This window comes from Vicia villosa, linkage group LG2 (genome assembly GCF_029867415.1).
Source record: "Vicia villosa cultivar HV-30 ecotype Madison, WI linkage group LG2, Vvil1.0, whole genome shotgun sequence".
Classification (NCBI taxonomy): Eukaryota; Viridiplantae; Streptophyta; class Magnoliopsida; order Fabales; family Fabaceae; genus Vicia; species Vicia villosa.
In genome coordinates, this window is record NC_081181.1 from 160,558,529 (window position 1) to 160,630,617 (window position 72,089).

General features: G+C 33.7%; 3 protein-coding genes across 5 annotated transcripts; 2 read left to right on the forward strand and 1 right to left on the reverse strand.

The window, feature by feature from the left end:
• The first annotated feature begins 15,012 nt into the window (after positions 1-15,012).
• On the forward strand, positions 15,013-17,925 carry LOC131652752 (homeobox-leucine zipper protein HAT5). Of its 2 annotated transcripts, none has more exons than XM_058922708.1 (4): positions 15,013-15,536; positions 15,899-16,032; positions 16,460-16,699; positions 17,356-17,925. In XM_058922708.1, exons 1-4 carry the CDS (start codon positions 15,440-15,442, stop codon positions 17,740-17,742), a joined length of 858 nt encoding a protein of 285 aa, XP_058778691.1. In that variant the 5' UTR covers positions 15,013-15,439; the 3' UTR covers positions 17,743-17,925. The 2 variants fall into 2 exon arrangements, with proteins under 2 accessions (XP_058778691.1, XP_058778692.1); XM_058922709.1 differs by having other exon boundaries at positions 15,014-15,536; positions 15,902-16,032.
• Positions 17,926-18,633: 708 nt separating this feature from the next.
• On the reverse strand, positions 18,634-32,250 carry LOC131652751 (methyl-CpG-binding domain-containing protein 9). Of its 2 annotated transcripts, none has more exons than XM_058922706.1 (10): positions 31,491-32,250; positions 27,311-27,971; positions 26,030-27,154; positions 25,232-25,906; positions 24,394-24,699; positions 23,451-23,783; positions 23,035-23,133; positions 22,517-22,951; positions 19,897-22,041; positions 18,634-19,583 (listed from the first exon to the last, which is right to left on the reverse strand). In XM_058922706.1, exons 1-10 carry the CDS (start codon positions 32,006-32,008, stop codon positions 19,287-19,289), a joined length of 6,594 nt encoding a protein of 2,197 aa, XP_058778689.1. In that variant the 5' UTR covers positions 32,009-32,250; the 3' UTR covers positions 18,634-19,286. The 2 variants fall into 2 exon arrangements, with proteins under 2 accessions (XP_058778689.1, XP_058778690.1); XM_058922707.1 differs by having other exon boundaries at positions 27,311-27,918; positions 31,491-31,681.
• Positions 32,251-54,766: 22,516 nt separating this feature from the next.
• On the forward strand, positions 54,767-60,046 carry LOC131652753 (uncharacterized). Its single transcript, XM_058922710.1, has 6 exons — positions 54,767-54,957; positions 56,079-56,376; positions 56,573-56,679; positions 56,817-56,949; positions 57,929-58,123; positions 59,211-60,046. Exons 2-6 carry the CDS (start codon positions 56,095-56,097, stop codon positions 59,685-59,687), a joined length of 1,194 nt encoding a protein of 397 aa, XP_058778693.1. The 5' UTR covers positions 54,767-54,957; positions 56,079-56,094; the 3' UTR covers positions 59,688-60,046.
• The last annotated feature ends 12,043 nt before the right edge of the window (positions 60,047-72,089 follow it).

The following is a 72,089-nucleotide window of genomic DNA, read 5'->3' on the forward strand; positions in this document are numbered from 1 at the left end:
TTCCAAACTCTTTTTTGTTATGTTCTTTTTCAAACTTTTTCTCTTTTTTCTTTCTTTTTCTTATCTTTCTTTTTCACATTTTTTATTTTCTTTTCACAACCTCATGATCAATCAACCAAAAAGTAAGTAAACATTCTCTCCCCAACTTGAATTCGACCATGGTATCAAAGTGAATACTCCCTACTTTCTAAGGCAAGGTAAAAATACAACTAAACATCATAGTTAAGGGTTCAAGAAAAACGATAATCAAAATCCATCAAAAATGTGAACTATGTCTCAAGTTCAAAAACAAAATGGACAATGATAAAAAAGGCTCAAAGGGGATACTAATGATCACACACTCACAAGGTGAATTGAATATTTGGCTATGGTAGTTCTGCTCAAAATCAAACAAGTGCCTTGATCACTTTCGTGCATTCACAAAAACAATACAAACGAAAGATTAAACATAATAATATCCAGTTAAAACAAGAGTTGTTGGTCTCTCGCATATATACACAATGGAAAGCCAACTCACTTTTATGGTAAAAAAGGGAAACTAATTGTGATTCAAGTCATGAGCAAGTTATGCAAAAAGAATGAATAGTATGAAAATTGTACAAATGAAAAGTCTCCTAAACATGCTATGCTATAGAAAGCGATAAACGAGTACCTTGCGACGTACAAATTTGAACAATCATTACCGCACAATTGGCATGTTGAATCAATCAAAATTGGAGAATTACCAAATGCTACTTCAAGCGATCGGGCAAAAATTTGAATCTAAACACAAACAAAAGAATTAAAAATAAAACTATAAAATACTATACTATAAAGCCTTGGTGTAAGTGGGAAAAAGGCTAGCCAAGTGAACCATTAAAAAGAATTCATTGGCCAAAATTTACAAGGCGCGCGACGCGCCCTATGTTCTGCCAAGCCAAGCTCTTGAGCTCCCAGGCCGCGCGACGCGCCCTCTTTGGCCGCGACGCGCGCTACACCAGAAAAGCAAAAACCAGCTCAGAAAAACAGAACCAACTCAGAAAAACATAATTTCAGTGCGCCACCACTTAACACCTACACTACTCATTTACAGAAAACTAAAACAGAAAAATATACAACCGTTGGGGTGCCTCCCAACAAGCGCTTGTTTTACGTCGTAAGCTCGACGCCTTTTATTGTTTCGTGAATGGTAAGTAACTTCCTCGCGGTAAGCCAATGCTTTCGCCTCAAACGCAACCTAAAGAAAGCGACCTGCCCAAACACTTAACAAACGAATCAAAAGCAAAAGTATACACAAGTATGTGTAAAAACACAAATACACATAAAATGCAATATTTACAAAATCCTTAATTGGCTAAACAAATTGAAAAGTGAAGATTTAGAATTTACGAACTATCTGAGTTCAATTTGTTTAGCCAACTTCACCTTGCTAAATAGCAAAAGTGAAGAGGAACAAACTCAAACACACAAACATGTATAAGTATGAAAATATAAACATGTATCAATATACAAAAATATACAAGTATGAGAATATGCACAAATATACGATATTCACAAAACTCAAAAACAAAGAAACAATCGCAATGTGAATTCAATAAAAACACCAATCCCCGGCAACGGCGCCATTTTGTTGAAAGCGGTAAAGCGGCAAGCAACAAAAGTTTTTGGAAATATTTATCCGGGAATTTATCGTGTCCACAGAGATCGGTGCTACTGAACTGCCGTTCGACGAATTCTTAGTTATGAGTTTGGTTTTGAATGAATTTAAATAATGAAATGGAAAAGTAAATATCAACACAAAAAGAATACATTCTTCAAATAGAAGAAACTATCAAGTATTGCATATAATCTACTCTTCACAAACTTAAACTTATCGACCAGTTGCACTCAGTTTACTATACTCCTTAAACCATTCACGTGTTGCCCGTTGTCGGCATTCGTGTCCAAACACCGCCACGAGTTCTATCGTATGCTTAGTTGACGATTTCTCCACCAACCAAACATACGGTAGCTTACCGTATTGCTCGATCGACGATCTCTCCACCAATCAAACAACCCGGTAGCATTACGAACCAACACAAAGTGAACATTAACTCTTCATCTATCTCTACAATCAAGAAGCTAATGATTATCTCTCCTAATCAAGATTTGTGAGGTCTATTTCTACAACAACACAAACCCCTAACATCAAGATGCAAAACAACCCACCAAACATAACCCAAACATCAAGATGTAAAAAATCAGGAAAAACAACAAGTTTATATTGTAAAGCAACTTTATACAACACCATGGGCGACAAATATACATGAGATCAAAGTATATATATACAAAACCCACAAATGAAACCACAAAGAGAAGAAAAGAAGAAAAACCCAAAAATCTCACGGTTTGTCGGCTCCGATTGATGAAGGATTCAACCTCGGATCATCCATTTGACAGCTCCAATGTGTTTTCTAGCATCTTTCCACTCAAAAAATGCTATTGGATGGTTTGGAGCTCTAAAATATCCAACCATGCCCTAAAATATCTGATTTCTGCCTATTTATAAAATTCTGGATCTGGTACAGCGCGCGTCGCGCGCAGGAGCGCGCATCGCGCCCAACTCGCTGAGTTGAAAAATCAGCTTTTAGTAAAAATGGCGTAACTTGAGAACCGTAACTCCGATTTGCGCCCGGTTCGAAGTGTTGGAAAGCTTATTCAATTTCCTATCTAACAATGACAACATATCAACCAAATTGGTGATTTATTATTCTTTGATTTTGAGCTTTATTCCCCGAATGAATTGATTCCGCCGCTCAAAATCGCGCGTTTGAAGCCGTGTCTTCGACACGTTATTGCTCATGCTCCAAATACGCAAGAATACCTACAAAAAGAGTAGAAAACTATCAAAAAGTATAAAAGTGTATGAAAATATATCTATTCACAAAGTATACGTATTTATGCACAAAACGGGGTATTATTCAAACGTTATTAACAAAAAGTATCGATAAGTGCCACTATTTACAATCACAAAATAACTACATTTTGGCACTTAACAACAATGTTAGACAAAAAGGGAAGGGTAAGTCTTTTGAATTAGAGAAAGAACTATTAAGTGAATGCAATGGTGATTCAAGTGATGAATCTGTTCGGGATGTCCAATTTAATGACAGTGGGGAAGAAAGGATGAATGGGTTTGAAGATGACTTTGAGGAAGTAGTTGGTGTAGGTGTTAGTAGTGAAATTAGAACTCCAACAGTTTCCCCTAATGAACCAGATAAAAGCATGTTTATCACAGAAGAGATGGGTAAGGCACATGTAATTGAGGAGGACTACATGACAGATGAATTGGATAGTGGTGCTGATGATGAAAGTGGTGATGAAAGGCCATGTGTAATAAGGTTCAGTGCATAGGATGCTTTCAGCAAGGATTTTGTTTTCAAAGTTGAAATGGAGTTTTGTTCACTTAGGTAGTTTAAATATGTTATACTAGAGCATAATGTTCTTAATGGGAGGGATGTGAAGTTTGAAAAAAATGATGCCAATAGATGTAGGGTTGTATGGAAGGATAAGGAGAAGTGTAACTATATTGTGCTTTATAGTAGAGTCCTCAAACCCACCACCTTTAGGATAAAGACTTTGTATTCTAAGCACAAGTGTGGAAGATAATTCTTTAATAAAAGTGCTAAAGTTAAGTGGGTGGCTAAGGTAATTGTGGATGGGTTGAAGAACAACACTAAGATAAAGTTGAATGAGGTGGTAGCAGATGTTAGGACGAGATATTCCACATAAATCCCAGGTTGTAGGGCATTCAAGGCAAGGCAGATTGCTAGACAAATTGTGGAAGGTGATTCAAGCAAGCAATTCAACCTGTTGTGGTCTAATGGTGTTGAATTAAGAAGGGCATCCCCAGGTAATACCTTTAAAATCAACACAACTTGTTCAGGTGAGGGGTTGAATCCAATATTTGAGAGGTGTTATATGTGTTTTGATGGGACCAAGTCTGCATTAAAAAAAACATGCAGACCTTTCATTGGGTTGGATGGATGTCACCTGAAGCACAAGTATGGTGGAATCCTTCTCATTGATGTAGGAAGAGATCCTAATGACCAGTACTTGCCTATTGCATTTGGAGTTGTTGAAAATGAATCAAAAGACACTTGGAGCTGGTTCATGAAGTTGTTGTTGGAAGATATTGGTAATTGCAGATGGTGTTTTATTTCTGACTAGCAAAAGGTACATTCTACTATTGTTTTTTATTTGGCTATTGCTTATACTAAACTTGCCTATTATTTTGATGCATTAGGGTCTGGTAAATGTGTTTGAAGAGGAGTATCCAGTTTTTGAGCACAGATTTTGTTTAAGGCATTTGTATGCTAACTTCAAAAAGAAGTTTGGTGGAGGAACCTTGTTTAGGGATCTAATGATGATTGCTGCGAAGGTAACTTATTATAAGTCACATGAGGCAAAGATGCTCATGATTAAGGAGGCAAGTCTGGATGCTTATGAATGGTTGCAGTCCATTCCCAAAAACAAATGGTGTAAGCATGCTTTCTCTTTTCATTCAAAATGTGATGTGCTAATGAATAATCTAAGTGAGTCCTTTAATGCTCCAATTCTTTTGCAAAGGGACAAACCTATTATTACAATGTTTGAATGGATCGGAAACTATTTGATGGTTAGGTTTGCAACACTTAAGAAAAAGGTTAATAGTTATAAGGGGGATATAATGACCAAACTATTAAGGAGACTAGATAGAGAAATAGAGAAAAGTGCTAGCTGGACAACAAGATATGCTGGTAGGTTAAAGTTTCAAGTAACACGTGTTCTTTTTACTGGTAGCTTTGTAGTGGACCTAGAAAAACATAGTTGTTCATGCAACTATTGGGAATTGGTTGGGATACCATGCAGACATGTTGTAACAGCCATTCATAGGAAAGTAGATGGTCCAGTTAAGTATGTGCACAAATGTTACCGTAGGACCACCTATGAATATTGTTACAGTGAGGTCATCACATCACTGAATGGGAAAAACAAGTGGCTTAAGACAACTAATCCTATTATTACACCACCATTATTCACACATGGCCCAGGCAGGCCCAAAAAATTGCACAGGAGAGAACCTGATAAGGCAATTCAAACAAAATGGCAAAGAACAATTACGGGCCACAGATGCAAGATCTGTTTAGTACTAGGACACAATAAGAGAACATGCAAGAAAAATAAACAACTTGTACCTGTACCATCTGCAACAAATTCACAACAAATGCCAATACAAGAGGCGCATACACCAGATATTTCTACACAGGCCAGTCAATCAAGCAAAAAGAGGGTATTGTAACTGTATTTATGCACTTTTATTGTAATTGTATTTATGCAATTTTACACTAATTTATTTGTAACATTTTGTAACCATTAGGGGAGGCCTATAGGGTCTATCAACAAGAAAAAAAGGATAAGGTTGAACCCAAGAAAAAGAAGGATAAATTTGTTCCTGCACCAGCTGAGATGGAAATAGATGCACATCTTGATGCTGAAGCTGAAGCACAGGTTGAGAAAGAAACAGAACCATCTATTCCAACTGGAAATGATGTGCTAAGTTCACAAGATTAGATTGAAACCTATGTTGATATTCCAAATAGAAATGAAACAGAACCAGTTATTCCAACTGGAAATGATTCATAATCTTCTCTTTTAAAGTATTGTGGTATAGATGTTGATACATTGGCTGAGCTACTAAGGGATGATGAAGTTCTGGATATTCAACCTTTGAGTGTTGACACATCACCTGTGAAAAGAACTGTAAGGACTTTTGTTGGTAAAGCTCCAAAGGTTTGCATGAAGAGACCTACTAAAGACCACATTTCAGCTTCAATCATGCCAACATGTTCAGAACCTGTGAGCCTTAAATTGTCCTTAACTCTTATTATTTTTTCATTTATCCCTTTATCTTAACTCTTATTGTTTTTTGCATATGTCAAAATTTCTAAAGAGAAGCCTAAGCACAAGAAGAGTGTTGCTATGTTAGTTCCAAAACGGAAAAGTGACAGACATAGGACCCTTAAGGAAAAGGAATGTGTTGGCCCTGGTAAGAAGCCTGATGACCCTTTGTTCATTGATGAAGATGATAACCCCTCAGACCAAACTAGTGGTGGAAAGCAGTCAGAAAATTGGGAGGCCATTTGCAAAAGGATGACTCAGTGATGAAGACATATTGACCATGCTGTTTATTTTGAACTATTTTGTGTGTTTTATGATGTAATTGCCATCTAATTTTTGTGTTATCTAAACATATGTAAGCAACCTAATGTTTTGATGAATGAATGATATTTTGGAGTTTATTCATCTTGTGTGAAACAGGTGTTAAAATTATGTCCACTTATGAACAATTTTATAAATCAGTATTATGAAAAAATTATAGCTCACTTTTATGAGCAATTTCTATCTCACTTTTATGACCAATTTATAGGTCACTTTTATGAACATCATTCAAAGTTACATAATCATAAATAAAAACTCATATTATGTCAAGTCTATTATGCCCAACAACAATTCAGCCAAATCATAAATAACACTGCATTTCATAAATCACACTTACATAAATATCAAACATTACAACCAACTACATTACATCCAAAGCATATATTTCATACACTAATTCAACAGTTACATTCCCATAAAAAATACAGATTGAACATTACAGAAACAACAATACACCAGGACTTCAACTTTCGATACATAGCATCTGACTGTATCTTCAACTTCAATTTCTTGTTCTTCTTCTGTGAAATTTCATACAACTCCCTCATAGTTTCAACAGCTAGGACCTCCCTGACCTTGCTCTCGTTTTTAATCCTTTCCTCATCTGACCTTTCGTAAACATCGGTTCCATGTGCAATATCATCATCCCATATAAATAAGTTACAAGTTTCCTCACCTTGCCAAAACGGACATCTCCCAAAGAGGCTCCCTTTGTTAGGTCCATTCTTATAGTTATAGGAAATCATTCGAGCATCACACGCACACCTTCTCCCTGGACGATAACTCACACTTGTGGATTGATACGTTGTTGACTTCGTTCTCTTTGATGAAGATGACATGGTAACTTGCAGAAAGCTTGAACCTTTAATCAGGTACGATGCTTATGGAAGAAGATACAGTTACAATGGAAGAAGAAGAAGAAGAGAACTTCGTTCAGGTATGATGGAAGAAGAAGAATATGACTGAAGAATAAAGGGGCTGAAGAAGAATGAAATTAGGGTTGGAAACATACCCCTTCCTTTTTTATTAATCACAATTTCTACGTGTAAAATAAATTAACACATGTGGCATGATACGTCACCCACCGTTAGTGAATTCTAGCGGGAGGGATCAACCATAAGGACGGAAAATACTATAAGAACCAAAGTTTGAAGAAAAATTTTGCAGGGACTAAAACTGAAGGTAGGGGTGGGAATAGGCTGGGCCGAGCTAGGCTTTGCCAAGCCTGAGCCTGGCCTGCTATAATATTCAAAGCCTAAGCCTGGCCTGTAGCCTATCATAGGCTTATTTTTTTGGCCTGGGCCTGGCCTTTTTGAAGGCCTGATTGGCCTATTAGCCTACTTAAAAGCCTATTTCATTTGAACATTTGTAAATAAGTCATTCAACTCGTCTTTATATAGACTAACAAATTAAAAGATCAATGAGATTAAAGTTTGCATTAGTTTATTTGAGTTTACCTAGTAGCATAAATTTTGTGATATTATTTGTTTGAGAAATTTATCGAAACAACTTATGACATTGTTCATAAGATTCTTTTCATCTTATTTTCATAATTTCTTCAAGATAACTAAAATTTATTTTTATATTTTTAATTCAAAGTAAAAAATATAATATAATAATAATAAAATTATTCATATGTATTTAAATAGGCCGGCCTCTTAGGCTTAAAAGGCTTTTTATGTGGCCTGTGGCCTAGCCTTTTTAGCCAAATAGGCTTATAAAAAAGCCTAGGCCTTTTCTATTTATCTAAAAAGCCTGGCCTGACCTATGCCTATGTAGGCTGGGCTGTAGGCCCCTGTTAGTCGGCCTGGCCTATTCCCACCCCTAACTGAAGGTTGTCATATTTATAGGGACCCCAAACATATTTAACCGTAATACAAATAATAATATCCAAACACTTATTTTAGAATACAGATCTTATCCTGCCCCATATGTGTTGTCATCCCTGATGTTATTAATCCAATGGATGAAAAAGAGAGATTAAGGGCTGAGATTGCAGCTGAAACAAAACATGAGACAATCCAGAGGAGAGATCCAAATCTCTTATTTTACTCTTTCAGCCCTGACACATTTTAATCACATTTAAAAATGTGATGAATTAATTTGAATAGCTAGTTAGCTCAATTAAAATAATTATATTATGTTTATCTTTTGCTATTTTTGTTTTTAAATATAAAATATTTTTGTACTAATATACTTTTAATTACTTTTTATTTTACTCTACGATCTATAATAAAAACAATTCCTATAATAATTACTTTTTATTTTACTCTACGATCTATAATATATATTAATTATTTTTCTTAAAATTTAAATTTATAAAAACTATTCCTAAAATATGTAGTTAATATATAAATATCAATTCCTATAGTTTATTTCAAATAGTCTTATATGTAAATATATAGTTAGTACATAATAGGATGTATAACGCAATCTTATCCAAATGTACATGTACATTTTGAATATTATCTTATCATGTATAAAATAATAGTTAGAGCACTTTTTCTTTATTTCAAAAATTAAATAAATTAATAATTTTTTATTTTATTTTCAAGTTTTTTGCATTGCTATTTAATTTTAAATATAAAAAAAGTCAGAGGATGATGGGTTCAATGCATGAAGTAACTATTTAGAAATCTAAACAAAACACCAAATGATGGATTCAATGTTTGGTTTAATTAAGTGTCTGCCACTATTGTTCCCCAACAAATTTATGTGACTACATCATCTGAGTATAACAGTGTAGTAACTATAAATGTCAAAACAATAGTAGTATATAGTATAGTTTGGTCTCTCTATTCAAAAATGGACACCTATATATTTTTCACATCTTGAATTGAAGCCCCACCATGTGGATTTAATGCTATCCACTTCTTTTTAGCATTTGGTTTGGATCTTTCTTGTATAGTTTAATAAATATTGTGTTATGCGTTGGAGATGTTGGCTATGTTGAAAGCATATGGAGAATTTTAGAGATTTAACAACAAACACAACCATGTGGACACCTTAGATATTTTGATTCAACTTACTAAGCCAATATTCCATCTATTGTGAAATTTATTGATGTATAGAAGTTGTATATGAGTGTACTTTTGTCAATGTGGCCAAAAGTTAAGAAAATAAATGTCCTATATTGTATTGAAAACTCTAATAATAATAGTAAATTTGTTGATAAATTTAAATATATCAAGTTTTTGTTGAAATTTAATATTAATATTAAATTCTTCAAAAATAAAAGTGTATGAGACAAAGAATAATGACAATCAAAATAAATGGTTTCAAGTCATTAAAATAACCTATAATTATTGTGTAAGCAACCTTTCACAGTATATAATAAGAAGATAAAAAAGACAAGAACACAAAAATTTGTTTATTCAAATCGATCAAACCAATGTACTCAGGGAAAGAGAAAAAGTATCAAGTATCAAATTTGCTATACTTTTAAGAATTGTTACAAGAAATTACAAAAGAGTTTAATAAAAATAGTCAACTAAGTTCTCCGGGATAAACTTTATTTTATACCCAAATGTTTCCTAATACCCTAAACTCTTTATATATGAATCACACAAGCATATAGTGTTTGAAAATATTTCTCAATCCCCTTATATAGCTCAAAAGGTTTCCCAAATTCCAAAAATACAATCATAAGAACTTCTACCCTTGCATGTCTAAGTTTTTCTTGAGATTCTCAACTCTTCCTTCAACCTAGAGTTCAGAAGGTTGTAAAGACAAGGATGATAAAGATACATATTTATAATTGTTAAACCTCAATAGATCTATAACGTGCCCAAAACAAGGCCCACTAACAAACAGATCTGTGAACACAAATGACCATTCAATGCCCATGAATCTCCCGGACTAGACTCGTTACCCGAGGACCGCCTCTGGTTAGTCAGACTTTTTTCAGCCGCCGACATCGCGGCTCGTCCTTCAATCATCGTGTCTTCCTCTGGATTCCATGTGCCCTCACCACCGCCTTCACAATTCTAGAGCCATCGTGTACCACCGTTGTCTCTACGGCTTCAACACCCTATGACGAATGTTCTGCTACTTTTTTGAATTCTTATAACTTTGATTTCTGAAAATCTCGAAATACATTTTTCTTCTCTTCATCACTTAATGTTTTAAGGTATATTTCTATAATTATCTGCCTTGACTTTTAAACTATGGCGACACCATTTTATCCATCAACCGCCTTAATACTCTCTTATTTGAATCATCATTCAACAAACCTTATCAAGTTCAAGCACGGCTTGAAACTTGATCTTGCCACTTGCATCTATTTTCTTTCAACCATCTTTTTCAGATTATGTAATTTAACAAACCCGCAAGTATGGTTCTTAAGCGAGGTTTGACTCCCTTTGCTTTAGAATGCCTCTTTGAAGATTTATGTTTCTAAATTTTGTAACCTTTCAGCCACATTCAAAGCATAACTATCAAGGTCATCATAATTGTATCCTTGACATGATATAATCCCCCATTACCTTATCACAAATCAAGTGATAATTAGAGGCATTTTTAATTGTTCTTTCACCTATCCATAGCAGGAACTTTCCCCTCAAACTGGATCTTCTCTATCATAGTTATGTATATCTTCATTTCTAAGTATTTACTCTTACTCCCTTTGTGGGACTCACTAAAAGTAATAAATATGCAAGTGGTAAACATTGATCTTCCAAATCCTACTTCCCACAGTTCATAGCTATTCTCACCTCTAAGATAGTCATTGAAGGCATAATTTACAACTGTGGGAACATGTTGAACAATATGTTCTAACAACTTTAACTGAAGCGACATGTCAAGAAAGATGTCCTATGCTGGAGCATATGACGTCGTGTCTTCTAAATTATAGCTGGATGTGTTGAATTCTATTTTATTTACAAGAAACTAATTATTGAAGCCCTATCTTCATGAAGAAGATTTTGGAGTATTTTCTGGAATGCCCTGTTGCGGTTTGAAGCCCAAATCCAGTCTAGAAGATTGTTTTAAATAGTAAGCAACAAACCTAGTAATTGTTTGGAACTAACAATGTAGTTTGTGATAGGGTTTGTGCAGTCTTGTGTTTATTATGAGTCTCTCTAATATCATCTTAATAGAAGAGTTGGACGTTTTCATTGAGTTGTAAGTTCTATCATTCACTCATAAGCTTTTAAGCATTAAGTGTTTGTGTGTCTTGGAAGTGTGTATTCTAAAGTCTTGTAATTGATTATCACGGTTGTGATTGAGGGGAATTGAGAAGGGTCTCATACCTAGGTGAGTCTTAGGTAGAAGTATAGCACGGGTAGTGATTAGGTGAGAAGGCAGTAAACTAGAGGTTGCTTACGTGTGAACCGGAGGTTATTTGCATAATACTTCAAACTAATACTACCATAATGAACTTATCCCTGGCTTGGTAGCCCCCGGAGTAGGTATTGTTTATACCGCACTGGGTGAACAATTACTTGTGTTCTTTAAAGCTTCTGCACTACTTTATTATATACCTTGTCAATGTGTGTTATTTAGAGATTATTGTCTCGACATCTCTTAGGACATCTAAGATCTAAACACCAAAATTTCAACAACCTTACCATCAAGCTTGATTTGATCAAAGGAAAAGTTTTAACAACCTTCAAAATAGAGTAGTCTTTAAGTTTCCTTTTACAAAGCTCTATAGGTATCTGGAAGTCCATTCAGGTGAATGGAAATTTGTCGATCAAGTATGTATTTTTGACACCATCCTTACCCAAAAAAAATCATGTCAACTCAACGATTAAATATGTTTTTATCCCTTGTCTTTTGTAAAACTCATTAAAGTGCTTGAAAACAACATCCAAGAATCTACCATGCCTTGGCCTCAAATATCATAGCTTGTCCTTATCATGAAAGTGTTCAATAACTAATGATGAATCACTAATAACATTAAAGCCTTCTAAAATATATAACCCGCATATTATAGACATTTTATCCATGATCACTCCACCATGAGAAATTTTCAACAGCTCGTGTTCAACTCTAGTGTAATAGCCCGGGTCATCAAAAGTGTCAGTGGATAACAATTTTTTCCTGAGCTATGGAACATACCTTGCATTTTATATAAGGAACTCACGATCACCAAACATTTTAAATTGATTGTACCAACACCATGAACCTTTCACCCTTATTGTCACCAAGGAAAACTATTTTATCTTTCTCCAAGTTCAAAGTCTCAATGTATTATTTCCTTGGACACATGTGATAAGAGAACCTGATTCCATGATCCAACCCTATTGAGTCTCCAAACTTGACACTACTAATGCCTTTTCACTATCATAATTATTCTTATTTGAGGAAACAGAAATCTAAATAGAATCTTCATTATCCTCCCTCTTGGGACAATCATTTAGGAAATGGCTAGTTTTATGAAAAATAACAAATTTTAACTTTGAATTGCCAAACCTCTTGGATTTGAATATCCCTCTATGTTCACTTCCTTCTTTTGAGACACTTAAGCTTTCACTATTATCGTCAATCTTTAAATCTTTCATCTTTGAAAATTTCTTGGAACTCGGTCCTGAACTTCATCAAGAATAATAGTACATTCTTTACCATAAATAAGGACATATTTAAAGTGCTCAAAAGATATAAGTAATGGACTCTACAAGAGTAGATTTTTGTCATCGTCATCAACCTTCACCTTAACATTTTGTAGATCATCAATAATCTTGTAAAAATTTGTCAACTACTCCATTATAAATTTGTTATCTACATTTTAAATGAATAGAGTTTTAGTTTCAAACACAACCAATGAGCCAAAGATTTGATTATATGCAATTATGCTTTTCCCCCATTGAAGTTGCAGTCTTCTCCTTGCCAACTTCTCTTAGAACTTTATCTCTGAGGCACGAGATAATGGCTCTCCTAGCCTTATCCACCATCTTAGTCTTTTCTTCTTATGTTAGGCATACAAACCTCAATGTCTTTCCCTTCAATCCTTCAACACACTTTTCTTGATTTAAGATTGCTTGAATCTTCACTTTCCACAATCTAAAATTATTGTCTATGGAAAACGTCTCGATCTTCCATTTAAAACTCATGGTGCTCACTTGTAAACAAAACACTTTTTCCAGAAGGTGGGTGTCACTTGTTGTGACATTAATAATTAATTTTTTGATAGGTTCAAACATACCAAGCTCTTGTTGAAATTTAACCTTAACGTTAAATTTATCAAGGATGAAGATGCAGGAGATAAAGAACAATTACAAATAAAATAAATGGCCTCAGGTAACCAAAATAACCTATAACTAGTGTAAGCAACCCTTCACAGCAACAAGAAGAAGTTAAATAAGACAAGAGAACAAAGAAACTTGTCCACTCATTATAATTAAACCAATCTACTGTAGAGAAAAGAAAGGTTATTCAATTCACTATACTTCCAAAATTTGTTACACAAGAGTTATGAAAAATAGTCACCCAAGTTCCTAAGAACAAACCATATTTTTCCACTTGTTTCTCAATCTCTCTCTCTCTCTCTCTCTCTCTCTCTCTCTCTCTCTCTCTCTCTCTCTCTCTCTCTCTCTCTCTCTCTCTCTCTCTCTCTCTCTCTCTTCCTCTACAAAAGAATCACACAAATCCAAAATGTTTAGGAATGTTTCTCAATCCCCTTAGATACCTCCAAAGATCTATTGAATTTAAAAAATACAATCATTAAAATTTCTACCTTTGTCTCTCTAAGTTTCTCGAAGAATGATAAAGATACATATTTATAAATGTTAAAATTCAACAAATCCATAGCGGGTCTAAAACATAAATCATTAACGAACAAATTCACGAACCAAAACGACCAAATCCAATACTCGTGAATCGCCTAGCCCGGACTTTCTACTTGAGGGTCGTCGCTGCTCGGACACCTCTATGCACCACTTCCGTCTCTGCGGTGCTGGTGCCCTCTATTGAATTTTTTTGCTGCCTTTCAACTTTAAACAAATTTAATTTTTATAGTCTTGAAAATACATTGTCATTCTCTTCATCACTTAAAGTTTTAACCACTTACTATAAAAATATGAGTCATCTCTCTAATATAACTCAAAATCTTAAGACAATCGAAATATGAATCATCTATCTCATATATTCAACATTTCTTCTATCGTTATTTAATATGAAATTTGCCCACTTACGATTAAATTCAACATTCACGTTATAAGGAAAAACCAATAGCTAAATGGTTGTTTAAATTTATGATAAGTTAAATAGAACTATAGTATCGGGTGTGAGGGGTACATAATAGACTAATAAATAATTTTTAATTATACTCACAAATTAATAAGTTATATAAAAAAAAATCTTTAATGTAAGTGATTATTGCATTTTATATATTTTTTTTATAAACTATTTTATATATAAATAAATAAAAGATAAACAAACAACAACAAGATGTATTGTTATTTTATTATTGACAAAACCAAAATTCTTAAAAACTATATTAATAGATGTTGTGTATCAAGGTAAGTTTTGCAATAGCATTTTTTTTTTATTAAAGTTGTTGAAATTTTGCAATAGCATTAACAAACAAAATAAGTAGAACTCTTGTGTATAAAGGTAATTTTTGCAATAGCTTTAACAAAAAAAACAAAACAAAAATGGAGATAAATACTATATAGGGGATTTAGATTTTAGAGAGAGTATGTGAGTCCCAAAAAAACAGATCTAGAAATTGATAGATAAAGTCTCCGAGGTAAAAAAATTGGTGAATCTATTACTCAAACAAAAAGTCAGCTTTTTAAGGGTAATTAAGTAATTTCATTAACCCAGAAACTACTATAAAACCCACAGTTCTATGCTCTCAAAACTTTAGCCACAGAAAACACCCAGTTGCAGACCGACACACCCCACAAAATCCTGCCGGAAAACCCATCTCCGGTGACCTTCGTTCCTCCAACTCCGGCGAACCCTTAAAGTTCGAAACTGAAGAAAGAGCAGACCACCGGTAGCGGTGGTTTTGATCTTCCTGTGCATGATGGGATCTTGCATATGTCCGTTAGAAACTCCGGCGAGGTTGCTTTGGACAACTAGTTTCTTCCGTCATAAGTTAATGATCTTTTAATCCATACCCAACAAAGATAATTCAATAAAAAAACCATCTTTGAATTTGAATTAGAATTAGAAAGAAGCAAAAAATCGTCTCTAGTTCTGAAAATTTTACTAGTAAAAAGTGAGAATTTAGCATACCCTTTGACGTGAAGTTTGAATCTTTGAAGTTGAAAAAATGGAGTCTGGTCGTCTTTACTTTGATACCTCTACTTGTCGTGGTAACAACAACATGAACATGCTCTTCCTTGGGAATGCTGATCTTGGTTTTCGAGGTGATTTTCTGTTTTTTTTTTCCAATCTGTTTTTCTTAATCTGTTGAGTTTTTATGGTACCCTTTTGTTTGAATTGGATGAATTGTGTTTGTTGTGTGAGAATGATATCTGTTTGTATTGTGGGAAATTTAGGAAGAGGAAAAAGTTGCTTTTTTTGGTAAGAAAAAAGCATGGTTTGAATTGGGTTTTTGGTAAAGGAAGAAACTTGGTTGAGTATTGGAATAGGGTTGTGAGAAATAATGAATTAGAAATTGGGGTTTTGATTTGTGATATTGATGTTTTAATTGAAGTATTTGATGTAGAAAAGAATGTAAGTTTTGATGAGTTTTTTAATGTTTTTGAATTTTGTTTTGAAATGAAAGTAGGAAGGACAATGATGAGCATGGAAGAAGGCTCGAAGAGGAGACCTTTCTTCAGCTCGCCGGATGAGCTGTATGATGAGGAGTATTACGAGGAACAGTCGCCGGAGAAGAAACGCCGCCTCACTTCCGAGCAGGTTGGTTGGTTTGCCTGAATTAATTTATATTGGTATTGGTCTTTTCATTATGTTGAAGTTCTATCAATAACAGAAACCATATTAAATTTTCTGAATCTTTGTTATGATATGAATTTAGCTTTTAATGCAATATGTTGAAAAAGGAAGGGTTGACTTTCATTTGAAATTTGATTTTGTAGTTATCAAATGTTTGATTTTGAAACCATTGATTAGTGTTTATCTTGGTGGAGAGTTCAAATCATTTCTGATGATCAGAAATTTTCAGTAAGAGCGAGTTCGACTTATTGAATATAACAATATATTTTATGTATCTTTCTCGCTTCTACTGGAAAAAATTTGTCACAAAAGAAGAATTGAACTCGTAGGTGGTACCGATCAACAAGACTAATATTCGTTTTTATGGATAAATATGTGGTTTGATGAATAGGTCCATCTGTTGGAGAAGAGCTTTGAAGAAGAGAACAAACTTGAGCCAGAGAGGAAAACTCAATTGGCCAAGAAGCTAGGATTGCAACCTAGACAGGTGGCTGTATGGTTTCAAAACCGTAGGGCTAGATGGAAGACAAAACAACTTGAAAGAGATTATGATGTTCTCAAGTCTTCCTATGATTCCCTTCTTTCAACATATGATTCCATTGTGAAGGAGAATGAGAAACTCAAATCTGAGGTACTTATATACATGCTTATTGTTACAAGAATTGAATCGAGTTTAATTTTTATATATCATATATGTGACTTTAGAAGTAGTTATGATTAAAATCATATATAAGAAAATTTACGCTGACGCTATATTAAAGCGTATTACTATTAATAGTTAGATTTGGCTATGCTAAATATGCAAACTGAGAAATTGGTGAAGTCTACAATGATTAGAGTTTTGCATGAAAAAGGTAAAGAATAGAATATAAATTGTCTGTCAAAAGTTGTTGGTTTGAGTTTCTGTATGGGATAGAAATTAGAATTAGTGGCTTTACAATCAGAACTCCATCATAAGAAGCAAATTTCCACTTACCATAGAAGGTGATTGGGAGCTATCAAAAGAGGTCCTACACATAAGATTCTACACTATAATAATCACATACTATCAAAACTTAGCATCTGTTCTGAACCCCACCTGGTTTGAAATAAAGACCTTTTCAAAGAAACTATGCGAATATACTTCTTTAGATTACTCAAAATATGCTTGAGACTTCATTTTATGATAAAGACTAATGAATTTTTTAAAGGAATGTATGTGAGGTGGACCATAAAATAGTTAGCAAGTGGAAAATGAAGTTTGGATTATCTTACAAAGTAATAACATGTTGACTATTTATTTCTCAGGTGGTTTCCTTAAATGAGAAGTTTCAAGTTCAAGCTAAAGATATGCTTGAAGAGCCTTTGTCAGAAAAGAAAGTTGATCAGCTTCCGGTGGACATAGCTCAGATTTTCGGCATGAAGTTGGATGAACACGTGAGTTCTGGAAGCGTTGGAAGTGCGGTGGTGGACGAAAGTAGTCCTCGTGTTGTTATCGACAGTGTTGATTCGTACTTTCCAGCTGACAACTATGGTGGATGTGTTGCCCCTATTGAAAGAGTTCAATCAGAGGAAGATGATGGAAGTGATGATGGGAGGTGTTGTTTTGATGTGTTTGTTGCATCTGAAACTGAGCAACAAAACAATGAAGGAGAAGGGTTGAATTGGTGGGGTAATATGTTTTATGTTGCATGATGCAACATGGCTTTCTTATTAAGTTACATAAGAAAGAGAAAAAAAGTTGTATAATTAGTGATGCATCATGTAATTTGGACGCATGTGGAATGTCCCTAAGCCAAGCTTAGTAAATAAAAGTCCAGTATTGTACTTCCAAATTTACAATAAACTATTCAAGTTAAAACCTAAAGTTAAGTGTGTTGTTTTTTTTTTTAAAAGCAGTTAAGTGTGTTGTTGGTTGTGTACATTTAAGTTCTCCCTCTGATTTTACTTTTTATTTCCAGTAAATTACTTTTCTATAACAATTATATCATCGTCTTCACTCATTCACTTATCTACAAAACAGATAAACTAACTAAATATATTCAGGACCATTTTGCTATCATGGTAAAAAATAATAATTGGTTAAGAGTATATTTTGCTGTGATTTCATGTTGAATGAAAGGAGGAATAAGAGTTGAAAACTTTAAACATGTTTAGTTATGTATCAATAGAAATTGTGATGTATTACGCAACTATCATTATATCTTTGATTTGAAAATACTGCCCAAGCTTTCAACAGAAAATTAACACCATTAGAACATAACCACATGATAGTTTGTTTACTCATAAGAAATCTTAGCTAATAAATTTCATATCACGTCAGATTTTGCTGCTGCATACCAAATCTAACTCCCAAAGCAATTCTAATTAACTAGTACAGAAAGCTTATAGAAACCATCCAACTTACACCCCAGAAATCAAAATAGTTATGCCCAATCTACATTCAGCCCTTTGATAGATGCCCAAAAAAAGTAAGCATGCTGTTAAAATGGTACAATGCTGTTAAAATAGCACAAAAGACGCATGGAGAAGAATTATACCCCAAGCCAAAGAGAGAAGAATTATAGAAACATGCACATAAAGAAATCAAACAAAACTTCGCATGAGCTATGTTAGTCCAAAAAAGCGGGCAGAAAAATGCATTGACACTAAAATTTCCCCTGCATTCTAACACATCAGCAATGCCCAAGACAAAATCAAGGCCATGCGTGTGCAGGACTTTTTTGGGGTGAAAGAGAGAATGTATAAAGAATGAAATATTGCCTACAACTGCTCAACTTAACATTATCCGACTTCCATCTTTTTTTTTAGCTTCTTTTCTTCTATTCCTTCTTTACATTAATTCCATTTGTATACATTTATGGATCAGAATCTGCTAGAAAAATGAAAAATATAATATAACACTTCTCAGTATGGAGCAACCAATTGGACAGCTGCAGCAAAAACCATTTCAAAATTGGACGCATTGTCATAATTCCTTCATACTGGTGCCCTCTGAAAGCAGATAATCCTACATATTCTACATATAGCCAAAAACGAGCATTCAAGTTAGCAGGTCAGCTTTACCTATATGTACAAGAAGCGTGCAAATGACACCAGCCCTGCGGCTTCCCCCTTTAATAACTTGAGGTTGGCCTCGTGACCTTTTCATCCAAAATCATGCAACTTTGGATGGCCATATCAGACCACAAAAAGTGGACCAGCTTTCTGATTTTCTCAGGCAAGAATACAGTATGAGATTAACCATCCGATTCCTTTCTTTTCCTGTTGGACTTCCGGCTTGACTTGGTTTTATCTGCATCCACGGTGATCACCAGTTTCTGTTCTGCTATGGCAGGAGGATCAGAGCTGTCAGTTAAACTTGAATTGGGCATTTTCTCATACATAATGGCTGAATCAAGAGAGTATATCCGAAGAGCGAGGGAAGGCAAAGTAGAAGATTTGGCAGCAGCTGAGAATGCTGACCAGTACCACCAGTCAATCCTTAAGAACTCCGTCTTAATCATATCCTCCAGTGCAATTGTTGCCTGAATCATCTGAGAAATCAGAAAAAACTTCAATCAACATACGCAAGATTAGTTTAATCTGTAATTAACTTGAATTAGAAAATAGCATAATAAGAGATCAAGTTCAAGTACACATAAAATATCTACTTGTTGATTTGGAGTAAATGTGCAATGGGGAATTAACTAGTCAACAAAGTACTATCTAACAAGATTTAACAAAGTACTCAGCAAGTGGTGCTGAAGTACTGAAACTCTAAAAAATGAAATGTATCACGCATGCTTTGAAATGGGCTGAATGCCCATTAATGGAGATATATATAATTCAGAGTCACAGAAGACAAACCGCATATATAGTCTCTGCAGATTTAACAAATGCACGCCAAGCCTGTCTTCTGTCCAACTGTGCCTTTGATGGTCTTAGAGCAACTTCTGGAAGCGCAGCATCCATATCAAGTAGATTAATCTTTAGTTGCCTCAAGATATGAGAAACTTTACCAACTAGTGGTCTCAAGGACGACGAAGGAACCACACAGCAGCTATAGACTCCCATATCGGAAGCCCGATTACAAAAAGAGAACTTTCCATCTCTTTGTTCTCCTAATTTACTCGATTTTCCTGTTTCATTGCTTTCATTTGCAGCTAAACTCTGAGTGGATTTTCCTGATTTATTGTCATGGCATATGCCAGCACCATCAGTGTTTTCTTGAGAAACCCGGCTTTCTAAAGCTTTAGAGGCACCACCAACAATGTCATCGCCCTTTAGGGATAAGAATAGCGTAAAATCACTAACAAGAGGAGATATGGAAGAAACAAAAGATGGGACACCATCTGAACCAATAAGACCAATTTCTCTGACAAGCTTCTTGTTGGAATCATCTGTCACAAACTTTGAGCATATATCTTCAAAATTAAATGGGCAAGAGGAACCTTCATTTGAAAATTTAATCAAATTCAAACTTAGCTTGGAACATTTATTGATTGAGGTTCCAGCTGTTTCTGCATAAGCTCGGGACTTTTCATGTGAGGCATCACATTTCAAATTCCCTCTTCCTTTAGAAGATCCATTTTTATCTTTATTCTTCTCCAAGGCCAGAAGTCCTGCATTACATTTGCCATCATTGTGTAGCTCAAATTCATCATCAGTCAAAAAGGTTTTGTGGCAATACAAGCAATGTTTCCTAGAAGGCCATATGGGCTCTAGGCATTCACACCTACACAACTTTTCATCAGTAGTTCTGTTCTTTTCCAGCAAGGAAGTGGCCTTTGTAACAAGAGAATTAGATGGTGTATTTCTTGGCACTTGGTCATCAACCTGACATTCAGTGTTTGCATTAATAAACTCTTGAAGCTTATGTTTTTGCGCCAGCATAATGGAATCTTTCAACTCTTTTTCTCTAGGGTCATTATCTGTTAACCAACCCAACAGCTCTTCGATTTCTGAATCAGTTTCATAAGCAATCCACGGTGAACAATTGCCTGAAGCTTTAAGTGGTTGCGAATTCAAAGGAGAGCAGTCCTTGATCAGCCCTAACATCTTATAGTTATCCTTCTCAGATAGTGCCCAATGCTGCAGAGCGGAAAACTTGTCGACAAAATTTTTGCCAACTGACAATCCTTTTCTATGCTGAAGAACAGCACTTGCATCAACAACTATACGTGAACGTTCACTAGGCGTACCCAAAGCCCAGTATAGTCGACCAATGGAATCAATTCCTAAAAATTCCCGACGAACAGGGACCTTTGACAGCTGTGATCCTATGCTAGTTATAGAGTCCTGCAGTAGCAAAATATTATGCTTGACGGCATTGAGCTCGAGGTGGTATGGCTCCAACTCATTCACGGCATTCTGGGAAACTTCAACAGGCACACATTGTCCCTGCTGGCAGGAAGCAGAAGTAAATACATCCCTTACCTCACATTTCTGGTGGCTACCCTGAATATGAGTTGCTCCACTGTAACCATTTATTCCTTGAGCCATATGATTTGGGGATGGAAAATACTTGGGGGATTTATCTGTACATGGAGACTCTACAACCACAGGAACAGTCCTAAGTTGTCCTTCTATGGAATTCATGTTTTGGCTATCAGAATCTGAATGTGTCACGGATATGCTTTTATCAACACTATTGAACCTAGACTTCTCTTTAGGAATCTCTTCTGAAGGTAGACTATCAACAAATACCCCAGGACCATTAGGATTGGTGGTTGCACTATGTGGCTTAAAAAGACATTTACTAGTATTTGAGAACAAAGATGTGAATCCGTCCTTAAGACCAACTTCTCCATTGGTACTTTGTGACAACAAATCAAATTTTGCAGCTTTTGTGGATAAAACATCTTCCTTAATTTTCAGGTTTTTCCACTCCACAGAAAGTGCACGCAATTTCTGATGTAACTCAACAGAAGACTCTGCACATTGCTCAAGATGCTGTCGTATCAGAGAAGAGCTGAGCAACTCGCCACATAAAAACTTGAGGAGGAGCATTCTCTGCAACCATTAGAAAAACATAAGCAAATACCAAAAGAGAAGATGCAGTATAAGCAACATGCTATCATTAATCAAGTTTATGCAACAAACATTTTCAACTTGATAATAGTAGTCAAATCAAGCATTATAACAATGTTTATAATGCTCAACTAAAAACTGAGTTTTTGCTTTGTAAGCAATATTTGGTGATGGAAAATCATTATAGATAAAAAGGATGCTTTGTACCCAAGGAAATCAGGATACGAAAACCAGCCATTGTAAAAGTCAATGGAGAATATGTGATTAAAAAATTCCTATTAAGATTCAGTCTGTTGACAGCAGTTTCCCATTACCAAAAGAAAAAATCATAGTAGCATGTAAGAAAATATAACAAAGATCCATTGCAGAAGACCATACTGCCAGTATAATCAAAAGGTTTATATGAATTAGCCGGGTGAAAGTATAAGGAAACATAAATAGGTGTACATCAACAAACCTCTCCCACACTGTACTCCCAATATTCTTTTTCTTCCATAACAGCCGATAAATGAGTTAGTGCTTCCAAATAAAGACAGATAACTTCTCCCTGGAATTTTTTACTACTACGTTTTCCAGTAATCTTAGCAGGTTCCGTGACATCTTGTGTTGCATGTTTACCACCAATACAAGATGGACAGTACCAATTTCCTTCGGGGATCCTTGCAAGTGGAGGATTCAAGCAATATTTATGATACTCAGCATCACAAGTATCACATAGAAGAACACTGTCATCGTCCCTATCAACGCCACATACTTTACAGACTCCCTCATCCCAAGGGGCCTTCGGAATCTCACTTGTTGATGCAATGAAAACATCAACTTCTTTTTTCATTTCTGCACTTAAGCATCCCACTTTAGCATACTCTGCAAACTTTTGGACATAGGTGACAACCTGTACACAGGTAAGACATGTAAATGTTAAATTAATAATTAAGAGAACGATACTGATTATGTATGCATCATCAAGGTACCAACCTCATCATCGTATAAAAGTTCAAAATTCTGGGATAATTTTTCCGCAAGTTCAACTAAATCCGGTTGATCCCCAAAAGCAACACGAACATTGCTCCACAGCTGTAATATCAAATGTACAATTTAGTGCCCTCCAAGTGTCAAAAAGTAATATATACTGTAAGAATGACTTGCATCTAGCAGAAAATATATTAGAGGCCAGTATTTGAGTTTTGAAAAAAAACAAACAATGCTTCTCCTTGAGCCATGTACTCAAATGGGACACAAGCAAACATAAAAACACTAAAAAATAGCCTTTACAAAGAGAAAAAACATACCATAATAGCAGAGAAATTTGGCACTTTAAAGGGAAGAGTAATCTAAAGAAAATATTTAACAGACTGCTTGTTTAGGCAGTCTAAGTTTGATAAGATGCATACCTCGCGAACATCCTCAAGAAAAGCTTCATGAGATCCACCATAAGCTCCAGAAGCCAATCTTAGATCAATAGTTCGGAAATCAAGAGGACGGGCCACCATAGCTGGAGATCCAAGAAGCCCCTCATCATCGTTATCAGAAGAATTTACTAATTTTCTTCCCAACAAATTGCAAAAAACTTTTGAATCATCTGCAGCAGCTGCACGGCGTAATACAATGCGGCATTGCTTCAAAATAATGTCAGAAATAGATATAATAATCTTCTTTTTCCTTTCCTTGTTGGTATTCGGCTGCACTCCTTGAGTTACATCATTCAACACTGAAAGAACTGCTTTCTGTTTATAAACAACAAGGATATGCAACTTAGGGTCGTGCTTCATTAAAAAAAAACAATGCAAATTAAGAACATATAATGTCAACCACATGATCTATCACATTGTAATATAGAGAATAACATAAAGCTTTTAGCTTTGTTAGTAAACATTTGATGAACTGAACAGTTTGAAGTATGAAACTGAATTTCTATAATAACAGGGAAAGAAATATGTTTGTGTGTTGACTATTCATATGGTTAAGACTTCTCAAACACTTTCACTAGAGTCTACATATCATGTGTGTATCACAATATCCTCTTGATATTGTAATAGGTGACAACAAAAGGGGGTAATACAAAATACCTTACAGAGTTTTCTCGAATGCATGTGGAGTGAAAGCAACAAATTACAACTACAAGATTGCTTGCATATTACAACATACAAAACAAACATTAGAAGTTAATAAAGAACTATGCTAATATGCAAGGGAAAATAAATGGTGAAACCATGTCATCAGCGCAACCAGGGAACAAAAATAGTAGTTTCACACTAGTCTTAATCATTTCTATGTACATGCACCCACAAAATAAATAAATAACTACAATAAAAGAGAAGTGTCACTGAAGAGCACCTTTGTTGGTCCAGATGCATTGCCCTTGTACACGGCCTTACTAATTGAGTGTTCCAGTATTGCCCTCGCCCAATCTGGCGGATTCTTATCTAAAGCATCATTAACACACTTTCTGATTCGGGTTCCCACATTTGTTGGTAGCTTTCTGACAGGTTCCAGCACCTGTGCCCATTCAGGAATTTTACCATCATTTGCCAATTTCATTTCAGAAACATCCTTTGCATCAGACTCGTCTTCTTCCATGATGAGTACATCATTTTCTCTGCTCAAGGAGCCAAAAATCTTCGATGTTGCCTCCGCAAGCAACTGAGAGCAAAGTTTTAAATATAAGAAAGAAAGAAAAAAAGCTTCAGTGCAACTTCTACCATTTTGTTCAGTTTAAATACTTATAAAGTCTAGAAAAGTTCAAACAGCCTCAAGGCATAAAATATAAAGGCAGTGTATAACACAGGGAAGATACTTCCAGAAATCGAATAGCAATATGAAACCTGCACTCAAGTCGTACCATTCAAACCTGAAGTGAGTAAAGCTAAAACTAGTTTAAATGCCTATACCGGTCCATCAAATGTGCTAGTTCATATAAGGAAAACTTTACGGCATTACCGGAAAAGTGAGAGTGAGGAATTCAGACAGTACAATATTTTGACAAGAACATCATGTTTGCTTAAGCATAATGAATTGAGTGGTAATGACAAATTAATTTACATCAAGACCCGTATATTATTACTGTGAAGAGAGAGAGAGAGAGAGAGAGAGAGAGAGAGAGTATCTAATCATATTAGACAATGTCAAGATTAAATTTGTCCATCATATCTTAAGACAAAATCTGAGCTCTTACCAGTGCATCAGCTTCCATCCCAGCCACACCAGTAAGGGACCCACACAGCAAACCACCATCACCTCGTAAGCAACGAAATACTTTACCACTTTCACGGGCAGTAATTTCCGCAGACTCGAGGTTACCATCCATTGATAAGAAAGCTAAGATATATCTACGAGCTAGTTCTGGCCATGTCAATTCATTAATAGGAAGCATATTGACTTTAGTTCGTTTGGCAGGAACTGCACTATCTATATCTTTCCTTCTTCCTCGTCTACCCCGAGTCTCTCCGGGTTCAGAATTTGGATCCACCAGAGCAGCCACCTTTGATTGCAGTTCACCTATTAGCACTCTTAGTAATGAATTATGAGCCTTGGTCAATGCTATACCAAAGCATCTGACATAGGTGAAGGATGCGAGCTTAACTTGGGCTTCCTCTTTCATAGCTTCTGTTTCCACTTGAATAAAAGAACTTTCTGTGGAACCTGATGGACCAGCTTCACATACTAGTCGGTAATCATCATTACCCCCTTGTGAACATAAAACTTGATTTCTACCCATTCCCCTCTCCAACTTCTCAGGGAACTCTAATTCATCAAACCATGGGTTGATAAGTTCCTTCTCAAGCTCCTCCAATAACAATGGTTCTTTAAGGTCTAGAATTTCATGAAATCTATCTAAATGCTCCCAAACCTGAAAAATTGAAACGAAAAAAGTGCAGGACTGTGCATCATAGCAATTGAAAAATAAAAACAAAGAATGTAAAAGTGTAAAATAAAGATACGAGTTTCACTACATACAGGTATATATATATACCTCAAAAATGTCACCAATGAGTTCAGTAGGAGCCCTAGAGCACAGTGGTTTCCCGGGAGGTGGACATTGATCTTCCTTAACAAAACTTTCAGTCAATCTTGCCTTCTTAGGCCTTCTATATAAACCTTGAACAGCTGCTGCTTCATCTTGATATTTTGATTGACCTTTAGATTCAACCACTAGGAAACCATTCTCCACTGTTGGTAATGAAGAGCTATTAGTTCTACTACTCAAAAGTTCATATTGCAAAGAATCCTGCACGCCAGGAAGCTGTTCCAATACTTCTTGCACAAATTCAACATCTAACCCAAATCTATCCTGCTCCAACCATTTTCCTAACAGCTCATAGAGACCAGTCAGATCACTGTCTGCATAAAGTGTATCTGGAATGCCGACAAACCCAGGATAACCACAAAATTTATCCAACGAAGGGAAGTGGGTATCAATTTTTCCATTCCTTAAATCCCATTTATGTAAGCCCATTTCACTTACAACATGTTTACAATATAATTTAAGAGTTCCTTTCTCCTTGCAGATATCCTTGCAAGCACTGACTAACTTTTGAGAAATAAGTTTCCATGCTGAGAATGGGGACTGCTCTTCAACCAAAATATCACCAATTTCATCACCAAAATCCATATTATCATCAAATGAATTTTCAGTATTATCTCGAACCGAACCAGCAACTGGCCTTAATCCTTCTGATGCATATGTTTCATTTGAGCAACTGGCAACACAACTTAAGATGTCATTTTCTGTTGGGGCACAGGGTTCTAAAAGGATCATTTGGATACTCTCGTCACCGTCGAAATCCATACTATCATTAGTCTCTCTCCGACATTCATTGGTTTCGCTTACAAATTGACAATGACTTTGCATTGAAAGGATGGTTGACCCATCTGGAATAGGAAACTTTGAACATGAACACCTTTTAATCCTAAATAAAGGCCCAGAATCACCACCATCCAAAACTTCGCACGTAAAAAGAGAGCCAGTAATCTTGTCATGCCAGGAAGATCTATAACCCACAGGAAAGGTAAGGTTAACATCATAATATGAAGGTCTCCCATCAACTTTTCCCAAAGAAAGAACATAGAAGTCCTTAAACTGCAGAGGAAGTCCATCCTAATATATATAAAAAAACAAAAAAAATCAGGCAGGAATGGCTAATTTTACTTTCACTATAAGAATTCATGAACATTATGTATTAGCGTTTGAAAAAACAAAACCAAACAACCTCCATAACAAAAACAAGTGGAGATATCAATTAGATTCACTTACAGCGGATTGATCAGGGTCGGTGTGACTGTTCTCTTTTCTTCCAATCTCAGAGGCTTTTGGGATAGTCCCCTGAGCATTAGCACATTCCATAATGAAACCATCAGAAGAGCAATCCTTATAATTACTATTGATCATGGTTCCCTGCTTTTCTGCATAACCATTGGCTGTCAGAGTTCTAGAAGACTTTCGTTTTCTGGATATGTGAGGCCCACCTAAAGAAAGAGACATTTCATTCTTTATTTCAGATTCCATGGAATTGTAGCCAGACGGTAGCCCCAGATAATTAGCTACTTCATACACAGAATCAAATATCTTTCCATCAGGGGCACAATAAACTGCATACAGGTCAGGGCTGATCATTGATTGTCTAAGTTCCACTCGCCAACCTTCCTCCAGTACACCATGCCTTTCAGATATAAAATCTCTAAGAGCCAGCAAAATTGACTCATTTGGACTCTGAGTCTGAGATGGTACTTCCTCAAAGCTTCTAGCCATTGCTTGGGTGTGATTTAATATATCTTCAAAACCCACTCTAACAGCATGTGTCATAACTCCAGATGCCCTTTGCAAGCCAAACGCACTCCCGTTGTAGAAGGTTGAATATGTCACTGGATCACCAAATTGATTGGTACCAAAAGATTTATCACCCATCGTGTGCTTTCTAAAACCAAAGTGAATGTAAACAGTAACTACTTATAACAACTGGGAATCATGAAACTTAACTTATCACCTTAACAAATGAAAAGAGACAGACAGAACCAGTTTCAAGTTTATAATAATACAAAGTAAACCAAAAATCGTCAATTGGCAAACAAGCTAAACAAAGTATTGCAGTATTTAACTAAACTTAGCATTTAACAGGTCAAACATCAAGAACATTGGTAACATGACATGCATGCTTAAGCTTGCCTAATAATGCTATGTTGAAATCATCTGAGTTAGAATCTAATAGCTGGGAACATGAACATGTGAAGTTTGTTTTAAATGTATTAAATAATTTGAAACAGGAAAAGTGCAAGCTACTTGGCAAGCCTGTTAAAAAATACACAAGTAGATAATATTTGTTAAACACATCTACGCTGGCGTGGACATGAACTGCCAGTCAACTGCCATATTGCAAATTATTTGTTATTGAAGGCTGAATGACCCACTTAATGGGATAAGCTTGGTTGTTATTGCTGTTGAAGACAACAATGAGTAGTGACCATGTTGGACTTTCCGCCTTAATTGCGGTCAGCCCTTAGTCGCCTTAATTGCGACACTTTGGCTTGCCTCATAGCAGCCCCCAACAGCTTAATTGTGTTGGTTTTAAAGGGGAGGATTTAGTCTCACATTGCTTAGAGATATGGCATGTGTTGTCTTTATAAGTGGGGGCAATCCTCACCCTACAGGTCGGTTTTGTAGGGATGAGTTAGGCCCAACCCAAAATTCTGAGAAGATATCAGAGCCTATCCTAGATCCATTGTTGGGCTTCCCTCATCATCCATGCTTCGGGCTCATTGAGGCCCAACTGTGAGGGGGTGTGTTGGACTTTCCGCCTTAATTGCGGTCCGCCCTTAGTCGCCTTAATTGCAACACTTTGGCTTGCCTCATTGCAGCCCCCAACACCTTAGTTGTGTTGGCTTTAAAGGGGTGGATTTAGTCCCGCAATGCTTAGAGATATGACTTGTGTTGTGTTTATAAGTGGGGGCAATCCTCACCCTACAAGCCGGTTTTGTAGGGATGACTTAGCCCTAACCCACATTCTAAGAGACCATGTGGTAGGATTTGATCTGATACAGAAAGGCAAAGTGCCAGCTCCAGCAACACTTACGCATGGAAAAAATCAACCATGAAATAGCAGTATGCTATAAAAAGAAGGTCTTAAGACTTTCCATATCAAAGTGGAAACTCAGCCTAAAATAAATTCCACAAATTTAGAGGAACTCTAAATCTATATAAGATATCTGGCATTGAGTATGAAATCGGAATTGATACTGTGCCTATAATTCTGATTTCGATTTCTGTTTGAAGATCCTTTTAGAGCTTGAATCATAATTTCAAACAACAATTCTATCGTGTTACAGAATACCTAGCCCCGGAACTTTGAAATTTTTAACCAACACCTTAAAGATTGTCAATTCCAAGTTACTGAAACTGTGGGCAACACAAAAAAACAGAAGATGAGATGTCTCTTATGCTTCTTTTGAAGTAACTTCACCTTTATTGGCAGAAAAACTAACTTTACTAGTGTACTGGGACTACAAAGATTAACTGTGCCATTTCCATACATCAAGGCTGCTGCTGCAGTGGTGTCGTAGGTACCCAACTAGGGTCTCACTCATATATCACATGCCACAAAACTTCCTGTGGCTGGTCAAAAAGAGCCTCGCTACTCACCAGCAGCAAATCACTTTCCGGAATAACTGGTGGCTAAAGAAACAGTTTAGCAGCGAGCGACATGTCAATCTGGTTGGCATAGCACTTGACTGTCTTAAAGGGGAGCACTCTCTTTCCTTGTCAACAGTGGAAATAATGGCTCATTAATCCACCATTCCATTATGGATATAAAATGAGAAAACCAATTTGGCCTATGAAATAATGGCTCATTAATCCATCATCATTTTAAGTATCCAAAACTTTATACCCTACTTCTTTGCACAACCCACGAATAAAACTTGTGATTCTGAAGTCTAAATCAACTCCATTTCTAATAAAAATATGAACTACAATGCCATTTCCGCAATCAAAATAAACCCTCCAAAATCCATGAAAAGTCCCCCAAAACTGTAATTTTATTCTTCACACCAATTCTCTTTTGATTTCAAAAGAACGCAAAGCAATAATAATAATAAAACTCTACTCTAAACTCATCACATTAGCCTACAAACATTACAACAAGGAAGGCAAAAAAGAAATATGCAGCTGCATTTGATTTGATATTTACTGCTTTCAAAAGAAGAAGAAAATTGGAAAACTTATTTGATTGCATTCAAGGTCATTAATCCCGAACAGATCTTAAGCATACAAGTGAACAATCACATAAGTCAAAGAAACAAACAATTTTAAGTTCCAAACAATGATGAGGTAAGATAACCTGCTGAACAGCATACCAACAGAGAAACAGAGATAAAGGTAGCCGGAGAGCACAGTAACTAGAAAGTCGTAGGAAAGCTTGAAGATCGGATAGCTACGGAGTATAATTGACAAGAGGCACTTACAAACTGAGATAAGGTGTTCTCAGTTTATAAAGGGTGTTCGTCGTTAAAACCCTAGTTTTCTGGAACAAAAATCCTAAACTAACCCATACCTACCTCTGAAACCCTAAAACTTAAGGGTATTTCTGGGTTTTCAAGCAAATTCAGAAACGCGCTAACTGCAGAAATAGTAGACGCAAGGCCAACAACGTTGAAACGTAATATGACGTAGCATAGACCTCCGTAACGAAACATTGTTGTGATCACAGCGCCACAATCTTACTCTCGGGTTGCATTTAAATAGAAATATTTTTCTAAATGGGACGAAAACGTATATAGAAACAAATATTTGAAAATGTGGAGGCAACTACATAGTTATTATGAAAAAAAAAAACTATTATAGCTCAGCTGGCATTGGTCTTAGTCTCAAGGACCGACGTGATTACAACGAGACAGATTCGATTTGATTCTTCATTGGGAACCAATTCCCCCTTCGCTGCCCAGTGGCTAACATTTTTCCATAATCTACATCTAAAGAAAACGTCATCTTTCTCAGAGAGACTTCCTCAAAGTTGACTACTAACTCGGGAGTGCATGTGAGCATAGACTGTAAGAAGAAAAAATCACACTCGCCCATCCACCAGTTAAACTGCCCTAGATCCCTAAATCCTAAATTCTCACCAGAGTTCTTTCATAGAATTCAGGATTTTCCCCCTAAAAAAACAACCTAACTATTTATTAACTAACCTAAACAAGTGTTCTAAGCTTTAAAAATTCAAAACTAAAAAATAAACCAGAGTAAGCATAAAAATAACACAAGTTTCAGAATACAGCAACAACACATTAATACATCCACATACATTCTTCCATCTCAAAACTTCTTAATTCTATGAATGATAATAACAAACTAACATTACTACTATAAGTCCAAATTCAAATCTTACTGCAAAAAAAGAAAAACATGTAAAAGAGTTTAACTACAAGAGTGCGTGAGTTTTCCATACCTCGCATCATGCAACTCTTCACCATCAACATCACTAGGCGGAGAAGCATTGATATCAAGAAGCTGCTTAGACTTCACACCCAACGGCCACCGTTTACTCTTCACACCACCAGCCAAACACTCACCGCAAACCCACTCTCCAATACTCGCAGCAACCTGCCGACCACCTCCACCTCGAATCCCGGCGCAAGCCAAGTGAAAACTCCGCTCACAGCCGTCACACACTAAACAATTACCACCTCCGGATTTAGCACAGACGGCGCAAGAAGTGGAACCACCGGGGAGAGCTGCAGGACCACCAGGAGGAGGCGCTGGATTTTCGTGGTAGGTACGGACGATGTCGATGGTTAAGTCAGGTAGGGTTTCGGGGAATGAGGAAGAAGGAGAAGGGATCTCGTTTAGGTCGATGCATAGAATTGAACGAGTATCTTGGAGGTTGTTGTGCGGCGGTTGCGGCGGCGGAGGAAGCGGGAGGTTGTTGAGGTTAGCCGCGGAGGATTCGGTGAGTTCCATGATCATCGGAAAGAGGAGAGTGAATGAGTTAAGAACGAGTTAGGGATTGTGTGCTGTAACATTGTACGAATCGAAGAGATTGTGAAGAGCGAAACGGATCGAAAGAGTAACTGAGATTGAAACGAGAACACGAAGAGAGGTTTTTAGAGAGAGAAAGAGAGAGAGGGGGTTTTTAGAGAGAGAAAATCAGAAAAGGGAAAGACAGGGATGGGACCGTATCTCTATAGAAGCCTAAACTCGTAAATCTCTTTCTCAGTTTCTATTCTCTCTCTTAATTTTTTATTTTTTTGCTGTTGTATATAATCTCAATTTTGTAGAATTATAATAGGTAATAAAACTAATTTCAATTTTATAGAAATCAACGGAAGAATTAAAAATTAATTATTTATCTATTTTAATTTTCACATCTTATTTTTATTAATTTTATCTCTATTTTTCGTAATGGTTAGTTTGGAGTTGAGTAAGAATAGTTTGATATGTACTTGCATCAAACTATTACTTGAAAGGTTTGTATTGCATGTTTAACTGTGAGTCTGCCTTCATGCTACAAGTTATAGATTTGCTTCAAACATGTGTTAGGAGGAGTTTCATGGCAATGACAAACATGTGTTGAAATAGTTAAACTGTGATTTAGATGTTTTGTCTTGATGCATTTTTCAAAATTAACAAAAATGATCATTTTGATATTTTTATTATTTTTGAAAATGAAAAGTAGGTTTTCATTTCAATTGTCTATTTCTTCATTTTTAACATGTAACAAGTAATAAAATGTTTTCACAAAGTAAAATAGAACTTTAATATTGTCTAAGATTTGATCATTGAAGTAACTTAATTATTATTTTGTTTTGATTTAAGTAGTTTAATTGCATGTTTGGGTTTAACTGTGAGTTTGGTTATGCGTTCATTTTATAATTATCGATTTTCAATGAATCTTAACATGGAAATGTAGAATTTATAGGTTTTGTTCAAAAATATGTTGGTATATGTTTCACAACAATTATGGATGGAAATAGGCCGAATCAAAATAATTAGGGGTGGCAAACGGACTTGTCCGTCCCATTTAGGTTCTTTATGTAGAAACCAATAAAAAAATGGGACGGGTATAGTGGAGGAAGCAGACCTAAAATCTAGGCTCACCCCACAAAAAAGTGAGGCGGGGCGAGAAAAGTCTGCATGCATTGCACCTTTTAAGCCTAAAAACACAAAAATTTATATAAATGACCATGCCCACAAAAGCCCGCAAAGAAAACTGGCGGACACATTAAAGGGTGGGGGCCTAAATTCTTAGCCTATCCCGCACTAAAGTGCGGCCAAAACAGTCATATCCAACGGGTCAGGCCCGTTTGGCCACCCCTAGTCGAGATAGACTTTGTCAAGTATGAGTCTGATATGTTAAAAATCATAAAGCTTAAGTCTGCGCTGCAGACTATCATAAGCTTATTTTTAGGCGCCTTTTCAAAAGTTTGGCCTATTAGCCTAAATAAAAGCTTATTTTATTTGAACATTTGTAAATAAAAAATTTAATTAAAGTTTAAATAGACAAACAAATTCATAAACCAACGAGTCTAAGTTCTTATTTGCATTGACTTATTCAAGTTTATCTACTAACATAAGTTTTGTAATACTATTTGTTTGAGAGAACTTATGACAATAACTTTTGATATTTTTATAAAGTTTTTTCAACTTATCTTTCTAAGATTTTCAAGATAACTAAGTTTTATTTTTGTAATTTAATTGAAAATACAAATATAATATAATAATAATAATAATAATAAAATTATTTGTATTTATTTAAATAGGTCGGCATGATAGACTTAAAAGGTTTTTTTATGACATGTGACTTAGTATTTTTAATTAAATAGGCTTAAAGAAAAGCCTAAGCTTTTTCTATTTAAAAAAAGTCTGGTCTAGCTTTGACCTATGTAGGTTAGGTCATAGGCCCTTATTATTAGTCTGGCCTATTTTCACCTCTATTCACACTAATATCAAATGTGTGTTGAAATAATAAGATTTGAGACTCTGGGTTGGCTTCACCTCGCATATATCAATTTAAGTGCACTTTAAAGTTTCACTGTGCTCTGCGTTTCTATTTGATCGAGCGAGGAATTTAAGCAAACTCCGATAAAAGTGAGGTTGTGGTCTGAATGAATTCGTCGACATCGAAAAAGGAGGTTCAGAGGTTAAACAGTATGTTGATTGCCTTACATAGATTTATTTTAAAGTCTCTAGAACATGCTTTACCTTTTTAAATATTTGATGAAGAAAATATTGATTTTGAATGGTTAGCTATAAGAGTGTTCAGATCCAATCCAATCTACAAAAAACTGAAAAACCGAACCAAAAAATCAAAAAACTAAAAAAGAAATATTTTTTTATGTATTTGGACCACCTTGCAGCATAACTGATCGGTTCAGTTCAGTTTTCGAGTGGCTGCATGAAAATCGAACCGATCCAAACTGGACCAAAGTATTTATTCCCATTTTATTCTTATTCATTCTCATATATTAATTAGTTAATACATGAATGGAATTTCTATGGTTAGCCACCAGTATCACTCTCAGCTCCTTGTGCAAAACACACAACACAATGCTCAATAAAATACAATGAATGCAATTTATCCCCAAATCAAATATCAATCGTCCCCAAAATTAAATTCATTCTTGAAATTCTATCTTGAAAATTTGCCGCCACCAAACTTCAACGTTCTCCATTTAAATCTATTTGAAACTCTCTTTCATATTTCATCTCAAATTATTTTTCCTTTAAATACAATCACAGTTCTCTTTCTAATTTCAATTCAAACTGGTTTCCTCATTTCATCTCCTTCTCATTAAATCCAATTGCAGTTCTCTTTCAGTCTTTCTCATAGAATAAGTTTTTATGTTTTATATGTTCTATTTTATAATTTCTCGGTGTTGGAATTTATGCTTATTTTGATAAATTCAATCGCAGTTCTACTTTAGAATCCAATATTCGTTTTAATTTTTGTTGTACTTTTTACTTTTTCCATTTTGATAAATAGTTTATTTTGAATAAATGAGTCATAAAATCCTCTGATGTTGTTGCTTCAGCTACTCAACCTGATCTCACTAGCAATCTGATACATGTATCACATTTTAACTCTAATTAGTTGATTTTATCTTATGAAATTTTTGTTAATGTTCTACAGACTACAATGGTACAAAGTTGAAATATAAGATGTTCTACAATTTATTTTTTCATATGTTTCCTATTTTGCAGGGTGAAAAAGTTAAACCTGCACCTCCATTGGTACAAAGTAATGAAGTGAACAATGATGAATAAAATGCTAATAAGAAAATGAAAGTTGGAGGAGCTACAATAATGGTTACATCCAATGATCCTGATGTTGCAACTAGAGATCCAAGTAATAGAAAACCTATTAAACCTAGATCTTGGACTTGGGAACATTTTACAAAAATAGGATCAAGAGTAGGTGTAATTGGTGTGATGTATCATATGCTGCTGATTCACAAAAAAATGGCACTAGTAATTTGAAACACCATTTGTTGCACCAATGTAAAAAGTTTCCCAAAGAGTTTCTTGATCCTACTCAATAGACTCTTGTTCTTCAATAGTTGAAAAAAGAATATGGAAAAGGATCCGGTAGTGTTCTCGCTAGTGTCCAATTTGATGTGGAGGCATGTAGAAAAGCTTTAGCTAGGATGATAATTGTTGATGAGTTATCTTTTAATTTTGTTGAGGGAGAAGGATTTCTTCATTTCATGAGTGTTGTGCAACCTAAATTTTCAATTCCTAAAAGGATTACAATTTCTAGAAACTATTGGGATTTGTACACGAGTGAGAAATTTAAGTTAAAAAGTGTGTTAAATAAATCAAATCAATGTGTGTGTCTTATAACAGATTGTTGGACATTTGTGCAGAATTTGAGTTATCTTTGTCTCACTGCGCATTTCATTGATCATGATTGGAAAATCCATAAAAGGATTCTTAATTTTTGTCCAATTGTGAATCACAAAGTAGTGACCATTGGGAAAAAATTGAAAAATGTTTGGAGGAATGGCTAATAGGTAATGTTTTCACCATTACGGTTGATAATGCTAGTTCCAATGATGTCGCTATCACTTACTTGAAAAATACTATGAATGACTGGAATTCTCATCCATTGAAAGGGGGACATATGCATGTTCGCTGTTGCGCATATATTTTGAATCTTGTGGTCCAAGACGGACTAGAAGACTATAATTCTTCAATTAGTAAGATTAGGAATGATGTCAGATATGTTCGTGCATCTTCGGGTCGTATGAATAGGTTTAAAACTTGCGTTAAGGAAGTTAGGTTACAAGAAAAGTCTATTGATCAGTTAAATGTTTCCACTAGGTGGAACTCCACATATATTATGCTTGAAAATGCATCGAAGTTTCAGAAGGCATTTAAGAGATTGAGTGACAAGTGTGTTGATTTTGTGCTAATGAAAGGTGGTATTCCAAATAATGAGGATTGGGATAATCCAAAATGTTTTGTTAATCTTTTGAAAATATTTTTTGATATTACAAAGAAGGTGTCAGGTTTTACTTCTGTAACCTCTTCTCAATATTTCAATGAACACATTCGGATATTAACTACATTGAAAGGGTGGATAGAATTAAAAAGTTCAGACAACTTGCTTGGATATATGTCTGAAAATATGAAAGCTAAGTATGATAAATATTAGGGTGATGTTGAAAAAATGAATAAGCTGTTCTTTGTTGATGTTGTGCTCGATCCTGGGCAAAAGATGCAGTTTGTTAGGTGGGGCTTGAACAGGGCATGTGTGAAGGATGTTGCTGAATCTTTGTGTAAAAAAATAGAGGAAACATTCTACAAAATATTCAAGAGTTATAGACTTTTTATTGGTAAAGGTTAAACTGAAAATCTCACACATTCCTCTCATGAAGTGGAATTGGTAAAACTTAAAGCACCAGAGGATGCATTTTCTTTTGAGGTTAAGATGGACATGAACCTTAATGAGAGCATGCATAAAAATGAAGTGGGTTTGTATCTCATGGAGAAATTGGAGAAGAACAGTCTTGGTTTTGATATCTTGAACTGGTGGAAGTTGATTTCCAACAAGTATCATATTCTTGGTCAAATGGCTAGAGATGTATTGGCCATGCCTGTTCCTACTGTAGATTCGAAGTTCGCTTTCTCTACCGGAGGTAGAGTGCTTACTTGTTATAGAAGCTCTCTTACGCCAACAATAGTTGAAGCTTTAATTTGTACACAAAATTGGTGTAAAGCCTCCCCGGTGTCAGTTGACATTTAAAAGCTTGTGGAAGAGTTGGAAAATTTAGAATTAGGTAAATTACTTATAACTTATATTACTTTTTGTTGAATGTTGTTATTCATTCATTAATATTTATCTTTTTTTCATCTGGAATATGGTTTAATTTTGTAAAACGTGCTCTGATCCCACAGTTGAATGAAGGTGTATCTGATATTGATTTTGATTAGCTGTTGCACTTTAAGCTACTCTTGATGTGGTATGATTGTATTCCTTATACTAATATAATCATATTGCTTATTTAGTTGATGCACATGATTCATTTTGTTGACATATTTGGTGCAGGTTTATTAGAAAGAATGGTGATCATGCTGGAACTGTTGCAGGCTAGTTAGAAAGAATGGTGATTTTGATTATCAAGCTGGAATTGTGCCAGAAAATCTCTCTTTTCATCACTTTTATTTTCTATTTTGGTAGTGGACTTAAAGCAGGAAATAACTATGTTCTGCTGTAAAATTTATTTGATGGTTTGCAATTATTTTGAAATGGTTACTGATACAATTCTGTTGAATTTATTTTGAAATGATTGTTGAAACTATGCTTTCCTGCCATTCTACTATTGTTTTATTGATGATGTTCTATTAATTTTGCTGCATTTTTGTTAAAATTTATGTTTTTGACATTGCTGAGTGTTGTTAATACCAGCCTGGCCTGGTTTTTATTGAACATGGTTCTTTGATTCCAAAATTACTTGATAAAATTATACTCACAGTTACAGATATACAAGAATTAAAGTATTTATTTTAAATTGGATGTGGTGTGTGTTTGGTATTGATGCTTGTCACCACTGTCGCACGTTCATACCCCCTCCAACGTGATTTTCCAGAAGCTACAATGGGTAGCTTTTAGACACCATGCGATTCTACCGTGATTTTCAAATGTTACCAAACACATGCGTGATTACAAACAATCTAATCGGATATAATTATACTCACAGTTGTATATATACAAAGAATTAAAGTGTGAAGAAATTATTTGCTTTCAATGGACAAAGCATTAAAATGTGAAGTAATTGTTTGCTTTCAATTGACAAAGAATTAAAGTGTTTATTCTGAATGTTTCATTTTATGAACTTTATTTAACTATGCAATTGGATGTTGATTCATATATACTCTAAAATGGTATTGGTAAGTGGTAACTACGATAGTTGAGTTCCAAATAAAATATTTGGGTACACTAAAATGGTACTGGTATGGATTATTTTATAATATTAAATATTTAAAATTTAAATTACTTTCAATTTGTAAGTAATGGTTGTTTAAAAACCGAATAAAATTGAATCAACAGAACTGAAGTAAATCGCATAAATTGGATCGGGTTGGATTGGATTTTTTTGTCATCCAAAAACCGAACCAAACCGCATGCTCTTTAAATATTTGGATCGGATTACTCTTTGTCTCAAAACCAATCCAAACCAAACCGTGAACACCCCTAGTCAGCTAATTGGGAAAAGGCGTTTGAATCCCTAAAAAGGAGTTTAGCTATACCCCTGGTACACCTAACCACTTCTAGGGGAAGTCCTATACTTGCAGTTAGTTGTCTCTGATAAGGCAATAAGTGTCGTCCTGATTAGGGAATCAGATACCAACTAGAGCCTGATATACTTCATTTTGAAAGCTTTAGTTGAGGGCGAAGACGCAGTACCAAATGATAAAAAAGGTAGCATTGGCTTTAATAATAGCATCGTGTAAGCTCTTGTGGTATTTCCTCGCACATTCCATAGTGGTTCATAAGAATTTACCTATAAAGAAAGTGACATATTGACCAAATCTGATCAGGTGTTTGACAAAATGGGCCATTGAGTTGTCTGAGTGTGAAGTGGCCTTCGAGAAAAGGACAACTTTTAAAGCCCAAGGGTTTGTTGTATTCCTAGTCGAAATGACTCTCGTGACACTAGAGTCAAGCTACACATGGGTAGTCTTCATGAACGGTTCATCTAATAGAAGGGGAATCGATGTGAGTGTGATTGTAGAAAATAGTTCTTGTTTAGTTGTGGAAGTGTCCATAAGATTCAAGTTCTCAACTACCAATAACCAGGTTGAATATACGGTCGTCATCATTGGCATCACACTCGCAGGGGAGATGGGGGCCGTTTGCATCAAGCTACGAATGGAAACCTAAATGGTTGTTTCCCAAATAAAAAGGGAAGCAAAGGCAAAGGACCCTTTGCTCCAGCGGTACCTCAACCTTCCTATTGAGAAATTGGGAGGCTTCAAAGCATTTGAGATTATCCATGTACTCCGGGAGGTAAACACACGAGTTGATGTCCTATCATGCTAGATAGCACCATAAGTCCCGATATGAACCACTTTTTCGTTCAAGAAATTAAAAAGACCCCCGGTTTTGAATTTAAATGGAAAATGGTAGCAATTGTAAAATGACGTTGATCCACCTTTATGGATGACCTCAATTCAGCAATATATCAAGTTCGGATGCCTTTCATCAGGTCCATCTGAAGCAACCCTGGTGAAAAGAAGGTTATGTGGATACAATGTGGTTGGAAGGATTTTGTACAAAAGGGGTTTGTTCATGCCATTGTTGAGGTGCTTAAGGAAAGTATATGCCAAAAAATATGTACTCGTGGATACTTGCGGATAAAATCGCTTACGGATAAATAAATGGATATCCACGGATAAATAAATGGATATTTAAATATTTGTTTTTTAATGGATACATATGTGGATTTAATGATACTTGTGCCCGCATATATTTGTATTTGTAATAAATTATAAAATTATTTAAATATTATTAGTTTATTACTCTCTACCTTTTTATCTTTTAAAAAATTTAGTCTTCTTATATTTCTTTGCCTTTTTGTTTTTTGAAATTTTATTTGAAGAAAACCACTACATTTCATACACATTATATTTGACAATTTCATATTTAAGCTTCTTCAATACTCTAAACTTCACTTCAACAATTCTACCGTCAAACCAACTCGTACCGCCCTTTCTCTATTCAACCAGTGCATCCCTTCATACTCTTTCGTCGTCGACCTTTCCATCATAACTCACAATCACAATATCTTTTATTTATTTTGGTTAAAAAATGAAATGTGTGGATATTATGTTTGCATGCTATTATGTTTTGGCGTAAAAGAAGGAAATTAATAGGATGAAATTTAGTTGCTATATTGAGAGCGAATTGCATGGGTGCTATGTGATAGGCCACTTCTCCTATACTCTGCAAAATCTGATATGGACCAATGAAATGCGGAGTGCATTTTTGAGACTTCAAAGCTATACCAACACCAGTTACCATAGTATCTCTCAGAAACACATGGTCTTCCTCTTGGAACTCAAGTGATTTCTTTTGCTTATCATGGTAGCGCTTCTAGCAACTTTGTGGACCTCTCATCTTCTCAAGGATCACTTTGATTTTCTCTATGGTATACTGGACAATCTCCGGTCCAATCACAAAACCCTCTCCCGACTCATACCAACATAGAGGCACCATACACCTTATACCATACAACGCCTCAAATAGTGTCATTCCAATACTCACATTGAAATTCTAGTATTCTGAACGCAATTGTCCTAAGAGATGTTAAGACATTGATCTCTGAACAACATGAAATGACAGGATAACCTTTATTTAAACCAATACTGGAAAATAATTGAACATACAGAATTGTTAACCCAGTTAGGTGCACAACAACACCTACTATAGGGGCTACCAAGCCAGAAAGGAAATCCATCATTAGTAGTATCAAATCGAAGCTAAACAACCTCCGGTTTACAACTTCTCACTTAATCCATACTCAGTAAAACTTCTACCTATAAACCTCATAGATGTGAAAAATCCCTTTCACTTCTAATCACCGCAATGATGTCTCACAATAACAATCCTAGTTACTGATAATGACGACCCTTTACCTCAATCTCCAATTACAAGTGATACTAGATTAAAAACCTCTTAATCAAGAATAATACTTGATCTTGCTTAAAAGCTTCGATCAAGAACAATAGCTTGAGAACCAAGCAATACACACTTATATAAATGTATCGATGATACCTAAGTGGCATACAAACAGTCAATACTTAACAACTTAAGAATGAATGACATAACTTACAACATAATGAAAATAATCCTGCTCTTCTATTTAGAATGGTATTAGAGAGGCTTATAATTAACACACAAACCCCAACATATCATCCTGTAAGCTCTGCTCTTCAATTAGGTTTGTTGTTTTCTATTTAAAGCACATATTTGGTTTAGATTTAGGCTTCAAAATGCAGCAAGGAGACTGTGCTGAAGCTTCTCCTTAAAAATAGATCTTCAATCATTAGTTTCCTAAATAATCTCTATATTTAGAAACTATGACTACATCTTGAAAAATAGATAACATATTTTATCCTTAAATTAAGCGTCATATTTAGAGCTGTCAAAACCCAACAATTTAGCGCGGGTCGAGCCGCAAAATATCTTAAAAAAACACGATCCCATCTTTTTAGGCCAGCCCATCGGGCCTGTGTTTTTTGAGGGATGGGTCGCGCCAATCGGGCTGGCCCATTAAAAAAGGATTTTGGTAAATTTTGAGGAAAAAAGATTGAGATATGATATGATTTCATAAATGTGTTTTCAATTGATAAATAAAAGTTAAAGAGCATGAAGATATATTTTCAAGATGATGTGATAAAGGAAATTGTTGTGAGATGGAGAGAAAATTTGATAAGTATAGGTGATAATATTAAGTTACTTTGTACTTTTACATGGAAGGATAAACAGTTCTTGATCACCCCTAGTTATTTACAACGCCCATCTTCCAGCCACCTCATTAGTACCAAGATCAATATCACTTTTCTACTGGGGCCAAGAACTATATAGACCCATTGATCGAGACATCCATCTCATTCAACACAAGTATTTGACATCCTTCAAAGAACATCCTAAATGATCCTCTCACAAAGTCCATAACATAACCTAGAAGAGAGTTGACGGCTGCCTTTCTTCGGAACTCCTTTTAACCATATTTGAGAGTCCTTTATGGATTACCTTGTGAGGTACCTCTATGAACTTTGACAACTTTTAAAGGTTGCTTGAAGCTATCTTCCAAGTACCCTAACATCACAGGGTAAATCTTCAGAAGGGACCAGATCATTATGCAATTTCCTTAGTGAAATTCTAAGAGCAAGCAATTCTAAACCCCAACACCAGGACCACAAGGAACTACCAGAGGTTTAACATTGGATACATATGCAATGGAAAACTATCAGCAACATTCAGTCACTCCTTAATACCATTTGCACACAGTTACCACAACTCAGTTGACATCATACCAACATAGGTTTGAAAATAAATCAGACATACATTCCTCAAAGACACAACAACTCACAACATACTTGACATCTTCAGACAGTACCATTACTCACCCTGTCACATAAATCAATACTTCCCTTTCAGAGTAACGACCATAATGGTTCACACACATGTTCCACACAGAAACGTATAGGAATGTTGTAGAGAAAAATAAAATCTCCCAAATTTTCTCAAACAAGATGTTAGAACATGTCTGAGATAGGTGTCCTTGCAGACACTATATACTGCAATGCAGAGATAATTCCCTCTTATTTGTAGCCACAAAACTCCATGCATTTCCTACATCATACACTTTCATGTATTCCTTGCCTTTCATGGATTTAAATGTTAAACTTCCTTCCCTGTCCATTGAATTAGAAAGTATCTTCCCTGAATCTCACCCATATATAAAACATGATGTATGCTATAGTACCAATTGAAATTATGGTATTCAAATCTCATATGTCCTAAGAGATGTTGAGAAACCTCCTAGATATGAGAAACCCCTCTCACTTCCAATCACCGTAATAATGTCTCACTATAACAATCGTAGTTACTGATATTGAGGACCCTTTATCTCAATATTCAATTACGAGCAGTACTATATTAAGAACCTCTTAATTTTGAATAATATCTGATCTTGCTTAAAAGCTCCGATCAAGAGCAATAACTTGAGAACTAAGTAACACACACTTAGATAAATGTATCAACGATACCTAAGTGACATACAAACATTCAATACTTAACAGCTTATGAATGAATGACATAAATTACAACGTAATGAAAACAATCATGTTCTTCTATCAAGAATGATATTAAAGAGGCTCACAATTAACACCCAAACCCTAACTTATTATCCCGTAAGATCTACTCTTCAATTAGGTTTGTTGTCTTCTATTTAAAGCACACATCTGGTCTGGATTTAAACTTCAAAACGCAACAAAGAGATTGCTAAAAATCTGGTGAAGCTTCTCCTTAAGAATAAGTCTTCATTCATTAGTTTCTTAAATAATCTCCATATTTAGAAACTATGAATACATCTTGAAAAATAGATAAAATATTTTATCCTTAAATTAAGCACCATAGTGAATTGTATAATATTCCCAGAATATTCTGCATCTGTAACAACTCAAACAGATTCCAAAAGTTTAGGTTAACACATAGTCACGATGTTGGATGATCCTACATAGGACATCTTGTTCGACATCTTATACCAGTTGCAGTTGATAGAACATTTTGTTTAACATAAATTTTCTGCAAGTTAGAACATTCTATTTAACATGTTCTCTAATTTGTTTTACTAAAATGAATGTCAATTATAAAAACAAAGAATAAACACACATGAAAACGATTGTTGTGTGTAAACTCAATTAATGGTAAAAAGCTATCTCAGGCACTCCTTGTTCTAGCATACAAGCTCTAAACAAGTCTTATACGCATTGGATAATCCTTTGTGTCTGACCATCTATTTGTGGATGATATACAGAACTCAAACGCAACTTCGTACCCAAAGCTTTATGCAAACTCTCTTAGAATCTCAACGTAAACCTCATATATCTATCAAATACAATGTTGGATGGAATCCCATACAAACTGACAATCTTCTAAATAGACAACCTTTATAGCCTATTAAATAGATAGTTAAGTCGAATCGGAATGAAATCATCCGATTTAGTCAACCCATCAACAATAACCTATATAGTATCATAGGTCCCCACGGTTCCCGGTAACCCAGACACAAAGTTCATCGAAATTTTGTCCCATTTCCATTCAAGAATACACAATGATTACATAAAACACGACGACTTCTGATGCTCCACTTTTGACTTTTGGCAAGTCAAACACGCATACACGAACTCAGCAACCTCCTACTTCACTCTAGACCACCAAAACGTATTCCTCAAGTCTTGATACATCTTTGTAGAACCATGACGAATACTTAGTCCACTTTGGTGTCCTTATTCAAGAATAATCTTGTCCATTCTGAATCAACAGGCCTCACAAATTCATCTTAGAAGCATCACATTACACGACAAAAGATTTAGTTGGACTCGGAAAAATCAACACTAGAGCCGACTTTAAACTTTTCTTAAGCTCTTGGAAACTCTCTTCATACTTCGCATCCCAAACATAAGTCTGGCCTTTCCTAGTTACCTAAGTTAACGAAAAGGCCAACTTGGACAAACCTTCAATGAATATACGATAATAACCAAGTAACCAAAGAAAACTATATATACTTCGTATATAAGTGACATACCTTCGGGGTCTCGCAGTGCAGCACAACCTCAACCTTTGAAGATCAATAGCAATTCCTCCATTAGAAATCACAAGGCCGAGAAAACTCATTTCTCTTAACAAAAACTCACACTTAGACATCTTAGCATACAATTGCTTCTTTTGCAACAGCTTCAACACAATTCTCAGATGTTCAGCATGCTCTCCATTAGTCTTTGAATAAATCATAATATCGTCAATGGACACCACCACAAACTTATCCAAATACAGATGAAAATCTTGTTCATATACTCCATGAATACACCAGGAGCATTTAACACACCAAATGGCATCGGTGAATACTCGTAATGATGGAACCTCGTCTTAAATGCAGTTTTTAGAATATCCCCCGCCTTTACACAAATCTGATGATATCCCGACCTCAAATTAATCTTGCTGAAGACATAAGCATCCACTAATTGATCCATCAAATCATCAATCCTCGGGAGCATGTGTTTGTTCTTAATAATAACCTTATTCAGCTGTCGATAATCAACACATAAACACATACTACCATCTTTCTTCTTCACTAACAACACCGACGCACCCCACGGAAAAACACTTGGTCGAACAAACTTCTTCTAAAGAAAATCTTCCAAGAGTTTCTTCGATTCTCTCAACTACGAAGCAAACATCCTATATGGAGCCATTGACACCGGACTCGTACTTGGTACTAGATCGATGGCAAATTCCACCTTGCACTCATGTAGTAATTCACTGACATCATCTGGAAGCACTTTTGGAAAATCACATACAACTAAAAGCTCCATCATTGTAGCTTTACTGTCGATTTTCAAAGAACAAACATCGCAAACATATGCGCATCATCCTTCAAGAGTTATTCTACTTGCTCAGCGGATATAAACATCAACTCTCTGCCTTGGAAATATCACGGTCTTGGCGAATCTCAACTTCACGTTCAGGAGGCAAGTCGCAGATATCTTCAAGAAAAACATCAGGAAAATCATACACTATTTGCATATCTCTAGCTGTCACATCGCTCTCCACTCTCAGAGAAGTGAACATCCCCGACACCTGATCATTCTCCCTTAAAGATATCTTAACTTCACCGACACACAAGAGTCTCAAGTACGCGAGCTCTTCGGGTTCGGGAAATAACATCATCTCAACACATGCACTCGTGCAATCAACAACATGCTGAGCAAATTCTATATACCTGCAACAACTCAGATGAGCATAAGTTTCTCCCCCACTTATTTCAATCTTGCTCCTACAAGCGATTAGAAAGAAACAACGAGTACCGACAGTGTTTCACACACATGTCGTATACTAGGGAACATGCAACATTATACAAAAAACCTGGCCGAATGGAGTTACCTGTTCTGATACCAACTAAGTAGCAACCTAAAAACCTTGTGCTTATTATAATAAAATAAAGGTAAAATACCTTTTTTAGTCCAATAAGTTTACTTCGGGGTACATTTTAGTCCCAAATTTTTTAACAGTGTCAATGTAATCTCTTATGTGTTACAAGTTCTAACAGTGTCATTTAAATCCTTTCCGTTAAATTCTAACAAACGACGTCAATTTTTGCAGTATGATATCTGACATGATATTCCATTTCCATGTAATATTTTATTTATTTTAATCTTAAACAATTATTAAAATACAAAGAAAAAGATCAAAAATAAATTCAAAATTTTGCTACTAGCATGGTTCAAACCCAGGCGCTAGTGAAGATAAAGAGGCAAAGTAGAAACTATGTGAGCTTCTTGTCCAATATTTCAAATATTTTTTATATATTGACCAATCTTTCTGACATCCAAGTGTTGCTACCCATTAATTTTTCTTCGGACTTATTTTTAAAATATTTTTGTCAAAAAAACAAAACTAAATATACCGAATTTGATTGTTACCAAAACTTTTTTTTTAGAAGATTGACTTAATTGATTGCTATCAATTACTAAAAGTCTGGTTATATAATTATAATGGACAAGCCATTAGTCCCCCTATCTAAACTAGCGAACATGTCTATTGACACAACTTAAATGATGCATGAATCCTACATGTCAATATCAATGTGTTAAGACCCCTCACTGATCCTAACATAGTGCACTAACAACTCTCGTAATCCACTCTTCAAATTACTACACAACAAAAATACATATATGCACAAGACAACATAATCCAGGGTAACTCAACCATACAATAACTCTGCTCAATCAACCCATTATCTCGTACATGCAGTCACATAACAATTACAATTTACATACTCAATGTATCATAATATTACCACGACCGATAAACCACTCTCAATACAACATCAAGACTCGCATAAATCAACATTTACTCGATTAAATAATTTTAAACTATTAGTTTTCATCATCTCAACTCCAACAATTGTCAAACAATCATCTAAAAGTCAAATAATCAAAATCTGCATTTTATACTATGGGCTTAGCACGACTTAAAGTATCAACAAAAACACAATAACTTCTGTGCTGAGTACAGTGTACAGCACAATGACGCTGAACATGGTTTCCTATGCTGAGCCCATACGCACTAAGCATGACATCCTAGGCTGAGCACGGTCGCAATGGGTAGAACATGAATTATGCTATGGAGTTCGTAAATGAAATCCGATTTTCCTACTACTCACTTCCAAAATCGATCCAAAATACAACATACATATTATAACATATTTATAGTGTATGGTTTAATCAATTTTCATACATTAAACCCACTTTTCCCAAAAATAATGTTCATCTGAAAACCTTTTAAACTTCATAAATGGAGGAAAACATCAATAATTCCAAAACAAAAAAGTCATACATAACCATACACGAAAATTCATCATCAATTCATCCAACAACATTATAACAACACAAAACTCAGAATTGATCAACACAAAATACCCTATTAAAGGTTAAGGACTCCTCTACACTACCTCTCATGCATATACCCTTTATTAAGGCAATCTTCCTATTAATTCATAGCAAGCAATTTAATTCTCTAACTTGGTTGATGTTTTCTTCCTTCAAGCCTTAGCCTCCCCTTTACACTAGCCTATTTCTCTCTTCTTTCTACGTACGTACTGACATAGTTCTCCCAATTTTAGGTTTGTCTATTCATCTTATTCTTAAGGTAAATAAATCTCTTTATAATTATAATTTTGGCCTAACTAAATATAAGTCTCTCTCTACCAATCCCTTAATTCTCTATTATTCACTTTTTTTACCTAATTTCTCCATTCTTCTAATTTTAATTAAATAAATTAAAATAAAATATTGTTATTTAATTATTAATAATTCTAATAAATCTACTAACCTATATTTACTCTCCACACTCCCACCATGAGGCCATACACCCCTATCACCAAAATTTAATTAATTACTACTACATAATAATTAAATAAAGGGTTAATACCATTTTACCCCCCTGCCATATAGGTCTTTTCTGGTTTTGCCCCCTGTAAATTTTTTTTTTTGAAAAACAACCTTGTCATTTCAAAAAGCTAACTTTTTAGCCCCTAAAGTCAAAATCCGCAGGAAAATCCGAAAGAAAATCCGCAGGAAACCTGCAGATTTTCCTGCGGATTTTGACTTTAGGGGCTAAAAAGTTTGCTTTTTGAAATGACAAGGTTGTTTTTCAAAAAAAAAATTTACAGGGGGCAAAACCAGAAAAGACCTATATGGCAGGGGGGTAAAATGGTAATAACCCTTAAATAAATATGCAAAATTCATAAATAACCTAAATAAATAAAATAATCTAAACTTAGGTGTTACAACCACGACTTCATCCACAAGCTGGGAGACGCGCTCCTCTGTGCTTTCAAGAACACTCTAAGTGTCTTTAAGCAATTTTTTCAAGCCCTCCACTTATGTTTGTTAGATATTCCTTTCCTCTGTCTCTTTCTCGACGAGCGCCTTCAAATCATCCCTTATCACCATAATCTGCCTTAAAACCATCCTGCCCTATCGGGTATGCTTTTTCATATTAGTCACCCAGACATCGTTCTCTCTAGGGTATCCGATCGCTACTTTCACAATACCTTCCTTGCCAAAAAGCATCTCATAAGCTGGACCTCCAGTAAAGATGACAGTTGAGAGGGAGAAAGGGCAAAAAGCATCAAATAATCGCCTAAGAAGTTCTTCGACAAAGAAAAGTGATTATCAGCAAAAACTGTGGCATCAAAGGCTGGGTTGCTCCGCAAAGGAGGCTCAATATGAGTAGGACAATTCTTCGTTCTCTTTTGCCTGGAATACACACTCAAATCCTCTGATGGCAAGTTATAAATAGTTAAACTTCTCTTCACTTTTCTTACATCTCATACTTTTTTCTATATCTATTCTTCTGCAAGTTTTTCCTATAGCAAAAGGCCCAAAATACCACAACAAAAAGGGATGCCATCATAGTTGCAATGATGAACAAACAAGAAAAAGATAAAATGACGATCTTAAAGAAAAAGATCGCAGAGACTTGGTTTATGGACGACACCTTTATGGGAGGATATAAACCATACTCTTACATATGTCAATCCTCATTAATAACATTCTTCACAAAACACCTGAAATTTCAGATCTAGTAAAAGTATTCTACACTAACCTAAATATTCTTGGAAAAACCTTGATATCATCAGTAAAAAATGTAAAGATAGAGATCCACAAAGAATGCTTTGGGAGAATGTTTGAAATACCCTTCTTAAAAACATCCTACAAATCTGAGAAATCCCTAGAACTCAAAAATTTCAAAAGGAACATAGACCTTAAATATCTTATAACTAATTCCACGGGGATAAGAAAACTTCCTTTCAGAACAACGCTCCTAAAACCAAACGTGTGAATCCTTCATTATCTTATAATAAGAATCTTGCCACCAAGACGATTATGTCATCAAAGACAATATTTTCCCTCTTTGGCTCCTCACACCAAACATTCCAACAAACTGGGTAGGTGAAAATTTTCATCACATTTCTCACGCAAGAGACAAACCCTTAGCAAATTTTTCATATGGGGCAATGATTACAAAAATCCTAATAGCTTTCAAAATTTATAATCTTAAGGAAAATTCAATGTCATCAAACAATAAAATCAACTATACCTGCCTCAGAAACATGAAGATCAACATAAGATGTAAAGAACTGAGAAACGATTTGGAAAACAAAGAAGAAGAAGAAACATAAGGAATAAAAGACATAGACATAAAACAAGTTTAGGAAATTTGCCAATTCATAACAAGAGGAGTAAAAGAGATGAAGAAGATGATCTAAAAAGGATAATGACACTTATGATAAGCATATGAACCCATTTATGTGTTTGATTTCCCTACCTTTAAATTTAGTATTTCCTTTATGTAATTTAAATTTCTAATAATATGATTCTGATGTTTTCCTTTTCTCTATATTGTCCTAATTGTCATTGCTTGCATATTTATTTCTCGCAATGCATCTTTATCCGCATTTTTGATCTTAACAAATGGGGAGAAATATACTCTCAAGAGGAGTAGGGTATATTCTCTATCTAACTCAGAGGGAGTTTAATCACTCCAAATATATTTATATTGATTCTTTTATCACCTCCCTTAAGAGATGTGTTGTCATCATAAAAAAGGGAGAACATGTGGAACCTTGTTTTGTAGGTGATATGATTTTAAAACGAACATCTAATTTTGATGATGACAACTTATGATAAGTCAAGTGAACTATTAAACAAATAAAGAGGCAAACCTTGTCATTAAGGGTTTGATGAACTTGATTGTCCGATGATGGCGAAAAATGGAATGCAACTAAAGTCTCATTTGAAGCTACTCAAGTATGTGACAATAAAAAGAGAAGTATCAGGAAAAAAACTTGAAGTACTTAGGTTCCTCCTACATTTAACAGTGTGTAAATAGTTGTTAAACAAAAGGGCTTTATCGTAAAAGCGCAAAACTAAAACACATACACAAAAAAACATTTTTTCAAGTTGTTTTATTGAAGAAAACATCTCCAAAAATGTCTTAAAGCTGTGCCAAATGACTTAGGAATTGTTAGAACAACTAGAGGAAATTTTTTGGCTTATCTAATCGATTATCCCAATTCATACTTACGCTCAAAGCAATTGGGATAACATCTTAACGATGTGCAATAACTAGATATCTTTTATTTCCTTTTGAGAAATTACAAACAATTATTTTAACTATCTAATCGATTATGAATATGCGTCAATAGATTAGATAACGATAAAAAGCATTAATTTCAAATTCCTTTTTGAACCAACCTCAGACCTATAAATAGAGGTTCCATTTCTCATTCCAACCCATCCAGAATAATGTTTTGACACTTTCATCTTTCACACTCTCTTTAAACTTGTTTTTAACTTTCTCTCACTAATGTTTTAGCCTAAGTTCTTTAGTGAGAAAAGTCATTTTGTGAGTGAAATACTTTTGTAATTCTAGAAAGGGTAGAATTGTAAATCTACCAATGGAATATTTTGTATACACTTTGGTTGAGTATTATCCATTTAGAGTTTTATTTGGGTTATAAGCTAATCTTGTAAAAAGCTTGTATTTGGGATTGTGTGATTAATCCTAGTTTAGGTTGGAGATTAGCCAGTGTTAGAATATCCTAGGTTATTGGTCAGTTAGGTATTTAAACCAAGATAGGTTAGAGCTTAACTCCTTATTAAAAGCTTCATTAGTTTGAGATCAACCGGGTGTTAAAATCTCACAGGTTTTTTTAGCTATCTTGTGTAAAAAAATTATTTTGAGCTCAAAGGTGTTGGAACTTGGAGACTAACCGCTCCAAGGTTCGTGTTTATGAAAAAAGACTAAACGATTCAATCCATCATTGGAAAGGGAGATTGGTCACTTCACTCTCAAGATAATTTAAAAAGTAAAGACGCAAACGCCCATATCTATAGTCTTGTATTATTTGGTTGAAGATCAAGCATCATTTCCTTGTATAAGGGGATTCGTGAGTCTTTCATACTAAAAGGACTCAACGTTTATTGGAAACTCTCAAGATCAATTATTAGGGACAAGACTATGTCATTATTTACTAAACATATATAATTATTGGTGTTTTTCTTCTTCCCTTAACTCTTTTAAATTTCACAATTTATTTTATGTATTTTTATTTTCTACTATAAAGTTTTCAAAATACTTTCAAACTCTAGTTTTATTTCACAAAGTTTTTCAAATCCACAATTTTCTAAACCACGCAATTCAACCCCCTCTTTTGTGTGAAGTCCCAAGTCCGACAAGTATAATCTACACACATTATCCTTTCCATAAGGATTCCTGACCAACACTACATTATATTTCAAAGATGAAATTAGCGTCCAACAGAACTTGGAATGCCTTTGTTGTTAACTCTGCCTTTTTAGAAGACTCTCACAGTCTCCTTTGACATATTAGGCACTATAATCAATGTTCAACTGGTGATATGGCAACCTAGGATTTATGATAGTCTTACCGCAAGGAAAAATGGCGAATATATCAACGTTGTCTCCCAACCATTTAACTAATCCTTCCTTCACTTAAAACGAAAGACCGACTTCTATCCTTATCGACCTCATTAAATCATCTCTAACTGGACGGTCTCAAAGTCTTAATCCAGAACTGGTCTTAGAACCTTTACTTTGACCCCAAATGAGGGGCATAACGTGTCTCCCATCACGGTTTCTTATTTACAAGCGCCGAGGTCAACTACATCCATCACTCTGTTGGCTTCCTTAACTTTTCCTTCGGGGATGACAACAACCGTTAAGGGATTCTTCAGTATCATTCTTGTATCGGGCGATCTCCACGAATGTCGAATTTGATTACAACTGATATGTCAGAATCATTGTGGTATTTTTATTCATATGTACGGGAGAAGCCATGACGTATAAGGTCGCAAAAAATGGCTGACTGAGGATGCCATTTTAGACGTTTTCACATGGAACCACAAAGAAATTATCTAGTGTCATTTTGTTACCCCCTTCTCCCAAGGAGACCAATAAGTACACATGTGTGCATGGAAGAGTATAAGACTCTAGGAGACTATGAACTTTGCACGACCTTAAATATTATTCCCTAAAGCCAAGCTCAGTGAAAATTTTGAAGTAGATCATATTGCAAGAACTTCCATCATCTACGAGGATCCCTGAGACACAATGATTAATGATGGTAGCCGCAATGATTAGCGAAAGAGTAAAATTGGGAATTCCGTCCACCTTTTCACGATCTTGAAACCTATGATTGGTCTATCACCTCTTTACTCACATAATGAGAAGAAAAAATTTCTATATCCTAAAGGAGGAGACTCTGTTTGTCAAAACTGATCTTCACCGATCTTGTTTATGACAAAAGTTGACCAAGAACTTGATCTGAAGAATTTTGAAGGATCTTTTGGTAGGAGATTCGAGATTGCTTCCATCTTAACGTATCAATCAAAGCGATTAGGTTTGAATTGAAGGATATCTTTTGATCAAATCAGAGACCTGATTATGGAAATTTAAAGGATTCAGAAGTCGATTCTCACCAACGGCGCCACTATTCCTTACTAGAACCAAAAATATTGGTGCTGATCATTGATGCGATGGTGTGAGCTGCTCCGATGCAGTTGCGCAGGACAGACCTGCAAGATTTTCACTCTAACATCCAAATTAATTTTGATTAAAAGAAATAAGTTGATACCCAAACAAATATGAGTTAAGGTACGAGAATTCTTGTAACTACGAATATGAGAACACGTACTATAATACCCTACCAAATTTCTACCATTGTCATCCCTAAAATTGAGTGAATTATGAATTAAAACCATACATTTTTTTTTCTGCTCAAGTGGTAATATTTCTCTTTTTTCTTTATAATAAATAATTTAAAATATTATAAACAAATTAATAATTAAAAATTAATACTATATTGACCTTAATTTTTTAAATAAAAATAAAATATTTATGTTAATACGACAATTAAAAAGATATTGGTGAAGTAATTTACAAACAAAGAGACAAATCCCATCACAACATTAACACAATCAATCAATTAGTTAATCTTTATCTAAAATGATAAAGCATCATTTCAAAACTCAAAACTTGCACCTTTCTTGTGTTGGAGGGTCATTGATTGTTGGAGAAAGAAACACCTAATTTCAAAATTAACATTCAACATATACTAATCAAAACCAATTTCAAAATTTGAATGAACCATGGAAATTATGAGGAGGAAAATATTGTGGGATCGAAAATAAAGCACTATAATGACAATAATAAAAACATTCGGAGTAAGCACATTGATTACAAATTATACTATTTTTGTCTTAGTTACAAATTATAAATTGTAGTACTATTTTTATTTAAAACCACAAAAATAAGTGATTGATAATTTCAAACCTCAAAAATTATAAATTACAAATTGTAGTACTATTTTAAAAAAGAATTATGATAGTAAAAAAAGAAAATAATAATCTATAAACCCTATCGCAACTTATAAAAATTAATATTATTAAATAAACGCTATCACCAGAGTTATTTATATTTATCTTTATCTTTGTATGTGAGAATTTCTAATAATTATAATTATTACAGTATTATATTGATTATGAATTAAAAAAATAAGAGTTTAATAGTAGTACACTGTGAATGTAAAAAAATTACACATACATCCAATTAAAATGGTTTAAACTTTAAAGTGCCAAATCATAAATATTTTAAAATTTATAATATAATTTGACGCTTTACATGGTCGTCATTGGTTGACGATATAAAAATAATTTACATTCTCAGATCACCATCCCTTTTCTTAAAAAATAAATAAGAAAATAATAAAATAAATAAATAAGAAAATAATAAAAAAGAAAAAAGAAATGAGAATTAATTTGTTCACCTGATTTCGCTGGTACCCATATGAGATTCACATGCAAATGTCAAAAACCCCCCAATTTATTATTTTAACCCTCTAATTTTGCCGGCTTTGGTCCGTTTCTACTTAATACGCCGTCGTTTTATCCCCTTCTTCTCTCTTTCTTCTCCTCACTCGTCGGTTACTCTAAAATACTCAAATCCCACTCTTTTCAATTTCATTTCTTCACACTACTCCGTGTTGACTCACTCTTTTCAACTCGCTCTCTCTGCATTTTCTTCTCTCTCTTCATCTGGTACTCTCTCTCTACACTCGTTTCTGATCCGTACGATTCACTGTAATTTATAATTTCTCTTTCGATTTGTGAATTTTCTGAATTTCGAATCGAATGCTTCAATCATGCTTGTAGTTTTAAGATTTAGGATTGTAATGTTAGTGTGATTGTTCATGCAGATTTTGATTGTTTTCTGAAGTTCATGATGAGATCTTGCTGTTTGGTTTTTTAATTGTATAGTACCGATTAGTTTTTTTTTTTTTAATAATTTTTTGTGAGATTTAGTTTTGTTACTTAGTTGCTTCGATTTTGAACTGAATCTGTTGATATTTTTTTAATCGATTTTGTGTGTTTTTAGTTTGCGAATTGTGATTTAATAGCTTTGGTTTTTTAGTTGAAGCATGGTTAATTATGTGTAATAATGCTTGTGCTGTGTTTGAAGTGAAATTTCAGTTCTCTACGATTGGAATTGGCTTTTGCAATCATTGATTTTCTTGGAAATTTTAATATATGTCTGTGTTTGTGTTCACGATATCTGAGATTGAGAACTAGGAAATAAAGATCAATGGTGTTGTAATAAGATCAGGAAATAAGATCAGTGGTGTTGTAATTGTGAATTTTGATTTGGTGAGATATGGAAAGCTAGGAGTGAATAGATCATTTTTTGTTCTGTGGTTTGTAAAGGTTATTTTCGTGATTGTTTTTTGTTGTTGTTGAGATCAGATCTTGACTTAAGAGTGTTGTATTTGAAGTGGAAGTTCTGCTCTAAGGTTGGAATTGACTTTTGCAGTAGTTGTTTATCATGGAAATTCAATATAAATGCATGTGTCTATATTTGCGATAACTTGAACTGAAACTCAGTAAATAAGAGTCATGGTGTTGTAATTGTAATTTGGAGATATATGGGAAACTAATAGTGTTTAATTCATTTTTTGTTCTACGGTGTTAATTTTTCTATTTGGTGATTGCTTAATTTTGTCAGAGTTCAGATCTTGACCTAAATGTTTTGTTTTAGTTGTTAAATCCAATTTATTATTTCACTGTACTTGTTTTTTTTCTTCTTTTTACCAAAGTTAAATAAATGGTGGTTTGAATGGCTGTTAGTGTTGAATTTGATTGTCTGTCTTTGTTTTTGATATCAGATTGTAGTTGACAAGGATGTCCAAGACAGCTCTTAAGGACCTCAATACCATTCCTGTAACTGAAAGGAAGAGCGAGGGCTCTGGTAAGACGTGTTTGACAAAGACTCCGGTTGACAATGCTACTGAAAATATTGAAGAATGTCAAAAGCAGAAAAATTGTTCCGCTGTGGTTTCCCCACATGTGAATGGAAATCAGGCTGTCCCTGTAGATTCTGTTGTAGAGATTGGAATTGTTGAAATAGAATACATTGAATCCGAGAACTTGAACGATGTAGAAGATATTGATACTTGTCTCAAGGTATTCTTTTATTCATCTTTTTTTAGGTACGTGACTAGATGTGTTTGAATGGTGATAACTGTTAAAATTAGTATACAATGGGCATTTGGGTTTTCCCCTTCTTTTTATTCATTTAACTTGATTTTTAGCTTTATATAACATAAATTCAACACCTACGTTTTGTCAGTATAGTTATTAGCTATTTGGTTTGTTACAGACCCTCTTAGCTGCTCTTGACTCAAAGGATTGGGTCCTGGTCTGTGATACTTTAAATAATGTACGCCGTTTGTCTATATTTCATAAGGAAGCAATGCTTGATATTCTGTAAGTACTGAACTTTTTTCTTTAATGTTTTCTGAATGAAAGATGATTTTTAAACTGAAATATCATTACTTAATACATTATGATTTTTGTTTGGTTTTACTAAATATTAAATTGTTCATATGCTATTTGATAAACAGGGGGAGTGTGATTACACATATTGCCAAGGCCCTGAAAAGTCCTAGGAGTGCTGTTATCAAAACAGCCGTTATGACATCTGCTGATATTTTCTGTGCATATAGTGATCTTATAATAGATTCTCTGGATCCTCTGGTAAGTCAGAAGAATTCCTTATGCGTACTCATTATTTTGCTCCCTTAAGCATTATGGAATCTCATCATACACGTGAGTAGGGGTGGCAAAGCGGGCAGCCCGCCCCGTTTAGGCCCACCCCATTTAAGCCCGTCCAAAAGCGGGGTGGGGCGGGCCTACTTAGGTGTCCGAGCTCAAAAGTCATGCCCGCCCCGTTTACTAACGAGTTGGCGGGTTGGCGGGCCGGCCCGCTAATTTTATTTATTTTTTTATTTTACAATTTGATTTACCACATAATTTTAAAAAAATAATTATAACCAAAAAGGTCGATAATTTTTTTTTAAAAAAAACGCACAATAGAACTTCAACATATCTTAAGTCCAAACAATTCAAAAAATAAAACAAATACAATATCAACACCTAACTTTCTCACTTCATATAAACTTTTATATTAAGCGATTCCTTAATAGTTAAATCCAAAATTTGTCACCCTTATAGACTCATCAAATCCCTCTTTTTCTTAAAATCAACATCTATTTCTAAAGAAAACATGTGAGCTAATGTATTAACAACTTAATAATTATGCATGTTATACAACTGTTCTTTTATTTCAAGCTTTTCCAATCAACACATGTATTAGAAAGTTATAGAAAGAACGTTATAATTATAATTCAATTTGTATGTATAGTAATTTAGAATACAATTCAATCAATAAAATTCTAAGAGAAGAGTGTTGTTTTTATAGTTAAAGTTACTTTAATTGTAAATAAAAAATAATTTTTTTAACAAAAAGCCCGCGGGCAAAACCCGCCCCGCCCCACCTCGGCCCGGTTGTTTAAGCGGGTTAGGCGGGGCGGGCCAACTTAAAGTACCGAGCTGAAAACCTCAGGCCAGCCCGCCCAAAATGGCGGGTCAAACGGGCCGACCCGGTGGGCCTGGCCCGTTTTGCCACCCCTACACGTGAGATAATAAATTGACATTTTCCATATGGTGGATGCAGCTATTACAGCTTCTTCTCAAGTCTTCACAGGACAAACGCTTCGTATGTGAAGCAGCTGAAAAAGCCTTGATATCAATGACTACTTGGATTTCCCCTATTTCATTGTTGCCAAAATTGCAACCATACCTTAAGCACAAGCATCCCCGTGTTCGTGCAAAGGCATCATCATGCTTTTCTCGAAGTGTTCCACTACTGGTATGAGTAACCTTTATGACTTTTACTCATATTGATGACTGTTAATATTGGCCTCTTGTACTTTAAAATTATTTCTAGAATTGTGTCCTATGAAATGATTTTCTTTGCTGCAAATAGAAAAGTAACTAAACCAAGATTTTAGGTAGCAAAATTAATGATGCGGGGAAAGAACATTGGGCACCATTAACGTTGAAATTCCATAAATTCTTACGTTTGTTTTGGACATCTGACTGAATTTATAAAAGTTGTTTCAGTCTCAAATTATCTAAGAAAACTTCTTATATCTGTATTTAATTTGGGAATGGTTTATAATGATCATATATGTATTTTTGTTGATATATTATATTGCCGAACACATGAAAATGAAATAGAAGAATATTTTGTGATGAATCAAAGATCAAAGATTTAGTGATCGATGAAATGCCCTGAATATATTAATTTGTTATTGGGGACATGCATTATTTTTCAAGGTTAATGGTTATCTGTTAAACCTGCTAGTAATAATAATGACCTTATTTCTATTTTGTTCTATCATGCAATGCTCTGAAATTGTTTATGAGACAATCAATATATATTGATATATACTTATATACAGGTCTCTCTCTATCAGTCCATGTCTATCTCTATTTCTATGTTGTTTTGTTTTAAAAAAATTCAGTCTGTTCGCTTCAATAGTTATATCAGTCATTATGCATGAATCATTACAATTCCTTATAATGTATCTGCATAAAGAGCTTAGTTATATTGATTGCTATCTTTTTTTTATTAATTTGTGTCGTCGTGTAAAATGATCAAGGCTTTTGTTGAAGTTATAGGTAGGGTTTTAGATGAAGCAGGAGGGTAAACTAATTCTAAGATATTCTTTAGGATAAGATCTTAGATATTATAAGGTATTTTTCAAATTATATGATATTCTCGATCAAAATTCTGCTGAAGGGTAGGGTATTTCCAAAATGATTTAAACCACAGCTGCACTCTTAATTTGTTGCATGCCCTTTCTAGTTAAGCTTGAAAATACAATCAATACGGCCATCATATTTTTGTGACTAAATGTGGAGCATTTATATTTTCTCTTTTGTTTGGATAGGGTGCAGAAGGCATAAAGACATACGGCTTCGACAAATTGATTCAAGTAGCTGCATCCCAGTTGAGTGACCAGCTTCCTGAGTCCAGAGAAGCAGCTCGAAGCCTAATTCTTGAGCTTCAAAATGTTTACGAGAAATTTCACAATCTCATGCCAGCAGCAGCTGTATCTGAGGATCTAAAGACTGAGAAAGCATCTGAGGATCCTAAGACTGAGAAAGCATCAGATGATCCTAAGACGGAGACAGTATCTGAAAATTCTAAGACTGAGACAGTATCTGAAAATTCTAAGACTGAGACAGTATCTGAGAATCATAAGACTGAGACAGTATCTGAAAACCATAAGACCGAGACAGCAACTGAAGATCCAGATACCAATACAGAATCTTGGGAAAACTTCTGTCAGTCAAATCTTTCTCCTTTAAGTGCCCAAGCTGTACTTCGTGTGACCAATATTGCACGGGATGGTCTTGTTTCATGACACTTACATCAGTTAGTGCACTTCATTTTTTCTGATTTGCATGCCATTTTCTTCTGTAAATACAGTGCGACAATTGGGATGTTTTGAGTTGCAGTTCCACAGTTCCAAGCACGTATTGAGCCAAAGATTTATGGTGTATTTTTTTACTTAGCTGTGGTTACCCATGCCTACCCTTGATTGATATTTGATAGATATATACATTAAGTTTCAGGCATTTTCTCCTTCAACATTTTCTGTTCTTTGAATTGCATGTAAGTAATTGAGTTACTTCTATTAAATTCACAAATTCAATGTGGATTTCCATTTCGGGCATGTAATGACTAGTTCTATGTTTTAATTGTGTAGTCTTGTTTATCTCATACTTGTAGTTGTAGATTTTTAGTATTTTACTTGCTCAAATTTTAGAGGAAGAATAACCTGCTTTTTTAGGGCCATTAACTTTTTTTGATTTGAAGAATAATAATCACGGGTCCCATCAATGCTGATTGGTTTCTTATCATCCTCTCATTTGAAACTGACCAGACAAGCCACTGAAATTTCAGTCTAAACAACTAATTAATTTTTGCTGATCTGTTTTTGCTGGACAGTTCAAATGTAGTAAGGTGACAACAAACTGGAACTCAGTGAAAGCAGCATCTATATTTGTGGTTGGAATAGAACTATCACATACTGCATCATTGATCATTCACTTTACTATTTGTCTCTCAACTTTCAGAGGGTATAGATGTTTGATCTTAACTTCACTTCATGAAATTCACACTGTAATTCACTTACTTCATTAAATCTTATACAATTGGAAACTTTACTATCTCCTCTCAACTGATTACAACATAATTTAGAATACCAACAAAAAGGGAATGAAAAAGAAATAATTGTGACCAAATGCCAAAAACTTACAAAGTCGTTAAAGAATTAATTATGAACTGAAAAGCAAAGAACAAAACTCCACAAACAAAGAACTTTTAGCAAAAGACTTAAGAATAAGAAGTAAAAATAGGAGAAGAGCCATCTTTTTCCATCACTTGTTCAACATATCTTTCAATTATTCTCTCGCAACTTGTTCAGGAAAATTTAACGCTGTCATTGAACCTCTTGTTGACAAACAAAACTTCTTTAATCAATGGATATAACCTTATCAGCCTAAGGCACAACCTGAAATTCAAAAATTCATCAAACTCATATACAAAATATATAATTTAAAAAACACAAAAATTAAAAAAATAAGAGAATCAAGCAAATTGATTCTCATTGCTTGGAAATTGCATTAATCTTCAAATAATTCCTCTGTAAAACTAAGAAATACCCAGATGAGTTAACAAAAGTAATTTTTTTTAGAAATATAAGAATAATACATCTCAAGGGACGTATTACTCTGTCATATCCTCATATTTCTTCTAAAAATAAGAAACCATACAATGTAAGCGAATACTTTGATCACTTACTCTGACTTCCACGATTAGCTTGTACAACATCCTTCAAAGCCTTCTCGCTAAGCTGAAGATTTTTAAACAACTGTTGCTCAAACCTCTTATCCGAATGAAATAATAGCAAAAGGTGTTCCAAAGACACATACTCATCACCTATTTCTTTCTTATGCCTTTGAGATTTGTCCAAAACAGAGCTCAAATGCGAACCAACAACAGGACCAGAAGTGTCACCCGTAACCTGCACAATAAGACAGCAGGTAAGAATTTTCTTGAACATCAACAAAGTATGTTACCTTACCAGTAACAGTAACCACATTAACACAACTTAGGCCGATGAGCTATAAAATTATCAGTAGCTTGTAGAATCGATGGGTTGTCTAATACTGCCTTGGTGAATATCCTTCAAGTCAAACCATCCTTTTGCTCCAATAGAATAATCCATAACCTATCCATGAATGAATCCATGAAATAAGTAATTATATCATTAGAAAACAAAAATGGAGAAGAAGCTTCCTGTAAAAGAGAAAGTGAATACTGGTATGCCATTGTTGGTGGTGATATATAACGTGAGAATCAAAAGTTAGAAACGCATAGAAAAATGAAAGGGCGCAAGTAATTGATTTTTTGGGTAGTGGAGGAATTGATGTTTTCAAAGTAATAAAACCTATCCATTCAATGATGAAATAATTAGGGTATAACCATAGGTATTAACTTTTAACGTGTAGATTTGAAGAAAAAAATAATCAATTAAGAAAAATAAAAAACCAACAAAAAATAAGAGACTGCCACATCAGCAGCAATAAATGCCAAATCAATATTATTGTGTTATTTTGACAAAAGACTTTTATACCCGTAGAATAAGAAAAGTTTCAGTACATTTATCAGAGGGCTTTTCATGGAATTTCCAAGTACTATTACTTTTATATATTAATAATAGATTTTTGTTGACAAATAAATTTTTACAACTTACCTTTTGGTTATTTTATTTGGTGGTCTAAGTGTCTATCAATTTATCACATGTATGATATTAATGTAAATTTGTCAAAATTAAGGTGAATCAATGTAATCTATAAAGTGACTCCTCTTTTTCCACATTGAGCCATGTGGCTGCTGGCTTCACAATTCAACACATGTTTATAAAATTTGTTATTCCAAATCTTTTCAACTAGATTGTTGGCCCGTACGATGCACGGGTATTTTAAAATTTAAATTTATAATAATAATACTTATTTTATTATTATAATATATTAAACTATTTAATTAAAATATTATTCTGTTATATAAGGTTATTTTTTATTTATCATAAAAATTAAAATACTCATAATTATATTAATTTAATAACACAAAATTTTAAATGAATATTTTATTAATATTAAAATTAGTCTTATACTACCACATATTGTAGAATTAGTACAAATTTATTAATATAAGAATTAGTATAATTTTATTCATAATAATATTAATATAATAACATGTGTGATTGAGAGAGGTAAAATAATATAAAAAAAAATTCACAAAAAAATTAATAATAGGAAAAAATTCAAAAGACAATATAATAAAACATGAACAACATGGATAAAATGGATAAAATAAAAGTGTAAGTTTTATCATTTTTTAAGTGGTAGATATTTAACCATTCGTTACCATTTTTATTATTATTGTTATTGTTATTAATATTTATTCTTAATTCTTAATTTGTGGCAATTTTAATTTGTGGCAATTTAATAAATTTATTGTATAAGAAAAGTGACTCATCTTAAAAACTTAAAATCACCTTCTCTATTCCAAATCTTTTCAATTCTAAATTCTACGACCATTTCATTTTTCCAAATCTTTCCTATCATTACTATGTAACCGTCTTATCATCCATTAAACTCCAACCATTTTTTTTATTATCTTAACTCCAACATTTTTTATTCCTCACACTCTCTCTTTCCCCAACCACTTTTATTTTTCTCTTCTTTCTTTTTCCTATTACATCTCTCACATTCCTCTCTATTTCTTTTTTCTTATTCTCTCTTTCATTTATAGTCATCACTTTATCTTCATCAATCTTTTGCACCGTTAAAATTAATTTCCTTTATGTTTTTCAGGTTATAGATATATTATATACGAAGGCGCAAACTAACGTTTTTTGTTTTTTGTTTTTTTAGGTTATAGATCTAAAATCCGTTTTTTGCCATTTTTGAATTTCATGACATAACCTCTTTCTTTTTTTTTTTCATCCTTTTCACTTTTTTTGTTTTTATTTTTGAAGTTCATGACATAACTTTTTTTTTCTCCATCTTTTTCACTTCTTTTTGTTTTTTTCAGGTTATAGATCTACATATAAAAATGAAAAAACTTGAACAACATAAATAAAATAAAGGGTAAGTTTTATCTTTTTTGTTTTTTAAGTTGCAGATATTTAACCATTTGTTGCCAATTTTTAAATTTATAATAAAACCCATATTTTTTAATTTCTTTTATTTTTTTTCCAGGGTGTAGATATATGGAGAACATGAAAAAAAAAGTTAAACAATATCGATAATTTTTTAATATCTTTTTATGTTCTTTTGTTTTTTTATTAATTTATTTCTTATGTTTCACAATTTGTTGTATATATTTTTTTAAGTGTAACTATTTTTTTAATGTTTCTAAACATTGAGATTGAGAGGAGAAATGTTTAGAGCGAGAATACAATGAGAATGAAAAAATGGATAATAAAGTTGTCATTCCGCAAAAGTTAATCATAAAATTTTTCGCAAAATGGTTTTGTTAAAACTAAATGTAACTCTATTTGGAAAAATCAACCTTTTTAGTAAATATTACATAAAATTTACATAAAATTTAAATAAAATAATTATAATGTAAGTGACAATAAATAAAATTTAATAAATATTAAAGATATTAAACTATAACAAAATACAAAATTTGATGGTTATAATTTTCTTATTATTAATTGTTACAACGAGGAATGTATCTTCAAAAAAATCACAAAAAGACAAAGTTCAAATTTATTTAGGCTCTGTTTGGTAAAAATAGCGGTTGACTGATAAGCTAGCTGATAGCTTATGGCTGATGGCTGATGACTGATAGCTTATAGCTTATAGCTGATGACTGATGACTTATAGCTGATAAGCTGATTGAAGTGTTTGGTAAAATTAGCGGTTCAACTAGCTGATTAATTAAAATGACATAAAGGACATTTAATATATAATTATTTTAATTTAAATTAAAATAAATTATAGAGGGTAAAAGTGGATTTTAGTTAAAATAATAAGGATAAAAATGGAAGAAAAAATGATAAGCTATAAGCTATAAGCTAAAACGCTATTTGAAATAGCGTCTGAAAAATAAGCTATAAGTTAGTAAAATAAGCTATAAGCTCGTAATGGAAAGACCGTTACCAAACAGGTATTTTATTGTTATATGAGCTTATAAGCTATAAGCTATAAGACATAAGCTCAAAAAATGGCATGCCAAACAGAGCCCTACAGGAATTTCAATTCGGAAGTTTTTATGAAAAATGTTCTAACTAAAAAAAGTAAATTTTAATTAAATTATGAAAGGAAAATTTAGATAAAACTCAAAAATATAATTGGAATTTAGATAATGCTGCAAATTAAAATAGTAATTTTTAATATTTTTTTATATAATTAAAATTTATCGTTGTTAATAAATGGTCATTATTACCGCTATCAAAGAGTTTTTCTCTTCTTTTGAAGTTTAAAAATAAATGTACTTTAATGTAGCACGAGAAAAATGTGTTATTTTTTACAATTATTTATGTCAATAATATAGAAATCAATTAGACAAATATTTATAAGTAGAAAATACTAGACAAACATACATAAGTAACATATGAGTTAAATAACATTATAATTATGTGCTAATTTAAACCATTCTTAATTATTTTATGATCACCAAAACAAAGATATTATATATATATATATATATATATATATATATATATATATATATATATATATATATATATATATATATATATATATATAATTTGATTTTACTAATAGTGTGAATTTTATAATAATAAACACTTTATAAATTAAATCAATCACATGAACTTAAACACAAATAAGAATAGAATGAACACACCAGTATCCGTACAAACACACGATATTCATATCAAAATTCATGCGAACTGACGGGTTATTACGTTTTTTTATATAATTTAGAAACATATGAGTGTAATGGGTCAGTACCCATACAAATGCACGGGTGTCCAGATTAGAATTTCTAGGAATCTGCGAGTTATTATATTTTTTTGTACAATTCTGAAAAACAAAAATAAAAAATTTTAAAAAATATATGAATCCAAACACGAGAAAAATTTATTGTTTTTTAACTACTTATGTTACTAATATTTTTATTTTGAATTTTTTTAATTTAAGATACAATATTTTTTGTGATGATATTTTGGTAAAAATATTTTAGTTTTCTTTTGAAAATATGTATTTCTTTTAAAAATAATAAACTTTTTTAGTTAAACAATTTTTTTTATTTACTTTATTATTTCATTTTGAAAACAAAAGTGTGCGTACCACACCAATACATGTGTAAACGCACGGATAACACACCAGTAGCATTTGAATGCACGGGTAACCATACCAGAATCCGTGCAAACTCACGAGTTATTTTATTTTTTTTACAATTAAAAAAATAAAAGTAAATATATGGAAAATAATTAATGGTCAAGATGTGGAGTAAGTTATAATAACTTACTCCACATCTTGACCATTAATTATTTTCAATCTAACGGTTAAAAATAATAAGTAATTAAATGTGGAGAGAGAAAACTATTCCTTTTTATTTTTAACCATTAGATTGAAAATAATTAATGGTCAAGATGTGAAGTAAGTTATAATAACTTACTCTTGGAGTAAATATAACCCTCATCTTAAAATAATGTATGAATCCAAAAGGGGAAAAACATATTATTTTTTAATTATTTATTTTAATGATAGCTTGTTTTGATTTTTTATTTTATTTAAGATACAATATTTTTTAAAATTGTGTGTAACACAGTGGTACCCGTACAATTGTTTCACATAAAGTTAGTGAAAAAATATTAAATAAACGGGAACATGGATTTATTGCTCAAACTATTGAATATTAACGAGAATAAGAAGTTAATAATTAAAATATTGAATATTAACGGGAACATGAATTATTGATCATAATATTTAATATTAACAAAAATATTAAATTACTTATTAAAATATTGAATATTAACGGGAACATGAAGTTACTAATCAAAATATTTAATAATAACGGAAACGTAAAATTACTAATTAAAATATTGAATAATAACGGGAATATGAAGTTACTAATAAAAATATTAAATAATAATAAAACAAATTTACTATTGGTTTATATATATTTTACAATAATTATAAAACAAATATTATATATATATATATATATATATATATATATATATATATTATTGATTCAAATATTTTTATATATTGAAAGAATTATAGACACCAATTTATTATCTCTTTTAAAAAAATTCATTTTATTTTTATTATATTTTAGGAACAAATGCGCGTATAAATCTTCTTTTATATTTTCATATTTATTTTTTCATATAATTTTTATTTAACTATTCTATTTAATTTTTGCTACAAAATAAACTATTTAAAACAAATGAGCGTACCACACTGGTACCCGTGCGAACGCACGGGTATCCCGCTAGTTTTTCAAAAGTTACACTTTGAAGATTTTAAAAATTAAGGTGATTCATTATGGTTTAGACAAAGGCATAATGATATTTAGATAATATTATCTTTCATTTCCTCTACATTATGGTAGTTAATTCATAATTTGGTTAGCAAAATTATAAAAGAAGTTAATAAAATTATAAAGAATCAATAAGATTGTTGTACTAAGATCATTTACTTAATAAAATTAATCATTTGCAAATTAATTATAACTATTGATTTCTCTCTTGATCTCTCTCCAATATTTAACTAGTAACAAACCCGTGCATATGCACGGGTTTTATTATGTTACGCGCATTTGAATACATCATTTATTTTAAATAAAATAATAAAAAAAAAATTTAAATACATAATTGATTATTTTGTACATAAAAATATTTAGATCAATAATAATTTTTTTTTTCATATACTAATTTTTGGTAAATAATATTTGATCATAAATATCATTTCCCGTATATAAAAATATTTATATCAATAATAGATTATTTTCCGTATACAAACTTTATTTTTGTTTAGGTATCATTTAAAAAAATATTTGGATCAATAATAAATTTCGTATATAAAAATATTTAGATCAATAGTAGATTTTTTCTCGTATACCATTTTTGAATAAAAAATATTTGGATCATAAATACCATTTTTCATAACTAATAGATTTTTTCCGTATACAAATATTATTTTTGTTTAGGTATCATTTACAAAAATATTTGGATAAATATTAAATTTTCGTATATAAAAATATTTAGATCAATAATAGATTTTTTGAATAAATTTTTACCGTTTACAATTTTTTAATAAAAAATATTTAAATCATAAATATCATTTTTCGTATATTAAAATATATAAATTAATAATATATTTTTTTGGAAGAAAGAAGTGAGAAAATGATGAAAGAGAAAAAAAAATAGAGAATGAAGAGAGATTTGGTAAGTTTGATAAAATATGAGGGTTGTATTATTTTAATAATAAAATTAAGAACTTTATTGTGCAAAGACCAAATAATCACAATTTTAATGTGGTGACAAAAAATCAAATAAGGGTATTATAGACTTTTTCACAGCTATTAATTTTCTTATATTATAAATTTGGCACGCCAACAAATTTGCATCGAGAACCCTTTTTAATATTTCGAAAAATAAAGTAATTTGTGAGGACTTCTAATATGGGAAACTTAAGTGTGGATTGAGAACGGTGGTGTGCACCTTGCAAATTCTCATTTTTCATGGCTTAGGCATAGTCTATTCGCTCTATTTCAGCCATCGTAGTTTTTTCAATTAAGTTACCATTTACTCTTATAGCTTATTCTGAAAACTTTTCATAGTCATTTAGTATGATTGGTTGTGTTCTGTCTCTTGATGATCTTCTCACCTTCTGAGGTTATGCAGGTTTTATTCTCAGCTTCTACTACTTGCTCATCATCTTGAAAAATAATTATAATGTGGCTTGAACTTTCACCCTCTTTAATTGAGCACTGCTAGCTCAATTCTCTACTTTCACCATCAAGTTCGATACCCTACTAATCACCATCTTATTCTTAATTGCTGAGAACAACTCGTAGGCACATGTGAAACAAGCTTTCTTATGAGTTACTCAGGAACATGTTTATAACACAATGAACCAACAATCTAAAAGTGTCAAACACTTGATTTCAGGCCATACCAAGCTTCATAAGGAGTATTGTAATGCAACTTTTTTGTTGGACATTAATTGATGATGCAGACAACAGTTGAGGTAGCCTCACCCCAAAAAGTGGTTTGGCATTCGCTTTCTCTTAAGCATGCTTCATGCCATGTTTAAGATACTTATGTTCTTTTTCTCAACAATGCCATTATGCTGAAGTGTGTAGTGTTATAACTTTAAGCTTAATCCTTTCCTTCACAAAGCTTAGCAAATTCATTTGAGGTGTACTCACCACCACCACCACCACCACCAGTTATCAACCTTTTAATTATACATTCAGGCTGCTTCACAACTAGCAACTTGAAACTCTTAAAATGGGTGAACACATCACTTTTCTTATCCAACATATAAATTCACATATATCTAGTGAATTTATCTATAAATGTTAAGAAGTAGTAGTTACCTCCTAGTGCCTTCACTTTAAAGAGACCACACACATTTGACTGCAATATCTCTAATTTCTGTTGTAACTTCATTGACAAGTTCTGTTTGATAGGAAAAGTGAGAGGTTACCTCGTCGTCTGGATGAATTGTCGTGAGACAAAGGTTTGCTTATTCTTTATATGAAGATTCCATATCATAGTTATCCCAGGATATGTATGCCCTATTTTTGGATTTCTTGATCTTTCTTTGACTTTGGTTTCTTCTCGGGTTTTGAGTGCATTTTGGTCTTATATACCCTTTCTTATGGAGTCTTGAAATTTGTTTTTTGTGCCATAGGAAATCCTTGAATTTTTGAAACATGAGCTTCACAAATTTATTAATCTCAATTTGATAATCTTCATATTTTGATTCCATATCTTTGATGTTTGTAGCTTTAAGTGAAATACTTTTCCTCTTATTTTTGTTATCTTCTTCATTTTAACAAGTTTTTTCCAGCTCTATCTCATGTTCCTGCAATTTACCAAAGAGGGTGTGTGTGCGCATGGTTGCTAAATTTTTAGATTCACATATCGCAGTGACTTTAGGTTGCTAACTATGGTTTAGGTATCGAAGAATCTTTATAACCAATTCTTCATTTCAATTCCCCCCCCCAGTGTTTGCATCTGATTAATGATCTATTTAGGTTTCATTATGAAGAGTTCATACTCATGGGTTAATGCGCCCAACCTTGCCCTTTTCATCTCACTAGTACCTTCATGGGTGATTTGGAGGATGTCCCACATTTCTTTTGTAGTTTCGTAGTGAGAAACTCGCAAAAACTCATTAACACTAAGAGCGATAGTGATGACAACTTTCACTTTCATACTGCGTTGGACACTTTCTTAATCATCTCTGGCCCAATCCTTTCCAGGTTTGTTTTCTACAACACCATTAACTATGTGTGTAGGAACAAATGGAACTTTATTCACAACCTTCAAAATACCACAATCTATTCCTTCTCTGAAAAAAATTCATTTTCTCTTTCCATAAATTATACCCTTCTCCATTAAAGAACGGGGGTTTGCTTTATGAATAACTTGAAGTCATTTTTCCTCCTGAGATGATTAGTCCTTAACAGAAGTTAGGCTCTGATATCATTTGTTAGACAAGTGACTTCAAGCACAAGTGAGAGGGGGGGGGGGATGAATTGTGGTATTAAAAAATCGGTATTACTTTTAAACTTTTCTCATTTTAGATCGTATTAGTAATATTATATGAGTAATTGCAGTGAAATAATAAAATAATGAAAGTAAATTACAGAAAGTAAAAGGATAGGGTTAGAAATATTGCACCATATATTTATACAGGTTCACTCGAACATTGGCCTAGTCCCGTCCCCAAAAGGTCTTCTTGAGAATTTCACTATAAAATTTAAGCTTTTTAAGATTATTCCCATGAAACTTAATACATTATGATCTTACGATTTTAACAAGTTTATGCCCAACCAATGATAGCTTTTACCCCAGATAAAACTAACGAACCATTTAGAGATTTATGGCTTATCTCAATAACCAAGACAAAGCTTGTTTCAGAAAAGCCCAAGAAACCAAATACAAAGATTTTATTACAAGTTTATCTTAAGAACCAAACTTGATTTCTTAAGAGTATCACACTCTTAATAATTTAAACGACCAACACGATCACTTACAAACTCTTCCTCACAAGCAAATTTTCACTCTAAAAGCACTAAGGCAACCTCATATGAAGAGAAGTATTTCTAGTGAGAGAAAGATAGAAAATAGAGATAAATTCCAAAGAAAATGTAAAATGTTGGAATCTGGTGTGAAATGAAGTGGAGGTGTGCCTCCTTTATATAAGAGTTAAAAAATTCAAAAAAGGAAATGATCCATGGGAAGAATTGATTATTTAATCAATTGGCATTACATTCTAATCGATTAGATAAGTCATTTTTAATCAACTACCATGCCCAAATAGGAAATATTGATATAAAACTGTTACAAGTCATTAAGATGTTATCCTTTTTGATTTTCTAATCATTAATATTTTTCTTATCGGTTGGCAATACTTTTTAATCGATTAGAAAACACATTTTTAAATAACTTGCAGGCCAAAAATGAAATATAGGATATACAGTCGTTGTAGGTCATCTAGGTGTTGTCCCCATCACTTGGTTAAATGATTAGTCATTTTATAATGGATTAGCATGACATTCTAATCCATTAGATAATAGAAAAAGTGTTTCCAATCGATTGAATTAAGTATCCAATCGATTGGTTAGATCAAAAAGAATTTGGAAAGAGTCTGGACAATTTCTTAATTACTTGGCTTGGTTTATAAAACAATTTTCATGATAAAAACATTTTGAAAAAGATTTTTAAGTGTGTGTGTGAGTTTACATAGTACTCTTAAGCTACTAATTTACTTTTACAGTACTCAGTTCAATTAGATAGACCGATAGACATGACCTGGAAAGCTTTCTCATCTTTTCCCAAAGAGGCTTCAAGACTCTTGTTAGATAGAATCCGATTGTATATGCACTTTGATCTTGAGTCCTCTGCTGCAAGCACATAGATCCTTATGCATCATCTTCATCAAAACTTTAGATGTTGATCTTCATTACCTACAAGCATATAGATCCACACACTTCCCCTATAGTGAACTCATGCTTGGGAAATTATGGAATGTTATGAACACCATGGCCCTAAGCATCACCCTTAGAACACTTCACCCCTTATTGGCCTCGTTTTTTTTTTTTTAATAAGCAATTGATTGAAAAGCTCGCACTAGGGGTGCAACCCTTACAAAAGAACGAGGCACTATGGTAAACGATTGTCGGATAAAGGAAGTTTAAACCCTTCGTAGTAGTTTGGTTTAAACTTCGTATATCCACAACCTAACCATCTCCAAGAAAGAAACACAATATTAGTACACACCACCTCAAAACTAAAAACCTCCCCCCTAAAAATCATGGCATTCCTCATAAGCCAAATACACCAAAGAGTAGCTACCCAAACGAAATTGATAGCGATTCTACGCTTGCTACCTAACACCTTGTCTTGGATGACTTCGAACCTAAGGAAATCTTCCACACTAATCTCCTCCGCTATACCGAGCCACATGAAGACATGGTTCCAAACCGCTTTCACCTCTTGGCAAAATAAGAAAATATGGGAAGAGGATTCAAG

What these genes read in the sequence shown, in the direction of transcription:
- LOC131652752 (XM_058922708.1), top strand. Translation starts at nt 15,440, where the DNA reads ATGGAGTCTGGTCGTCTTTACTTTGATACCTCTACTTGTCGTGGTAAC. An exon ending in TGCTGATCTTGGTTTTCGAG is followed by an intron (nt 15,537 to 15,898) that starts GTGATTTTCTGT and finishes TTGAAATGAAAG; the next exon opens with TAGGAAGGACAATGATGAGC. An exon ending in GCCGCCTCACTTCCGAGCAG is followed by an intron (nt 16,033 to 16,459) that starts GTTGGTTGGTTT and finishes TTTGATGAATAG; the next exon opens with GTCCATCTGTTGGAGAAGAG.
- LOC131652751 (XM_058922706.1), bottom strand. Translation starts at nt 32,008, where the DNA reads ATGATCATGGAACTCACCGAATCCTCCGCGGCTAACCTCAACAACCTC. An exon ending in GAAGAGTTGCATGATGCGAG is followed by an intron (nt 27,972 to 31,490) that starts GTATGGAAAACT and finishes CTTTGGTTTTAG; the next exon opens with AAAGCACACGATGGGTGATA. An exon ending in TTCTTGAGGATGTTCGCGAG is followed by an intron (nt 23,134 to 23,450) that starts GTATGCATCTTA and finishes TTGATATTACAG; the next exon opens with CTGTGGAGCAATGTTCGTGT.
- LOC131652753 (XM_058922710.1), top strand. Translation starts at nt 56,095, where the DNA reads ATGTCCAAGACAGCTCTTAAGGACCTCAATACCATTCCTGTAACTGAA. An exon ending in GAAGCAATGCTTGATATTCT is followed by an intron (nt 56,680 to 56,816) that starts GTAAGTACTGAA and finishes TTTGATAAACAG; the next exon opens with GGGGAGTGTGATTACACATA. An exon ending in TAGATTCTCTGGATCCTCTG is followed by an intron (nt 56,950 to 57,928) that starts GTAAGTCAGAAG and finishes TGGTGGATGCAG; the next exon opens with CTATTACAGCTTCTTCTCAA.